The sequence below is a fragment of the Phaenicophaeus curvirostris genome, chromosome Z (genome assembly GCF_032191515.1).
Source record: "Phaenicophaeus curvirostris isolate KB17595 chromosome Z, BPBGC_Pcur_1.0, whole genome shotgun sequence".
NCBI lineage: Eukaryota > Metazoa > Chordata > Aves > Cuculiformes > Cuculidae > Phaenicophaeus > Phaenicophaeus curvirostris.
This window is the reverse complement of record NC_091431.1, coordinates 73,369,770-73,441,200: the sequence shown is the minus strand read 5'-3', so window position 1 is coordinate 73,441,200 and position 71,431 is coordinate 73,369,770. Positions and strand designations below refer to the sequence as shown.

Below are 71,431 nucleotides of genomic sequence, written 5' to 3'. Positions count from 1 at the left end.
CTTTCCTCCTAACTAATTCTTCATAGAATCACAGAATCCCTAAGCACTTCATTCTTCTTTGATGTCCTCCTTCTGGATCAAGGAAATGACCATATATTTTTACCCCTGGAGAAATCCAGCCAAATACTAGATTGGGATTTCCATCTGACCTGACCACCATGGTTCTAATCAGAGAAAAACAGGGGAAAAAAAGAGCAAGACCAGCATATCCTAGGGTCACTTAACAGCAAGTGGAAGCATGGAAGTCCTGCCCACCACAAGAAGTCCTGTTTCCAGCCCTCCACTCCCCCTCCCACACCTTCCAGGGGCACCTCCTGCTCATCTCTTTGATCTTACCAGTTACAGCACTCCTCATCCTCCTGAATGTCCTACTGAGAGAGAGGAAAGTCACCAAAAAAAATCATTAGTAACCACATTCAATCATTAATTAATTCTTTTGGATGAGGGCAAAAATTGACTTTTAGCTTGGCCTTGCAAAATATTTGTGAACAAGTCCATGTTTGCATGTAGATTTGTAAAACAGCTGTGAGTTTGGAGGGTGTGCAAAGGGAAGTCTAAGATGACCTGCCCACCCCCTTCACAGCTCAGATTTCCATCTCCAAGGGATTCTTAGGAGATCTGGAAGCATAAAAATTGAGGCAGAAACATATTTGCTGGTAATAATTTTTTTTTCAAAAAAAAAAAAAGACATTTATGGTAAAGCACGATTTGTTCCCAATTTTTTTGGAGCTGACCTGACCAAGATGTTATCTACCCCATAATTTTTTATTCCTGTTTTTCACCTGGGATCCCAAGGACTTTGTATTTTTTCTGAAAACAGCTTTGATTCAGGACCGCATGGTTTCTTCATTTCCTCCTTGTGGGAGTGCTGAAACCTCTCTCCCAGCCTTTTCCCCTTCCCTCTCCCCCCTCCTCCTGCGGCAAGCTAAAATGGCAAGACTAATTTCATTTCTTTTCCTTTAGTTTGTCTATCTGTGACAACCCTTTTTATGCATTTAATTCATTCTCAATTTCTCATAATCAGGCGAAAGGTGTCCCCTAAGGTTAGGAGAGAGCTTGTCAAAAAGGCAGTGTAAATTTGCAGAGGTAATCACCAGTCTATCTCCTTTCCCCACTGCCCGTGGAACTATTAACTAATATCACTGTCTAATCTTTTTTGTACTTATTTATTTTGCAGCGAGAAACTAGTGTTATAAACACCCCTACTGTCAAAACTTGTCATCCTCATTACCTCAAGGCGGGCTCCATCTCAGTTATTCTAATTTCATAGTTTCTCGAATTTACAGCCGCTGGAAATTGAGTACAAAATCCATTATCATTTGTATATTTTAATTATGCAAATGAGGCAGCTCAGCTGCTCTGGCCGGAACCTGCAGGGATGCCTAACTTCAGTCTGGGTGATTACAATTTATCCAGTCGAGTCACTTTAATTGTAACAAGCTAATTACATTGTTCCATTTGGCTTTAACAAAAGAAAAGGAGACGAAGACGCTTAATGGCAAAGGCCCCGGCGTTACGCCGCATCTCCCAGGCGAGCGCGGTGGGGGCGACGTGAGCTGCAGCCCCACACACCTGCAGAGAGGACGGGGTGGTTGTGGGGAGGAGGGCAGAGATGACTGATCAGTGATCAGTTCAAGGAAGGTCTGAGACGCAGGAGAAATTCAGGAGGGGGTGTTGGCTGCGCTTGGTCATTGCCAGCTTGGCTGAGAGCAAACCATCCCTAACAGCCGAAGGATGCCGAGGGGAGGAGCGGCACCCTACCGTTGCCTCCATCACCTTATCCATCTCCAATCTCCTTCCCATAGGGAATTTGACAAAGACACATCTCAGCCTCATTTAAAGTCTCAAGGATTGTTAGCAAAGTCCCTCAGTATCAACTCTTCATCTCCATTGTAAGAAATATTATCTGCATTTATAGGCATTTCATTCAGGTACACAAAAAAAAAAAAAAAAAAAAAAACAAGAAGGGAAAAACTTACCACCTCCAGCATCCCAGATCAGCAATTACTTTCTCAGACCCACAATAAACGCTCAGTACCTAAATTAAATACCCAGGAGAGATATAATATGGCTGCCCACACCTTCACGGAGGCTGTTAATAAATAATTACTTCTCTCACGCTGGCCATCTGAGGATCTCAAAACCTTTTGTAAGTATTAATGAATGAAGCCTCGGTGTGATAGATCAGACACGTAGTCTCTCATCAGCTCGTTATAAATGGGCAATGAAGGTGCAGAAAGGCAAAACACCTGTAAGCGTTTCGAGAGAGGACCTGGATTAAGTCCATCTGAGTCACAGGCACAGGTTTAGTCTGATACTTCCTGCTCCTTGGTTACAACCCATGAGTCACAGCCTGAAGACCACCATTTAGATTCTATCCCAACCTATATAGCTCTTCCAAGCAGATTCCATGGTCTCCTATAGTGACAGTTGTGATTTCCTACCAGCCTAATTCTCCAGGAGGGCCCAGTGGAAGAACCACTCATCAGTTGCTGAACCTAGCAGGACACCTCAGCTCAGGGTTTCTCTTGTTTCTTGTACAAAGAAGGCATCATGCAATGGATGGAGAGGAGAATTGTGTGCGGCTGAGTGCCTGTCCCTGCCTAGATGCAGGGGAAACCACTTGTTTTTTCACGAGCCAGTGTAAGATGGGTGGCCATATCAGAAAAAATATATTTGAGCATGGTAGCTCAATGGGCAAAGATCTGCATGAACGTGGGATCTAAAGTTCATTTATGAAAAGCAATAGTAGAATCATAGAATAACCAGGTTGGAAGAGACACACCGGATCATCGAGTCCAATCATTCCCATCAAACACTAAACCATGTCCCTCAGCACGTCATCCACCCGTGCCTTAAACACCTCCAGGGAAGGAGAATCAACCACCTCCCTGGGCAGCCTCTGCCAGTGCCCAATGACCCTTTCTGTGAAAAATTTTTTCCTAATGTCCAGCCTAAACCTCCCCTGGCGGAGCTTGAGGCCATTCCCTCTTGTCCTGTCCACTGTCCCTTGGAAGAAGAGCCCAGCTCCCTCCTCTCCACAACCTCCTTTCAGGTAGTTGTAGAGAGCAATGAGGTCTCCCCTCAACCTCCTCTTCGCCAGGCTAAACATCCCCAGCTCTCTCAGCCGTTCCTCATAAGACCTGTTCTCCAGCCCCCTCACCAGCTTCGTTGCTCTTCTCTGGACTCTCTCCAGAGCCTCAACATCCTTCTTGTGGTGAGGGGCCCAGAACTGACCCCAGGATTCGAGGAGCGGTCTCACCAGTGCCGAGTCCAGAGGGAGAAGAACCTCCCTGGACCTGCTGGTCACGCCGTTTCTGATCCAAGCCAAGATGCCATTGGCCTTCTTGGCCACCTGGGCCACTGCTGGCTCATGTTCAGTCGCTGTCAACCAACATCCCCAGGTCCCTCTCCTCCAGGCAGTTTCCAGCCAGACTTCTCCTAGTCTGTAGCTGCTCAGGGTTGTTGTGCCCCAAAGTGCAGGACCCGGCATCTGGCCTTGTTAAACCTCCTGCCATTGGACTCTGCCCAGTGGTCCAGCCTGTCAGATCCCTTTGCATCATACTGGCCTCAAAAGTACTGCAAGCAGAGAGTCAGCACGAGGCTGCAGTCCATGCCGGCAAAGCCACTCCAACCTTGCAACACATCTGCTGTGCTGCCTGCGTGTGCTGGGTGTGTTCTGAGTCCTCATTCCAGATCCTCTTGGCCACCGTGGATCTGCACTACCAGCTCTAACACTGGGCACACCGTGAGACACCCAGCATTTCTGCTGAAACACATGAAAGGGTCACGCCTCATACTCTGAGGTTACCACCCACCTGTCATAGAATCATAGAATCACCAGGTTGGAAAAGACACACCGGGTCATCGAGTCCAACTGTTCTTGGAAAACTTCTACTGTCCTTGGGAAAACTTCTACTCTCTTCAAAATCTCTGCCTGACGACGGTGGGATTAACTGGAGAAGAGAATAATCATTCCTTGGCAGAGATGAAAGAACCACAAAGATCTTTTTCCCTCTCTGGTTGCTAGGGATGTGCATTATTATCGTTATTGTTATTTCCTTTGATACACAGCATTCAATTAATTTCCTTCGGCACACGTTTATGGCACTCCAAGGAGCGTTCCAGGAGCTCTTCTTTTCCAGTACATCCAGTTTGCCAGCACCCTTTGTGCCAGTTTATCTGCTTTGGAAAGGGGGGTGGGGGAGAGGAGAGAAAAAGGGGGGGTGATCCTTCCCAAAGAAGCACTTGCCCTCTGTCACGTGCACAGATGCTGAGGAGAAGGAAGCCTGGCCACGGCTCGCATTATCCCCAGGTGAGCGTTCGTGGAGTCCCGTTCAATAAAGCAGCAGTCACCACCATCTTGCTGCATTCCCTTGTCAGCCACCAAACCGTAGTAGGGAAAGGAAATTGAACCCATTAAACACACACACAGATGCCTCTGTGCTGTTGCCCCGCTCAGGAGGGGAGGAAGGAGCCTCTATTAATTTTTTTTTCCTATTTTGCCTTTACCAAATGCAGTCATTTAATCATTAAAAGGAGGAGGGAGAGAAGAGGAGGGAGAGCAGAGGAGGGAGAGTAGGGGAGGGAGGGTGGGAAATCACAATGAGGGGTGGCAGCAGCTACTGTAATATCCATGCAGCGTATCTCCAGGAGCAAAGCACAGAACTAGGCTGTCACACTTGTACAATACTAGGTACTATCAACCGCCACGCTCATCGTAGCATGTTTGTGCACCCCTCTCGCTCCCCAGGGATCTTCCCACCCATCCTGCACCCGGAGATTCCCTCCTTCCTCCAGTGCGCTGCGTTTGGGGTCCCTGACAGATCTCTGGGCAGCCTGCTTAGAGCTCGGCAGCTGGATCTTCTCCACAGCTTGGCTCTGTAGGAACAACACGACCTCGCCTTAGCCAGCTGATTTCAACTAGGCAGCCTGGGGACCCTGGAGTTTTTAGGTGTTGTGGCTCTAGAGCTGATGAACCACATTACCTCCTTGCGGCTTTGGCACCACAGCCACAACAAACCCAGCAACGGGCACCGCAAGGAATGGGGAGCTGCTGGGGTTCCTCCCTGGGCTAAGGAACAGTTGCCACCACTCAACACGCGCCAGAGTTCCCACGGTCCATTCCCATCACCGCGCATGCTTGCAGAGCCCAGGCTTGGCCATGCTATCTCAAGAGTCCAGGTTTCAAGGGACGCTCTCGAGTATCAGACCCTGTGCTTTAAGTTTTAAGAGTATGAGAGGCTAAGTGCACAAGAACAGGCATTGCTGGGTTGGACCAAAGGCTTTGCCTAGAGTCCTGCCTCATTCTGTGGCCATAAAGACATTCCAAAGAATAACACATGTGCCTCCACCTTAGAATCATAGAACCACAGAACGGTTTTTGTTGGAAGGGACCTCAAAGCCCATCCAGCCCCAAGCCCCTGCCATGATCAGGGACATCTCCCACTGGATCAGGGGCTCCAAGCCCCATCCAACCTGGCCTTGAACCCCTCCAGGGATGGGGCAGCCACCCCTGCTCTGGGCAACCTGCGCCAGGGCCTCCCCACCCTAACAGGAAAACTTTTCTAATATCTCATCCGAATTTCCCCTCTTTCAGCTTAAACACATTGACCCTCATCCTATCCCTGCACTCCCTGATAAAAAGCCCCTCCACAGCTTTCCATCAGGCCCCCTTTAAGCACTGTAAGGTCTCCCTGGAGCCTTCTCTTCAACAGCATTCCTGCTCATCACTCATCTCCTGGGCATCTCTTGTGCCAGATGCAGTTTCCCTGCCCTCTGTAACACATCATAGAAACCTCTCCTTAATTTTTCAGACCCTTGTTGAGAACTCATAGAGTTTCAGTACCAGCTTATAGTTCAACACACGGCTTCTACCACACAGAAGACAACCAGGTGAGCAGAAAGACCTGAACATGCAGAGCATACAAGTTGGGGGAACCATTGGATGGAATCAAACAGTTGGCAGTATATAACATACGTAGATTTGTATCACCTGTAACACATTTTCAATTCAAACATGGATAAGACCCTTCCTACCTTAAGTCTTTAGCCCAAGCCTGTGTTCAAAGCACATTTAAGCAGAAGCATGAGGAAAGCTTCCAGAGAACAAGTCTTACAAGGAGCGACTGGGGGAACTGGGATTGTTTAGCTTGGAGAAGAGGAGGCTAAGAAGAGACCTCATTGTTCTCTGCAGCTCCCTGAAAGGAGGTTGTGGTGAGGTGGGTGCTGGTCTCTTCTCCCATGTAACAAGTGATAGAACAGGAGGAAATGGCCTCAAGTTGCGCATGGGGAGGTTTAGGTTGCATATTGGGAAAAGTTACTTTACCAAAAGAGTAGTGAAGCATTGTAAGAGGCTGTCCAGGAAAATGGTGGAGTCTCCATCACCTGGAGGGGCTCAAAAAACGCATAGACATAAGCACTTTGTGATATAGTTCGGTAGGCACGGTGTTGTTGGGCTGATGGTTGGACTGGATGATCTTAGGGGTCTTTTCCAATATGTGTATTGCATATTATGAGCATATATTATGAAGATGAAAAGGTAATGATATAGCAGAGCTTTGTTAAGTGCCAACCAGCTGCTGGGTTGGGTACCTATGGCACACAACAAAGGAAAGCAAGCCTGAAGAAGGTTAAGGAGAATTATCCTGTAAGACATCATCCATTCTGTGATCATCACCTACAAGAGGAAAGCCACAATCATCAGCTTTCCCCCTGCATGCATTTTTTCCTCTCATTTCACTTCCTTAGTTTTCTACAAAATCCCAAAGAACTTTGCCAACACAAACACAAAAAATTCCAAATTAACCTCCTACCGTGTTCAAAAGTTTTAAAAAAAAAAAGGGGCAGTGCTTCTGACATTTTTCCACACTCTCCAGCTGAGGTAGAACATCCTCAAGTGGAGACCCTATAGCAGCCTCCCAGTATTTAAAGGGGGCCTCGAGGAAAGGTGGTTTACAGAGTTTTCAGCAGGGCCTGTTGTAACAGGACAAGGAGTAATGGTTTCAAACTAAGAGAGGGTAGATTTAGACTGAATATAAGGAAGAATTTTTTACGAGAGCGGTGAGGCCCAGGTTGCCCAGAGAGGTGGTGGCTGCCCCATCCCTGGAAACATTCCAGGTCAGGTTGCACAGGGCTCTGAGCAACCTGATCCAGTTGAAGATGCCCCTGCTCACTGCAGGGGAGCTGGACTGGATGACTTGTAAGTGTTCCTTCCATCCCAAGGCATTCTTTGATTCTATGATTCTATGATTCTATGACTCTATGATTCTATGATTCTATATAATTCTGGACCTGGAGTGATGATAGGCACAATAGGTGAACACATAGATGGATGAAGTCGTTGGTCATCTTAAAAGTTCAACCATGCCTCACATTATGGATAAGAGTCTGTGTAGTCGTGTGTCTGTATCGTGCTCTCCGGCATCCAGATGAAACACTACCTAAGCATTTTACTGAGACCTCCATCAGAAGCTAACACAATAACCTCTCCTATGGGTTTTTAATATTTGCTATTTCACACAGTGCTACCACTGACATGGGAGGTGCATTTAGCTATGTATCTCTAATGGTATAGGAATAAAATGCCTGGAGAAATAAATAATAATAAGCTCTTTTATAGCTTCTTATAACAGCAGACCTCAGATTAATTGAAATTATATGCCTTATGCCTGCTCTTCCCCAGGACAGAGATTAAAATGGGAAATCAGCATTTGTAGCTACCTAAATGAGAATACAAGGTGGGATTTTTCTGATAGGCTGTGGTGTTTGGGTGTAGCTTTGTTTAGAAATGTAAGTCCTGAACCAAGTCCTGTCCTTGAAGATGAGTGAGGCTATTGGGATTCAAATCCCCTTTTTTTTTTTTGCATGAGACAAGTCCAAAAGCACCTATGTGACTTCCGAAAGCGAATGTTCAGTAGAAACGTTCTTAAGTCCTTTTAGGATAAAGTTATTTAAGGGCCTAAATCCTACTATAGGCTACTAGGAACTGAGTTTCTAAATACACTAGAATGTGATGATGCAAGGATGTCCCAAAATGGGGAGTCAACCATGAGGATGGTCAATGAAAGCCCATCACCTTCTGTCACTGAGCTGCATGAAAACCAGGGAGGACATAAGAGTGGACAGGAGTCTTAATTAGAGGTAAGATGGTACAAATTTGAGTCCCATGGAGAGCAGAAAAAGATTCTTTTAAAATAACACCACTGGAAGGCAATAAATATTATTGTCACCATCTCAGAGACAGGAAAACCCAGCCCAAAATTTCAGGACTGAAGAGAGCAGCTTTGATTTTTCAAGTGGAATTAGCAGGCTTCAAATTATTCTTTTTTTCAATTTTATTTTTAACTGCCTCCCTTTCATTTTAGAAGAGTATGCAAAGATGCAAAGCCACAAAAGAAAGCTTATTTTGGTTCAAATATGAAAAAAAAGGAAAATCTGCTCATCTGAGTAAACCTAAGACAACACTTTTTTCAGCTTTTCAGCAAATAAGACATCCACTGAGCTGTTATCATTTCACAAGTACTATGTGTAGGTTAAAGAGAGAAGAAACATAGAATATACTTTACAGTCCGTGTTTTTTTATTCTTTTAGATAGTATAAGATGTTGGCCCCAATAAAGATCTCTAGCTACAATTGTATAAAGTCTGTTAAAAACATTGGAGATGCTTATATCACAAACTTTCTCCCTTAAACTTCTGCCATTTTCCATGTTTAAATTTTCATCTATCAGGAAATATAGTGATGGGAAAATAATTTCCTAGAAAACATTAGAAAATTTTGATTTCTTGACTTTTGGGTTCATTTTTACAGTGTCACTACAACAGAGATCTGAGAAATATGCCTTTGCATTCATTGAGGTTTGGTAACAAGTTTCTTTCCTCTAGAATGAAAGGGGTACTTTGGGACAACATTATTACACCTATAACAACCTTTTACACATGCTGAATTCATTTTATTAAGTAGCTTTACAGTAATCTGTACTCATAAAATCTCAGGGCTCTTCTCTCTAATGTCCTCTCTATTAATTTCTATTTGCATCAAAAAATTAAATTGCTGTGGTCAATAATTTAAATTCCATCAAAATTAAAAAATAAAAAAAAGAAAGAAAGGGAGGGATGCAGGAAAATATTTAAAGCACGAAGAGAAATGTTTTATTCTGAGAAATATTTTATTCTTAGAAATACACATCTGAGTAATTTAGCTCATGTAGATGAACCGAAGTACTGCAATAGCAACTCCACTTACCATACATTTTGCACTGTGGTCACGTTAATGTGTTTGAATATCAGCTTGATGGCTGATGTAAACATAGCATCATCCATGAATTCCAGCAGCCGCTGGTATGAACATCGCACAGACAACAGGCACTTCACGTAATTAAACAGCCAAGTAGGCAAACCCAGACGAAAGAGCCATAAGTTGTCAACAGTCAGCTCGTAAGGCTATATATCACGGCTGATATATAGCATGCCTGATGCTGTTGCCATCAGCAAAATAAAAAAAAAAAGCCTTAAGTTGGGCTTTTTGCTGAAGGTTTGGAGGTAGGAAGAGAGGGAGAGGGAAACATTTCAATTTCTTCATTGCAGCTGATGATGATAACAAGGATAGATCATTGGTTATGAAGTTGGCAGCCTTAATCTTTCTTCCCTGCCTCATTTTTTTTACTGCACCATGGGATCTTCTCTCAAGGGGCTCATACAGGATGGACTCGTAGGATTTACACACACGAGCTGTGATGCCAGGGAGCACAGGGTTGCCCAGCGCCGACTGCAGTGCCACCACCCACCCTCCATCCCAAATTTTCACCCATCACAGGAAATAGGACAAGACACAAGGCAATTTTTATTTAAATTAATTCCATTCCCGGGGAAAACGAAAAGCCCTGCAGAGTGGAGTAAGGGCAGCAGAAACTCCTTGCAGCCGGCCCAAGCCCTCCTTACAATAGATGGATGGATGTAAATAATTGAAGAGAATCATTTTGTAATGCGCTGACCCCTGAGCGTTGCCCATCAGTCATGCGGATACCATCTCTTTCCAACCCAGCCCACCCAGCCCTCCTCTTTGCTGTGCACATCATTAATGACCTTTTATGAGAATTAACTGATACTAACGCATCAGCTACAGATCTACTGCATTTTTAAAAAGTTCATCCACTTGTTTGCCCGCACGGATTAGTTTTGTAAAAACAATTATCATGATTTAAACAGCTTGTTATGGGAATGTCTATTGAGCTGCCAGGTAGAATTTTCCACCCTGTTCACGCAAAGCATTAAGGACTGACAAAAAAAGGAAGGATGGGGCCCTGTCAAACTCTAGTGAGGACCCACCTTGAGTACTGGGTGCAGCTCTGGGTGCCACAGGATGAAAAGGGACATAAAAATTAATGGAGAGCATCCAGAGGAGGCCACAAAGTTGGTTGGGATATAGAGGGGAAGCTGCATGAGGATTGGCTAAAGTCATTTGGTCTGTTCAGCCTGGAGAAGAGGAGGCTGAGGGGAGAGCTCATCACGGTCTGCAGCTTCCTCGCAAGGGAAGGAGGAGGAGCAGGCGCTGAGCTCTTCTCTCTGGCAACCAATGATGGACCTGAGAGAATGAGAGAAGATGTGCCAGGGGAGGGTTAGAATCATAGAATCATAGAATAACCAGGTTGGAAGAGACCCACCGGATCATCAAGTCCAACCATTCCTATCAAACACTAAATCCTGTCCCTTAGTACCTCGTCCACCCGTCCCTTAATCCCCTCCAGGGAAGGGGAATCAACCACCTCCCTGGGCAGCCTCTGCCAGTGCCTAATGACCCTTTCTGTGAAGAATTTTTTCCTAATGTCCAGCCTAAATCTCCCCTGGCGGAGCTTGAGGCCATTCCCTCTTGTCCTGTCCCCTGTCCCTTGGGAAAAGAGCCCAGCACCCTCCTCTCCACAACCTCCTTTCAGGTAGTTGGAGAGAGCAATGAGGTCTCCCCTCAGCCTCCTCTTCTCCAGGCTAAACACCCCCAGCTCTCTCAGCCGTTCCTCATAAGGCCTGTTCTCCAGCCCCCTCACCAGCTTTGTTGCTCTTCTCTGGACTCGTTCCAGAGCCTCGTTCCAGTTAGGTTGGGTATTAGGAAAAGGTTCTTCCCTCAGAGGCTGGACAACACCCTCAGACCCACGGTGTGAATGTTGGGGTGTCCTGTGCAGGGACAGGAGTTGGACTGGATGATCCCACAAGGATTCTGTGATTATAATAGAAGCTATTATGGCAAGCCTGACATGAGGAGACCCAAGACCATGGGAAATTCAGGGATATTTTTTTATTTTGGTTCATTTTCTGCATGTGAGTGGATAGATAAACCAAGAGGTGAGTGGGCAGGGAGGTGCATGGGTGAGTGGAGGAGTCTCCCAGTCCCTCCTGGGCACCTCTTTCTCCAGCAGAAGGATATGGGATGGGTTGCAGGTCAGAAGCATGGAGCAAAAAACTGTTTTCTGTCCCGAAGGGCAAAACTGTAAGCCTAAAGACCTAAGTGAAAATAAAATAGAACTACTCTGCTCACACTCCTGCTTAGAGATTGAGATCACCTTAAGTGGATGAGACATTTCCAGCATTTGTGTGTTTCCTGGTCATCCCAAAGGCTTTTCCCCTTCAAGATTTATTTACACACAGGAATGTAAGTGACCACGTTAGCAACAGCAACATGGTAGGTATCTGTATTGCATGCTCCATGGCCAGGTCCCTCGACAGTTTATAAGCATTAGCTAAATAGACATCACTGTGTAATCGGTTTTGTACTGATTTTTTCTGGTAGGAAAGCCAAGGCATTGATGGGTAAGTAATTTATCCAGTATCACATACGTGTTGGCAGCAGAATGAGAGTTTCTGCTTGCAGCGAGTAGTTCCATTGAATCCACCAAGACTGTTTCTGCTGCAGGGTTGCAAAGGCATCTGAGGAAATGCCAGCATAATAACAGAGAAAGGCAAGCAATTAACAAAAAAATATGAGAATTTCTGCTTTTGGGGATGAAATCACGATAGTGCAGTCTTCTAAAACACCTCCCTGTGCTGCCCAGCCTCCCTCAGGGACTCAAGGGAGAAAAAACCCACAGTGCACACTACCCGTCCTTGCAGAAAGGTCTTCTCCCCTGCCAAAACAGGAGATGCTAAGGCATGTCCCTAGCACAGGTAAAAGCTGTGATATCTCACACCCATCTAGGTTGGTCTAACACTGGCAGCAGATGGATAGACAGAGTAGAAGGCAAGCAGATAGATCTATCTGCTGAAGACATTTTAAAGAAAAGCTTCTTACAAGATGATTGTCAGACAAGCCCTGATTTTGCTTCTCAACAACCACCCATATACCTTTTTAACTAGGAGGCTGCAGCTGAGTGTGGCACCACAGGCAGGTTGAACACTGAGTAAGAAGATAGAAAAAATGGAAATTACCACCTCTGAGATATGAGGCAATTATAGAACTTTATGTCAGTCCAAGTCAAGGCACTGGAGAAACTCAATTGCAGATATGAAGTGGTAGAAAAATAAATTAGACCTTTAATTTTACAGGTTAAAAAGTGCTTTAACTTCATTAGGCTGACAGAAGTGAAACAAAGTTTGGAGGAGAAAAAAGGTGACAGATATGGTGCTATGATCTTATGTGTAGCTTGAGTTTTCCAAAGATGGACAAAGTCATTTAGCATATTCCTTTGATAAGACCTAACTTTTAAAAAAATGAATTAAATAGGTGGCATTTATTCTTGCTTCAGAGAAGGATTAGCCGATTAGTGAAGCTGGGCGAGCTGGAGCTCAGAAAGAAAATTGTAAGGTGTTTACTGGTAAGGGAAATAAGAGTTCCCAGTAACAGAAGAAGTGCCATACTGGGAATACCATGTTAGTGCAGCTCCTCAGGGACTGGTTTTTTAGCAGTCATATTTAAAATTTCTAGGAGTGACCTTTGTATAAAAATATACGCATTTCCTAATGTTGTTTTGTTTTTTTCCCCTGAAAATGCAAAGAACATTGTTTTGGGGAGGATGGGGAGGACTGACATGCTGTGCAGGAGGAGTTGGGTGACCTTGAATACTGAATTTAGTTCCAGTTCTGAGAAACAGAGTGGTAGTGCTGAAAGGCAAGTTAAAAAATCTTCTGGTATCTTCTGTGAATGAGTGAGAAGAAAAACCTGGGTGCATTCATGACTGATGCAGTTATGAATAAATGCAAATGAGATGTATGACATAGAAGAGATTTTCAGCAGAGCAACAGAAAAAGTGGTAGTATTTTGTACAAGGGACAGAGGATCTCTCCTCAAAGACTCTGATGGTTTTAAGAACACCACATTAAAGTATTAAACTTAGAACCGATGTTGCAGAAGGATTTCTTGTCCAAAATGGGGGTATCAGACTCTTTCTTCTAAAACCATGAATCCTATTAAAGGAGGAATGTGGTCACCTGCCAAAAGTGACTGTGCAATGCTGTTACCAACCACAGTGAATCATAGAATTGGTAGAAAAGATCATGATGTCCAACCACAAACTCAGCACTGCCAACTCTACCACTAAACCATGTCCCTAAGCATCACCTTTCAAACGCCTCCAGGGACGGTGACTCCAACGCTTCCCTGGGCAACCTCTGCCAGTGCTTGACAACCTTTCTAGTGAAGAAATAATTCCCGAAGAACCATACCAAATGACCCAGGCAGCAATTTCCAGATCCTGACATTCATTTAAATGCAACTGGGATTTTCTGGCAAGTCGTATCAACCAATCAAAAAGGTAACAACAGGTGTTGAATGGGTTTAGCATGTTTCGTGGGCTAGAGGTTTCTTGTACAGAGAAACCCTATATCTCTGTCAGAGTAATATTGACCTTGCTACAAACTACCAAGAACCTACAGACAAATGGGGGTTTTAGACCCTGGGTGGCATTTCCAGAAAGTCCTGTTGCAGGGAGTGTTTGGTGTCCAGCTCTCATCGTCGTCCACTCCAGCCAAAGCCAGACCCAAGGCTGGGTTCCCAGACTCTCCTGGTTGCAGAGGAGATTTGCTGTAAGCAGCACACTGACCAAGGAATATTCTGAGACAGTCAGCTGGGTAGCAGCGCTCTTAGGAGAGAAGCCAAATCATCAGACCATGATGGAGAAAAGCAACAGTTTTTATGACTGGAAGGCTGTCATGCTATTGGCTTGAGAGTGAAACATGAAGCAAATGAATCCCATGTATGAACATGTGGGAAATGAGACCACATTCCCCTCATATGGCTCTTTGCAGGCTCAGAGAACTTTAAATTGCCCTCATTTTAATAAGAAATAAATAAAAATAAAATTAAAAAAGAAAACAAGAATGTTTTCCACAAAGAGATGGCAAGTCTGCATTCTATGAGGCAGGACTTCAAGCAACGACAGGATAGGATGCTCTCAGAAGCATCACAGAGATGGGGAATGTTTAGTCTTTATCTGGCCTAGACTTTAGATGTATTGTCATATGGGGAAATACAACAGTAGCATTGGTGAGATCCTGTATGTGCTCTGGGCTCCTTTCTGTTTGAGAAATGAATTTGGATCATGCAGGTACTTCCCAAATCATTCACCCGCCCAGCACTTCTCCATGAAAGTAGATGTTCTTCAGCGAACAATATCCCTCCTTAATAGCAAATCTGGGCTCACATCAGCATACCTCTAAACTTAAAGTAATTGTCAGGACAACAAATCTGGGCTCACATCTTATCCCATCCAAACCAAATTAGCACAGTGTTTTTTCCCACTTTCTCGACTTTCATACTTAAACTTGAGTCAGTGAGTGCTCTGAAGTGAGTTGAAAGCCACAGGCAAATTCTTGATGGCTAGAAGGCTTTCAAGAGCTTTTTATCCACTTGGAGCTTCTTCTGAGCAACACGCACCCTACTTCTCCTTCCTTAGTCTTTTTGTTTGAATGTAATGGAATTGTGTTTGTTTGGGAAAGGGGATCACAGAATCACAAAACCATTGACTCGTAGATACTGGAAGGGCCCTCTGGAGCATTTCCAGCCCAACCTCCCTGCTAAAGCAGGGTCACCTCCTGCAGGTTGGACAGGAACAGGTTCAGGCAGGTTTGTGTGCCTCCAGAAGAGACTCCAAACCATTTCTGAGCAGCCTGATCCAGTGCTCCATCACCCAAACAGGAAAGAAGTTTTCCCTTATGTTAAGGTGGAACTTTCTGTGCTCCAGTTTGTGCTCAGTGCCCCTTGTCCCGCAAAACATCTCTGATAAACAGAACCAAAGTGTCAAAGAAACAGAAGTGTCCCTTAGGTCTGGCTATGTTTTATATGAAATGTTGCATACTAATCATAATTTGTCATCATCTTCATAAATTCTTATAGAAGTAATACAAATCACCACAGTCAATTAATCAATCTGTAATTAGGAACTGACACGAACATTTACTACCATCAGGCATAATTTGTATGATTACAGATGATTAAATAAAATGTAATTGAGTGAACAGGCAATTTGTTAAGCACATGTAAATTCAGCCATACCACCTCAGGCTGTGATCTTGTCAGATCTCAATAGCTAAACAGGGTCAGGATGGGTCAGTGTTTCGATGAGAAACCCCAAGGGGGAAACCCAGGTGCTGCAGGAAGGGGTGATGGTTAATAGGTAGCGCTTTCCTCGCTGAGATCATGTTGAAAGTGTAGAGTCTCTAACATGTTGTTGGAGAGATGGACATGAGCTATTAAAAGTGCTGCTTGAGCAGTTCTTGAGAGAGGTGGGAATTTGTCTCCTGGACTTGGGTTAAATTAAACTAGAGCACACGCCTGGCCAGTCACCATGAGGAGACAGTAAACCATGGCACCCTGACACTTGCTGCTCTTCAGCAGAGCTCAAAGACGTGTTGCTTTGGTGATTTAGTCTGCCTAACTCTGATACCTCCATCTTCATTATTTAGAGAAGCGGAAAACGTCATAAAATAACCACACAAATTCCTCTTCTGCTTAGTGAAGAGGGGCAAGTGCTCTTGAAAGCCAACCAAGGCAGAACCTCTCTGCCTAACCCAGCTGCTCAATCTCCTGCAAAGACATCTATGTCCCTTCATTGACTGGAAGGAAGGGCTAGTCATGTACATTCAGACAATTGCTTAGTTGAAACACAGGCATAAAATGGATCTTGGTCCCAGATGTTTCTGCAGGCCTTGAGGATGAACAAAGCCTACGAGTTAGCCAAGGGCTGCTGGACCCAAGAAGAAGGAAATGAGAGTTTCTTCTTAGCGCTCCATCCAAAAACAGCTGACATCAGTAGACAGTCCCATGGGAATTGCTAAAAGAAACACTGAGAAAGCTCCTTCCTTTTATTCTTTTATATTTTTTATTCTTTTATATTTTTTATGGCATCAGGACAAAATCCAACTAAGTGAATGATTTCCTGAAAAGTTCAGTGTGTTCCAAAATTGGCTTTGGGCACACAGCCAGGGAAATGCAAGAGGTTTCCTTGAACTATTGCACAAAAATAAACTTGAACTATTCAGATTAATTCCATTTCTGTAGTCTTAAACAAGAATATTTTTGCCTCCTTTGGTTTTAGTTTCTGCATGTCTTATGCCAAGACAACTCATTTAAAATAATTAAAACCATTTGTTTTAATACCATGCAGCAGTTTCTGTAGTGCTTTGCCTGTTTATTTTTTTTGTGCGTTTCCCTCAAGTCCAGTGTCACTCCCAGTAGAAATTGGAGCAGACATCTGACAGAGACATGAATGAAATCACTCTGCTTTTGCTTCATGGAAGGCAAGCAGAGAGGCCAACTGGAGCTAAAACAAAATGATCTTTGATTATTAAATGGATACTTACATAGCTGGATAACCAGATGTGTTTGACCGTGGACGTGAAAAGCATCGGGGGCAGGGGGTACCTCGGGATTAGAGCAGAAAGTAACACAAGCTTTCTTCTCTGAAACAATTAGTGAAATCACTTTCTGAACATAAAGAGCGCTGCATATGCAACATTATACATTGGGCCTGCACAACCAATTTGGGTCAGTGCGATGTTTAAACTCTTAAGTGGTACCACTAATCTCCATTAATCTGACTTCAAAGATGAGACATAATGCTCCGTACAAGAGACTAAGAGTTGTTAATGCATGTTCCTCAGATGGAGCACTAATACAGGACTCCAGTAGAAAGAACAGGATCTTCCAGGCTTGGGCACAACGCTTAAAAATAAATATCTATTTAGAGATCTCTCCAGAACTGCTCTGCTCCTTGGGTTCTTTCCACCCTGTTGCGCCCTTTGTCACTGCTGGTTCAAAAATGGACATGAAGCTGTCCTCCCTTTTGGGTTATTTTGTTCCTCCACTGCAAAATACCTACAATTTCTGTTTCCTTGTGCAGCCTCCAGGATAAACTACTGATCTTGTTTAACTGGGAAGAGTTAGAGTGGTGAGCCATGGATTCTCCCCAAAGCACGTGGGACAAGGAAAGCAAGGCTGGCCAACCAATATTCAATCTCAGCCCCATGATTATCACTCAGACATGACCATAGAAGCCAATAAAGTGATGCTGGTCTAAAATACGTAACTGAGAAGAACATCTCTGAGGGTTGCTATCGTGCTAGAAACACAGCTTTGAAATTTCTCTATTTTTTTGTTGTTCCAGTGTTATATGTAATTTCATGATAAGTCTCAGAAATGAGTGAAAAGAGTCACCACTCTGACTGAGTAGGATTACTCTATGCATTCCTAAAGCCCCCAGGAAAGTGTTTGTCTTTATATTTTTGGAAGAAAAGCAACATTTTTGTTAAAAACATCAAAATTTCACCTTTCTTTAATGCCACAATTTTTTGAGATAGATTCAATTCTCTTTGCATTTTTCCAGCATTTGTTACAGAAATGTTTCCTAAAGCAATTCATTGAAATTCATCACAGTCATGGAAAAAAAAGAGATTCTCTTTTTCCAGTAAGAAAAATAATAATAATCTTTCCTGGTTAAAGTAGTGTTGATTTAAAGAATAGTTGCATGTGGTTTACAAAACAGAAATAATAGCAATGGTTTCAACCTCAAATTTTCTGTCTGAGTAATTTTGAAAAGCTTTACTCGAAAATATATATGCCTGGCAGAAAAGGTCCTGTCTAATTGTGTTGCCAAGCCAAAAGCCTTATTCTGTAAACGCTGTGAGATCTTTCCAAGAAAGGTATAATCATCTAAGTGCCAAGCTGTAAAACACAAGCAAAATCTAAATGACACTTAATCTGTGCCTTGTTGGACAGAGATTGCTGGTAACTTTCACGGAAAAACAACTAACTTAAGTTCTGATGTAAAAAATCTCCGGTTTCAAAATCTTAACTGGAGTAGTCTCCCCAGATCACGTATCAGGCATATAACCACAACCAGCATCCAGTGTGAGCCTGACCATGGGTGTCCTCACACCAGTGACATCTTTAAGATCATCAAATTGGTAGGGTTGGAAAACACCTCTAAGCCCTTCCAGTCCAACCCTAAGCCAAACACCACTGTGCCTACTAAACGTGTCTCGAAGCACCATATCCACACGGCTTTTTAACACCTCCAGGGATGGACACTCCACCGCTTCCCTGGGCAGCCCCTTCCAATGCTTCACCACTCTTTCAGTAAAGAAATTTTTCCTGTTATGCAATCTACACCTCGCCTGGCACAACTTGAGGCCATTTGGCTTTGTCTTTCTTTTGGATGGTGTCTCCTCTCCTCCTGCCTATTGTGCTCCTTATCTGAACATTGGCAGACTGTTAAGTAAGATTTCATGCAATTGCTGAAATTCTCATTTGTCCCCAAGGAGTCCACCACAGGAGACAGTCGCAGTGAAAGAGTTCCTCAGATCCATGAATAAACAATCTTGTTATTCTCTGCCTCCCTCAGAGGTTTCTACGTCTGCTGCTGAAATGGTTTGAGTGCTGCAAACTAATTATAAAATTATTTAGTTAATAAAGGCAGGTAGGAAAGTTTCTAATTATCCCTACGATAAAACTCTCTTGCAGCTGTAGGATTTGTCTTACCCTGCAGCAAGGTGGGACACTTCTCACATGGCTTAGGCTGTGAAGAATCAACCCAGTGGATGGGATTTGGCTCCACATGGAGACACACAAGACTCAATCCAGCTGCCTTAATGCAAGTGTCTAGCTACATCAGCAAGGACCCTCAACATGCTACCTGACCTTAAGTATTGCTCCAGAAGGACACTCCCCTCTTACAATCCTCTCATAATTTGATACTCCAGAGAGCCCTGGATACCTCATGTGGCAGCAGACACTTAGATTTTAGCATCCAGACCAATTATTTGTATCACCTCAGTCTCCATTGTCTCTGCTGGGAGCTGAGACCCCAGTGCACATGGCAGAGTCTGTGTATCTCCAGCCATAAGAGCAAGACACCTCTCCATGTACATGCATCATCTAAATCCTGTGTGTAGGCAATGAAGATAGATGCCCTTCAGTCACAGCTGACATTACTTGCCTTGGATATATAGCCCCAAAAATGTCCCTCACTGCAGATATAACCCAGACTCCCTAGACTTGATTCAGCTGTCTAAAAGTCATGTGTGCTGCTAGATAGACATCCCAGCATGGGAGAGCATCCATGTGGGGCTAGCAATCTGGTAGCTGCCAGCAGGGTAGCTGACAAGCCAAGGAGCACAGACACTTAGCCGCTTGGTGAAGGCAGCTATGGAAATTTTCAGTGGCCTCATTAGAGGTGTCACATCATTAAATCAGCAGGAAAACCTCCACAGGCTTCAGCCCAGATGGGACTTCACACCATAACTAGCTCCTATTGGTCCTATTTCTCCCATGTAACCAGTGATAGGATGAGACGAAATGGCCTCAAGTTGCACCAAGGGAGGTTTAGATTGGGTATTAGGAAAAATTTCATTACTGGAAGAGCAGTGAAGCATTGGAAGGGTCTGCTCAGAGTAGTGGTGGAGTCTCCATCCCTGGAGGTGTTCAAAAAACTTGTAGACGTGGCGCCTGGAGACACGGTTTAGTAGACATCTTAGTATCGTGTTGATGGTTGGAATCAATGATCTTGGAGGTCTTTTCCAACCCTAACAATTCTGTGACTCTATGACTGCAGACATGAAGTGGGCACAGGTCTTGATTAAGTAAGATTACGTGAAGTTTCTCCCACACTTTACCCAGGGAATTTTACTTTCCCCTTGCTTTTCCTATTGGGAATCTCATTTTCTGATCTACTTTTGGGGAAGACAAAGGTGACCTCCCCAGCGGAGGGCAGGCTGCCTGTGTTTGACATATGCTGCTAAATGACAGCGTGTTGAAGCATAAAAAAAAGATGTTGGCTGAAGTTTTATGTGGAGTTTTACAAGGCAGTAACATAGACTATAAGCTGGTGCATTTAGGCGTCTGGGTGGGGAAATCTATGAAAAATGCATGAGAGGTTTGTGTAAGAAATGCAGTTCACTGGTGTTTCATATTCATTATTCTTTTTTTTTTTCAATGAAATTATCCTAAGGAATGTTTATCTGGAGCTGAAGAGAAAGTACATGCTCAGTAAGTCAGGGTCCTTAAGTACTCATTGACACAAGAGGCGACAACAACTCTGCAGGAGTCTTTATGGGTCTCTCAGGGTTGTTGGTTTTTTAAGCCTGTGTATTATGGATTTCCACAACAGGTGTTAACAGCTCAAGGCATCTTAATGCCTATTGGATTAAATAATGCACATTTTTAAAATTGCATGAAGTCTCCCCCACTGGGGAAATGCTATCCTTTCCGCTTTTACTTTTTAAACAAAAATAAAGCTTGTATTACAAAAATTACCAAAGAAATAGTAAAAGCAACACAGACGCTGGGCTGAAATTCTCTGCTTATCTCAATCCTCCTTTACCAAAGTCCTGAGGCTCCTGGAGCAGAAAAATAGCAGAGAGCAAATGGATATGACCATGGCCAGAAAAGGCATGGAGTGGTTGTAGAGGATGGGACACTGGGACAGAAGCACTGGTTAAACTGGTTAAAGGGTCTTTCATGCTCTTGCACCAATTAAGCCAATAACAGCAGAAAGTCTAAGACAAAGCTTTGCTGGAAAGAAAACATAGGTGAATGAACCAGTTATCAAGAGTAGAGGGCAACTGGCATCTCTTGGAGGGTCGACCCAGCTCCAGAGGGGGACAACCACAGGACACGGTGGATCTCATGTGGGCAAGCAGTCTTCTGGTGATCCCCCAGGGCTCCCAGTCAAGCAGAAATATCCACCTTGATGCCCCCATTCACTGGAAAGCTGCCTGGAGGAAAAGGACCTGGAGGTGTTGGTTGACAGAGACTGAACGTGAGCCAGCAGTGGCCCAGAGGGCCAAGAAGGCCAATGGCATCTTGGCTTGGATCAGAAATAGTGTGACCAGCAGGTCCAGGGAGGTTCTTCTCCCTCTGGACTCGGCACTGGTGAGACCGCTCCTCGAATCCTGGGGTCAGTTCTGGGCCCCTCACCACAAGAAGGATGTTGAGGCTCTGGAGCGAGTCCAGAGAAGAGCAACAAAGCTGGGGAGGGGGCTGGAGAACAGGCCTTATGAGGAGCGGCTGAGAGAGCTGGAGGTGTTTAGCCTGGAGAAGAGGAGGCTGAGGGGAGACCTCATTGCTCTCTACAACTACCTGAAAGGAGGTTGTGGAGAGGAGGGAGCTGGGCTCTTCTCCCAAGGGACAGGGGACAGGATGAGAGGGAATGGCCTCAAGCTCTGCCAGGGGAGGTTTAGGCTGGACATTAGGAAAAAATTCTTCACAGAAAGGGTCATTGGTCCCTGGCAGAGGCTGCCCAGGGAGGGGGTTGATTCACCTTCCCTGGAGGTGTTTAAGTGATGGGTGGATGAGGTGCTGAGGGATATGGTTTAGTGTTTGATAGGAATGGTTGGACTCGATGATCCGATGGGTCTTTTCCAACCTTGTGATTCTCTGATTCTATGTGTTCTGGAGGTCTGGAGGCACATGGGCACTGCAGCGGAGCAGAAGATATGGATACAGCCACACTCAGTGTGGGCAAAATCAGAGGCCAGCCCTGAACCTGCTCTCCGGGGAGCTACCGCCCTCCTTGGACGCCCATTCTGGGGACCTCTCCTGCAATAAGCTGGGGGTGCTGTGTTAAAGGTTTGGCTGTCATTTGGGCATCAATCATGGGTCTAAAAGCGTTTATTAATGCCCTGTTGATAGCTAACAGTGATGCACTGCTGCCCCCGCCCTTTTGCTATATGCAAACAGTGGTGATTAAGCACCAGATTAAACATCTTCATGAATATTTAAAATGCTGGTTTTGAAAGTTTCCTGTCCTTTTACACTAATAGCCCCATTAAAACCTGTTTACAAGCCAGTCAGGAGAGTAACAGTGTGCACTTAAAACACGAGAGAGTTCCCCTAGAGGAGTGCTTTAACCACGTGAGAATGGCAGCTGATCAATAGGGATCTTAAAGTAAGACTGTCTGCCTAAACCCAATGGAAACAGCCCTTACAGTACAGATATAAAGAACTGGCAAGTGTCCAACTGGTTAATTAGGGAGGCAAAACGGTAATAATAACAACAATAATATTTGCTTGAAGGTCCAGCTGTCCTGGTCCTGGGTGTCTGGCTGCCACGGGACTTCTCAGAAGCTGCCTTAAAGATGTTAACAGCAGCCAGGAAAAGGCCAGGGAAAGTTTTAAATAAACTCAATAGCTTGGTGTTTCCTGGATCTTCTTACCTTCTACATATCAGCCCCTGACTGCGCACAGCCACAGCCTACAATGGGTTTGCAGATGTCATATGAATGCCTTTAATAATTAATATTAACTTCATCTTAGTATAGAATGATAGGATTGTTTCAGTTGAAAAGGACCTTATACATCATCCAGTTCAAGCTCCCTGCCATGGGCCGGAACACCTCCCAGTGGATCCGGTTGCTCCAAGCCCCATCCAGCCTGGCCTCGAACACCTCCAGGGATGGGACAGCCACAGCTTCTCTGGGAAACCTGTGCCATGGCCTCCCCACCCTCACAGGAAAACATTTCTTCCTAATATCTCACCTACATCTCCCCTCTTCCAGCTTAAAACTGTTCCTCTTCATCCTATCTTTGTGCTCACTGATCAAGAGCCCATCCCTAGCTTTCCTGGAGCCCCTTCCCATACTGGAAGCTGCTCTAAGTTCTTCTTGGAGCCTTCTCTTCTCCAGGCTGAACAACCCCAACTCTCTCAGCCTGGCCTCATATGAGAGGTTCTCCAGCCCTCAGATCATCTTCCTGGCCTCCTGTGGACCTGCTCCAGCAGATCCACGTCCTTCCTGTGCTGAGGGCTCCAGAACCGAATCCAAGACTCTAGGTGGGGTCTCACCAGTGGAGCAGAGGAGCAGAATCCCCTCCCTCGCCCTGCTGCCCACGCTGCCCTGGATGCAGCCCAGGACAGGGTTGGTTTCTGGGCTTTGAGCACACGTTGCCAGCTCATGCTCAGCATCTCATCCCCCAGCACCCCAAGCCCTTCTCTGCAGGGCAGCTCTTAATCCATTCTCCACCTGCAATAATATGGTTGAATAAACGCCACTCATATATATAGGCTGTATATCCATAATATAAGAGGTGGGCATATTCCATCAGTGCTGTTAGACCAGAACTTAAATCTATAACACCAAAACCTCTTCCATGGACATTACTCTCAGCCCACTCTTTGTTATTCACCATAGGTTATATTGTGGTCACTTCATTGCCTTGTTCGAGTAACAGGACTATGAAGTATCAGGGCAGGTTTGTGGAGGTGTTCAAGTCCAGCATGGGAGTTACGTGCTTAAACACCGTGAAAAACCTGGGCCTTTGTGTCTGTTCTGGTGCTATAAAGTGCACTGGAAAGAAATCTATTGACATCAGTGGGCTTTGGATTAGGCTCCTGCTGTGTTATTAAGTGAATTATTAATTATTAATAATAACATAACAGAAATCACGTTGCCTTATTCAACGATTCAATTTTGCCTTATGTGGGGGTTTTTGAAAATACAGTCACCAACTTTAAATACAAGTGTAGATTGATTGTTCAGCCTCCTTATTCATTGCCAAGGAGAGACTACGCTTACATATGGGTGTCCAGTTTTAAATGAATATTGATTGACTGAAATTCATGCCATCTGCTTCAGTTTAACTGTTTGGCAAAACTAGAGATGTCAATAAAATTGGATTGAATTTTGAACAGTATTAAAACTTTCTGGAGCCAGGGTAATCATGATGGAAAAAAGTAATAAATGGCTGGAGACCTTGGAAGCACGGGGCTTTTCCTACTGCTGTGAAGCCCTCTAGGCTTAAGGATGTTTAGGCCTGTGGTTAGAAGCCCAGCAGAGCTGCAAATGGTCTTTCTGTCCCTCTGGCTGCAGCAGGTTTGCAGATGACACCAAGCTAAGTGGTGTAGTTGCCACACCAGAAGGACGGGATGTCATCCAGAGGGATCTGGACAGGCTGGACAAGTGGGACTGTGAGAGCCTCATGAGGTTCTACAGGGCCAAGTGCAAGGTCCTGCAAGATCCAACCCTCGATTTCAATACTGGATGGGCAATGATGTGATTGAGAGCTGCTCTGCAGAGAAGGACTTGGGAGTGCTGGTCAATGAGAAGCTCGACATGAGCCGGCAGTGTGCGCTCGCAGCCCAGAGGGCCAACCACGTCCTGGGCCACATCAAAAGCAGCGTGGCCAGCAGGGCGAGGGAGGGGATTCTGTCCCTCTATTCCTCTCTTGTGAGATCTCATCTGGAGTCTTGTGTCCAGTTCTGGAATCCTCAACCTAGAGAAGGACATGGAGCTGTTGGAGCAGATCCAGAGGAGGCCACAAAGATGATCCAAGGGCTGGAGCACCTTCCATATGAGGACAGGCTGAGAGAGTTGGGGTTGCTCAGCCTGGAGAAGAGAAGGCTCTGAGGAGACCTTACAGTGGCCTTCCAGTAACCAAAGGGGCTACAAGAAAGCTGGGGAGGGACTGTTCACAAAGGCTTGTGGTGATAAAACAAGGCGCAATGAGTGTAAACTGGAGAGGGGCAGATTTAGACTAGACTAGGAGGAATTTCTTCACCATGAGAGTGGTGTCCTGGGCTCCTGAAGGGGACATATTTGCCTTACCTGCAGAAGTGCCCCATGGCTCAGGATACTTGGGAACAGCAGGGTAGGAGTCTTACTACGGTCAATGCCATTGCTGAAGATACTAAACAGCACTGGTCCATGGACAGACCACTGTACTGTCATGAGGGACACCACTCATCACAGATCTCCATAGGGACATTGAGCCATTGATTTCTACTCTCTGGGTGAGACCATCCAACAAATTCCTCATTCATCAAAGAGTCCTCCCATCAAATCCGAACCTCCCCAATTTAAAGAGAAAGATGTTGTAAGGGACACTGTCAAAGACCTTACAGAAGTCTAGATAGATGACATCCATAACTCTTCCCTTGTCCATTGATGCAGTCACTTCATCATAAATGGCCACTAGGTTGTTCAGGCAGGACATGACCTTGGTGAAGCCATCCTGGCTCTCTTGAATAAACTCCTGTCATCCACACGACTTAGCATAGCTTCTAGGAGGATCTAGTCCATGATTTTCCCTAGCACAGAGATGCACCCTTTTGTTAGTTCACCTACTGTGACTGAAGCACAGTGGAATTAAGGCAGCCCCTAATTGTTATCTAAATGGTTCCCTGAGGATTTTTCCTACAGATCAACCTATATCCCCCAAAATTAACCATGTGAAGGGTAACCTGCCTAATTCAATGGCTATCTGGACACAAGAGGATCTTCCTCCTGCCTTGTAGTGATGAACTGACAGTAGATGGGTTTTCTCTGGAAAGAGGTTGGGCAAGCAATACTAGGAGAGCTAACTGCACTTGCATGGTTTACACAAGATTGTGCATAGAAGCTGGTAGCAAAGCAACAATCAGACTGCCTTACAGGTTTGGCTTCAACCATCCTACCCCAATTTTGGGGTGATACTGCAAAGAGACAGCTCCACCATATCACAGCAAGGCCAAAGGATGATGCCCTCCTGCACAAAAAGCAGCAGGACTGCAGAGAGCTTGAAGGCACATCTTCTTTGCAGCAGCTTTTTCCTGGGAAGTGGACTGTGACTTAATAAAATAACAACAGAAAAGGAACTCCACACGGTCCTCTTGTTTCTACTGCTGCAGAGCTGTCAAAGCTAGTGTCCATGTTTATTACTTACCAATTAATTAACAATCATGAATGAAAGCAGATGGGAAACACTTTAATTTCTGGGCAGAACAAATCCGTAATGGAAGTCCTTTGAAATTAGTTATTTGCTTGCTTGATTTCTAAACATCATCTTACCAACAAACACAAGCGTTTATCTTATTTAAGTAATATAGGGACTTGCACGCTCACAAGGATAAGTTAGAAAAAATCCTTATCAGGTTTTTCCTGGTTTTAAAAGCAGCTGTAGATATTTTTAAGCCCCTTTCTCCACATTTCTCGCTTGTGATGCAGAAAACTTACCTTGTGGAAGTAGAAAATTTGGTTCGCCCTGGGGCATTTCACTCTTAGTGGTTGGAAAGTGACCCTGCAGTCAGATGCTTTATCACAGCTAAAGAGAGGATAAACCATGGCACTGGAATAGACACACAGTATAGAATCATAGAGTCATGGAATTTTTTTGGTTGGAAAAAACCTTTGAGATCAAAAAGTCCAACCTTTCCTATCCACTACTAAACCATATCCCTGAACACTTCATCTACCCGTCTTTTAAATCCTTCCAGGGATGGTGACTCCACCACTTCCCTGGGCAGCCTGTTCCAGTGCCTGGGAACCATTTCTGTGAAGAAGGTTTTCCCAAAATCCAGTCTAAACCTCCCTGGCACAACTTGAGGCCATTTCCTCTTGTCCCATCACTTGTTATTTTGGAGAAGAGACCAGTGCCCACCTCACCACAACCTCCTTTCAGGTAGTTGTAGAGAGCAATGAGGTCTCCCCTCAGCCTCCTCTTCTCCAGGCTAAACAACCCCAGCTCTCTCAGCCGTTCCTCATAAGGCCTGTTCTCCAGCCCCCTCACCAGCTTCGTTGCTCTTCTCTGGACTCACTCCAGAGCCTCAACATCCTTCTTGTGGTGAGGGACCCAGAACTGACCCCAGGATTCGAGGAGCGGTCTCACCAGTGCCGAGTCCAGAGGGAGAAGAACCTCCCTGGACCTGCTGGTCACGCCGTTTCTGATCCAAGCCAAGATGCCATTGGCCTTCTTGGCCACCTGGGCCCCTGCTGGCTCATGTTCAGTCGCTGTCAACCAACACCCCTAGGTCCCTCTCCTCCAGGCAGCTTTCTAGACAGACTTCTCCTAGTCTGGAGCTGCTCAGGGTTGTTGTGCCCCGAGTGCAGGACCCGGCACTTGGCCTTGTTAAACCTCCTGCCATTGGTCTCAGCCCATGGATCCAGCCTGTTCAGATCCCTTTGGAGCCTCTGAGGGCTAATGATTAGCATCTCTTCCACAACATCTTTATAGTGCATGAAATTAAAGGTTGGGTGGCAAGATGGAAAGACTAGCAGCTGCCCATTATCCCAACAAGACCCTGTCAGATCACGGAGTTACTACCGTGATTCCTAAGTTCTTGAGTACCTTTCATTTTATGTATCTTTTCAATTATGTTTTTAACTACAATTGGTCTTTTTAATTTTCAGCTGCGCTGTAAAGAAGCAAGAGTGAAGGCTGAGATACAGGAGACTTTCTAACTCAACTACATTTTATAAAATCTCTCCGAGATGATGGTAGATAAATGGTGCTCCCTAAACACATTCACACACACTCATCCTTTCCAGATGCGTAAATTGAGGCTTGAAAAAGAGGTCGTATTTTCTCCAACTTAGGCATCTCAGTTGAGAAATCCCTGTTCAAAGTAAATTGATTTTCAGAAATGCCAGGTCTGGACAGATGGGCAGCAAACCAGATTACTCACAGGGCACTCTTACTTGAGAGCTTATCTTTAAAATGTTGCTTTATAAATGGCTCTCTGCAAGGTCATGCATTAAAATTCCAGGTTTCTGGTTCTGCTCTTCTGGCACGCTCATACCTCTATACCTTACCCCACAAATACGGTTATTTGAAGAGGTTTTTCAGTGATTCTGTTATTTCAAACTGAAACAGAGAACTTCAGGCTTGAAAAATCAGCAGGTTTCTTCATCATGACTTGATCCAGTGCCCAGAAGTGTTTTCATTTGCTTGGTCTATTGGGTTCTGGCATGGCAGCCTGGGACTTTTAACACAAATACTTGCTTGGAACGATCTCGTCTGACCCAGCGAATCCAACCTCAGAAGTGCCAAAAGACACTCATTATGCTGGTTAAGAAAAGCAACGTAGGGATCTTTAACCCTTGGGTCCTGATTTCAGAAAGGAAAATAATTCCCTTGATCTTTAAAATAACAGTTTAAAAAGAGGAGATGCCTGGTGTGCTTAACTTGCATGCTGAAATAGAAATTAAATTGCTCAAAATAGGGTTTTTAAGAGCAGAAAATTGAAACCTTCCTCTGCATGCTCCGGTCCCTCTTCTTAACTCATCTGTTACCATTAAAAGGAGAGGACCAGTATTGCTAAGATATTAGAAAAATCACACCTACCACCTTTATAAAGCTGGTGGAACTTCCCCAGCCAGAAGAAGGGGCTTCACTTTTTGAAAGATAGCTTCACCTTTGAAAATCTGCCCTAGATTGCGGCATGAATTTCAGATTTGTCATTGTATCTCAGCTTTGAAGGTGCAGGGCTAACTTGCCTCCCAGCCGGCTGATCCCGACCGCTGTTTCTTTAGTTCCCTGTTTTTCCTTTAGCTTCAATGGGAGTCTCAGGTGCACGGCGGAGAGCCTTTAATGGATTAAACAAATAGAGTAAAGACATATAGAGTATACATCTATAGCGTGCACATCTGTGAGTCTGCATAGGCAAGTACGTGTATTTATACGCAGAGAGATGCGTGGCGAGAGGAAACAGCAAAACATCCAGATAAATTATTGGAAATGATTTCCTTCGTAAAGTTGAGCTTCATGCAGCAGCATGATGCATACATCCCTTATTTCTGCATCGTTTCTGTGCCGTGGTCAAAGAGTATTAGAGGATACATTTCTGTTCTAAATTACATCTGGGTAAATCCAGAGGAATTCCCCCGAGCCACGTTTACCTCTAAGATTTTGCCTACGTGGGGACACTCAGGAAAATAACCCAAATTAGCTGAAGGTGAGAATTTAAAAGTGGATTAATTAAACTGTGTGAAACCCCTGTGAAGGTTGTTCTTACTCAGAATTCAGGTGGTCTTCATTCAATTTAATTTAATTCACTTTGGAAATTAATACAGATTAATTGTCCTAACAGTTTTTATGTACCTATTCTAGATTAACACTGGGGTAATAAAATGTCTTGTAGCCCACTGGCTTCAAGACGATTTTTAGATTTATACCAGGAGGCTCTGAAGAGAGATGGTCCCCTGTGTGTCCAGAAGCCGATGCTCTGCTAGTCAAGACGAAGAAGTGGGGAATGTTTCTGGAAATAGATAAGAAATATTCTTCTAGCTTTTGGGGCATATTTTTTAAGATCGGGTAATAAAAAGTAGGCAACAATGACAACACAGCAACAGGTTAAATACCATTGGGTTTGAACCCTGACTTGGAAGCCCACACACTTGCCCTCCCCTGGGGCCTGATCCTGCATTTGTAATATTCTTTTTTGTGAGGGGAAAAAATTCCTTTGACATCTAGAGAACAAATTCAAATCTCCTAATTCCAGACAATCCAATTTTGCAAGCCTGGAGCCAAATGAAAAATGAGACTACAGCAGAGAGGGCCTTGTATCTGAAAAAAAGAAAAACTGCTTTAAAGAGATAACTGCTCAAAATCTACTTCCCAAAGGAGGAGTCTCTTATTAAGGGTTTTTTCTTGAGATGTTGGCCTAAAGGCTTCTTCAGACTCAGATCTGGAGTTTGAAGCCCCCTTTTTACTGCATGGTGGCTCAGAGGGGCTGTCCTGCCTCCTTCCAGCGAGCTGGGGTTAAGCCTGGGTCAGGGGACGGCAGAAGAGATGTGTGACCAGCTCTGCCACGCTGGGGATGCTGCAAGGAACTCAGCTGAACAGGGAGGCAAAAAAAGTCAGCGAAATGCTGCTGTGGTAAAAATAAATAAATAAATAAATAAATTAAAAAAAAACCAAACAGACAAACACACAAAAAAAAAAAAAAGAAAAAAGAAAGAAAAACAAAGAAACAAACAAACAAAAAAACACACAAACAAAAGTGCCCTAACTTATTGCTGACAGGTTTTTGGAGGTATTGTGAGTCTTTCTGTGAAGCACCTGGATTAGCAAAGGGTTATCAAACTGAAGCAGCTCCTGCCTGCTAAATTCTTTTTGCATATTCAGATTTTAAATGTCAAATATAACTACAAAAAAAAAAGAATGAATGAATGAAGGAGAGAAAGAAAGAGAGAAAGAGAGAGGGAGAGAGAGAAAGACAGAGGAAAAGGGAGAGGGAAAGAGAAGGAGAGAGAGAAAAAAATAAAAGAAAAAGAGAGATTAAAAAATAAAACTTTCACTCAGTCTAAAATAATAACTACAACCTCCAACATGTTGGAGCTGCGATAAAATGATAATTACCTCATAATGTAAATCATAAAAAGTAGCAAAACTAGTGGGATGAAATCTGGGGAAAGGTCAGTGTGTGCCTGGCCCAGACCCTCTCAAAACCATCTTCTAAGCATTGCAATTCGAAGTAAAAACGGATTAATCCTTGACAGGGCATCGGGAAACCTTAAATCCCTGCTCCGCCACTGCCATCCCGGCGCTGGGGGACAGCGGCCACCTGGGACCCCTCGGGTGGTCGCTCCTGGAGATCTCGGGGGCAAAACCAAGGGAAATTAGAGACACAGACACGCACACAACCTGTTTTTGGCTGCCGTGACCCCCTCCAGCCGAACGGCAGCGTGAAGGCTCGGGGAGATGCGCAGGATGCTTGGAGAGATGTGCTGGATGCGCTCAGGTCTGCAGGGAGAGCTTGGGCACGGAGGGTTTTGGGGGACACCCCCCCCCCAGCATCTCTCCTTGCTTTGGACCTCAGGGACCCCCCCCCAGCTCCGCGGGACAGGATCCGACCCCGCAAGACCCCTGGTTTTGTGCATCAAACCGAATTTGCTGCTCGGGAAGATTTGACCTCTTTCTTGGCCCAGATACGTTTCAAACGCTTTCTCCGTTATTTGGTCCCTCGAGCATCCTTCCCCCTGACCGTAAATTTATCTGGATTCTCCTTGGAGAAGAGGGTCGAGGGGTCCTGGGCACCCCAGGACTCTACTCTCCTCCTCATCCTCATCATCGCAGCTCCTTCGGATCCCCTTCCCCGAAGAGGGGGGGTCCCAAAGAGACCAGGACAAGGAGTGAGCCCGGTTTTGGGGCTGGGACCCCCTTTTGCGAAGGGGGGGACCCTCTCCCGTCCCCCCAATACCTTGGGGTGTGCGCTTAGCGCAACGGCTCGGGCTGCGGTGCCGCTCTCCTTGCAGCCAGCTAAAGGCTGTTCTCTTAATGAATTACTAATGAGTTAAAATTGGACAGCCGGCTTAATTAAAGCGTAGAGGCAATGTGTTTACCACATTGTAATTGAACTCATTAGGGCTCCGGCTTTGTGTTTTTAAGCAGCCGCCTTGTTCCGCACGTCGAGTGATCCCCGGGAAGCGCTTTGCTTGGATACAGGGGGGGTTCTGGGGTGGGGGGAAACCAAGGGGGAGCCCTGTCCCCCATCCCCTTCTTCTGCTGGGTTGAGGGGGGACCCTTCTTGCTGCCCCGCAGAGCAGTGGGGGGATGCTCTCCTGCATCCCTGTTCGCAGGGAGGAAGCGAGGGGAAATTTGAGGGAAGAAGCAAGGGGAAATTGGAGGGGAGAGGGGAAGTTTGGGGTGGGGGAGTGCGGGAAAGCACAACAGGGGGGTACGGAGCAGGAGGGGGGTGCGGGGTGCCCCCATGCCCACCCTTCGCAGCCGACGGGGCGGACTAGCTCTGAGTAGGGGGCGGCTGCGGGTCCCCCCACCCCCTCCACCCCCCCCAACCCCTATCGAGGGGAAGGGGAGGGGGCCGGGGAAGGGGGCGGCATCCCCGCACGGCTTGCAGGGCGCTGCCTGGCTGCTAGAAGGCGTCCGAGACCCGACCCACCCGCGGCAGAGCCGCCGCGGCTGAGCAGGGAGAGAAACTTAACGCGGAGACCCAGCGGCCGCGGAGCCCGGTCGCCCCCCGCCCCACCGGCTCCGGGGGCGGTCGGTCCATGGAGCTCGGGTGGTCAGGTAAGCCCCAGGGGGATGAGGGGCGAGCCGAGAATCCCGGTTTGGGTGCGTTCCCCGGTGGAAAGAAGGGATGTCGCGACGGGTCGCGGGGTCCCGGCTCTCGGGGAGGTGGGCAGGGGGATGCTCGGCACCGGGGGGGGGGGAGATGCGGGGTGGTGGGACCTTCTCCCACCCTTCGCAGCCCCCGCAAGTTTGGGCTGCAGTGAGGGCGAGGGGAGATGGTTTGGAGCCGCGATTGCGGGAGCCGCGAGGGTTCTTCGCGTTCCTTTTACAGATACAAGCATTTTTTTTATTATTATTAATCATTTCCCTTTGAAATACTGAACTTCGGGGCGCGTTTGTCGATGGGACGGGAGGAGAGGGGCTGGATGGTCCCCAAGGATAAGCCGGGGACATCCCCCCACCCCATCCCAGGCAGCTCGAGCTCCGCATCCTTACGGCGAGGGGGAAAGTGGGGATGCGACCCTGGAAATTCCACCTGGAGCGACCCTTTTCTGTCCGGGAAGGGGCTGTTTGGGGGGATGAGGTGTTGGGATACGAGGGGAGCACCATCCTGGAGAGAGCGAGAGGCATCTCCTCCTCTTCGTCAGGTTTAACAGGCGGAGGGAAGCGATGGGTTGGAGTTTTCTTTATATATATATATATTATTTATTTTTTTTTACGGGCTGCTCACTCAGAGCTTCGGAAGCCCGAGAGCTGGAGGAGAAAAGCCTTTTCCCCTCCTCAAGCCCTTGCTCGACGGGCACCTGCTTGTTGCACAGACCCTGCCCCAAAGCGGGAGCTCGTATCAGTTTGCAGAACCCCTTGGAAAAGCTTTTAGGGATTCGGCTTTATGGAATTGTGCCTGTAGAACACTCTCCCCGGCAACTCACTTTCTAAATTAATCCTGAAATGGCAAAGGAGGGAGGGATGTGGTGGTGGAAGAAGTGGGGGGGAAAAAAAGTTGCATTTGGGGTTAGAGATGGAGAAGGTGACTAGCCGGATCCCTAAGTGGGTAATGGGAATTGTCAAGGAGTGCAGGAGCGTAAAAGCCAAACCATCCCAATCCCCACAGGTTGTTTATTCCTCATAAAATACAACTCCACATAGCAGGAAGTTACTGCAAACGTTTATCAATAATGAATGAATCTCCTGTAATAAAATACTCGCATAATTAGCTACAGTCAAGTGCGTACGTTATGCCAGGGCTTTTGCAACTCTTTGTTGAAAATCCGACTTAAAATCCTCTCAAACAGCTTTTTAAGGAGTAAAAGGGGAAAAAAAACCCAAACAGCTAACCCAGGAGCAAACCACCACCCAGCATTTCTCCTTCTTTTATGCCCTTTCTGAAACCCAAACCGTAACTACTCCTGAAATATAACGGAAAACTCTTTGGTGAATTCAGAAGAGTCATTAACATTCAGCTTTAAGTGAATGTTAACAGTAAATAAAGAAATCTCTTGATTGTAATAGTTACAACAAAGCAATAATAAACCAGTGGGTGGTCATCAGTAATGATAAATGTATCATTATTACTGTGTGTTGGGGAACAGGGTTTGGAAAGTACTTCAGACTTTCCAGTGGCAAGCTTGGTGGCAATTCCTTTCTCAGCCTGGGAAAGGAATTGAAAAAAAAAAAAAGCCATATAATTTTATACACAATTTGGGCGAAAATAAATTTAAATCTGTATATTACATTTTTAATTTCAAGATAGTAATTAAAGCTGCTTCATTATATCCCCTCTGAAAGTCTCAGTGCTCATCTTAATTGCCTGTTTGTACAATCTGCTTTCTAAGACACCCAAGGTTACTGGGTTCTGAAAGACGCAAAACTGAATTATTTACTGACGTGATGAGCCCGGTGGCGTCACGAGTCCCTGGGAAGTTTTAGGCTCCCGGTCCCCAATCCCAGCCCGGTCGGGTGCTCCCTTCTCTCTGCCTTGGAAGTTCGTTTCTGATTTAAACAAAGTAGGCACGTTTCTGATGGGAACTGTTCGAGACGCTTTAATTTATGCGTTTGAAAGGAAGAGGGGGGAAAAAAAAAAAAAGAAAAAGAAAATCAATAGCTGAGGTGGTTTTCGTTTAGGATTTTTTTTTTCCCACCCCCTGGGGGGTTAATTCACCCACATCTAAACTTGCAGCTCCTGCCACCCGGTCCCTAGGCAGGACAGAAATAAACATAGTCGAGGCTTTAAACGCTGAGGGGTGGGATGTGGAGCTTCCATCTCCTCCCGGGCCGCCGCTCCCTTCTCCTACGATGAAATAAAATCAGAAATCACGGGGTTTTGTTTTATTTTGGGTTTGATTTTTTTTTTTTTTTTCTGGGAGGAGGATGCTAGGGAGAGGGGAGTATCTGCATCTCCTGGCTGAGGGATGCACCTACCTTCAGCGGGGGCCACCTCGGGGTCTGGTGGCTCGGAGCACGTTAAATTCAGAAGTTCAAAGCTTCCCCCAGACAAAAGATGCTGCTCCCGGCTCCTTCCCTTCAGCCGCCGAGCTGGATTCCAGCTGCTGGAGGGAGATGGAGCCTCACAGAAATGCCCCATCCCTAAACTCGAGCTTTTTTCCCTCCCGTTATTACGATTATGGATGCATCTTCCTCTTGCCCCTGGAAAACTCCTCGCGGATCTCTGCCCTTTTGTTGTGTCTAGCCGGTTATTCAGGAGCAGAGACAAAAGCCCGAAGTGATGCGATCTAAATGAGCTCCGGGGTTTTCCAGATGGGACCCACCTCTATTCCAAATGCCCTCTCCTCTTAATATAATGAGGCGCGGTTTAAACAAAAAAAAAAAAAAAAAAAAAATAGCGAGGAAGGACCAAAAAGCGCAGCGAAATCTACACCCACACCCTCCCAATTAAAAAAAAAAAAAAAAAAAGCAATATTTTAAAACCTTCATTTTCCGCCTAGAATTTGTTAGGAATATTTTGTAAGGGTCCCTCGTGTGCCTGCAAGTTTCCATGGGATGTGGAGGGGTGGGAGGAGGAGGGATGGATCTGCGCTGGGGGTGGGGGGGGGGATGGTTTTCTTTGTGGTTTTTAAAACGCATCGAGGAGGAATCGGGAAAAGGAGGCAGGACTCGCTTTTATCCCTTCCGGGCTCCTGGAAGAAGTTTGTCCACCTTTTTCACCTCTCAAACAACCCCCTCGGGGTTTCCAACCCAGGGAATAACGAAATGAGGGGCCGTGATCGCAGGTTCTGCCCGGGGAGCGGCTGAGGGACCTGGGGGGGTTCAGCCTGGAGAAGAGGAGGCTGAGGGGAGACATCATTGCTCTCTACAACTACCTGAGAGGCGGTTGCGGTGAGGTGGGTGCGGGTCTCTTCTCCCAGGTATGAGTGATGGGACGAGAGGAAACGGATGAGGGGTCTTTTCCAACCTCACCGATTCCACGAGTGTGGACACCCCGTCTCAAGCCAGGATTCCCCTCCCGTCCCTCTCCTGGGGTCCAGTCTAGGCTCCCTCCACCTCTCGGAGCATCCTTGGTCGCCCCGTGGCTACCTGCGGGACCCTCCTGGTCTCGGGGAGGACTGACCCATCCCCATCTTGCCATCACACTATCCCACGAGGTTTCCCAACAGGTTTGAGCAGGGGAGAAAAAAAATAAAAAGAAAATATATCTATATGTAGGGACCTGTATATTTTTACCCTGTTTCTCCAAGGTGCTGGTGTGAATTAGCCTGTGTTCCCACTTCGGAGGGATCCACCGAGCCAGCACCCCAGGGTCTGGCAGCCCCCTCCCTTCCATAGGGACATTCCCCACAGGTTTTGGGTTTCCCTGCAGAGGCAATTCGGGAAGCCACTCCGTTTTTCCGACGGGATTCAAGGGGTCAGCGGCGCGGAGCAGGTGGAGGAAGAAGTTGAGTTTTGCTTTTCGTTTAATCATCAGAAAATAAAAGGCAGAAGCCGTTTAACAAAACCCACACTGCACTCCAGCCTCTCCCAGGATGAGCTCGGGGGGCAGCTTCGTTGAAGCCGCTTTGCAAAACCCCCTCAATCCCTTTCTCCTCCTCCAGCTCCGGGCTCAGAACCCGGGGAGAAGATTCCCACCCCCGGTTCTCCCGGGAACCGTCGGGGAAAAGGGACAGAGGAGATGGGTCTGCAAAAACAGGGGGTTTCTCCCCAAAAAAACCCTCCCTCCCGTCCACTCCGGGCTCCAACCAGGGTGGGAGAAGCCAGGACGGGAGATTTTCTCCGTGTCTCGGTGATGGATCATACGGTGTGCGACACGGTTTTAACCAATAAAACAATCTGAATCAATTAAGCTGGCAGAGGAGAGAGTTTTGAAGTGTAAAACTCATGTCAGCCCCGGCTAGGAAGCATTGATTAAAATGTCACCCATGTGAGGCTTGTCACACGAAGGCTCCGTGCAAAAAAAAAGAGCTCTGAAAAAAAAAAAATTAGGAGGGGATGGGGCGCGGGGGGGGAGGGGTGCGATCAGGGTTTAATCAGCGGCAGAAGTCATCAGGAGAGGGGGATATATTTATTTTTCCAAAGTTAGAGAGGATCTGAGCGATCCGGGAGGCTCCGTCCGTTTCGGTTTCCCGGGGGCGGGGGGAAAATCGGAGAGAGTCGGTGAGTTTTAGGGTGGATGTTTGGGGAAAGGTGGGTGCGGGGATCTTCACCTGGATTTGAGATGCTCGGGGAAAACAAAATTTAAGAAAAAAAAAAAAGGAAAGGAAAGGAAAAGAAAGGAAAGGAAAAGAAAGGGAAGGGAAAGAAAAGAAAGGGAAGGGAAAGAAAGGAAAAGAAAAGAAAAGAAAAGAAAAGAAAAGAAAAGAAAAGAAAAGAAAAGAAAAGAAAAGAAAAGAAAAGAAAAATACCCATAAATACCAAGTTTTCGTAGCTAAATGTTTAGAAATGTTCGTTTGCATGGAGAGAAAGCGAGATGGAAGCATTTTCATTATAAAAAGAAAACAGAGCAGAGAGATGTTGGGAAACACCTGCTGGTCCGGATGCCTTCCCAGTTCTGGCTAGAAGGGAGTTTTTATTTTTCCCTTCTCCGTTTTTCAGACATTTTTCCTGGCTGGAAAGGACCCGACTTGAGCGGTTTTGGCATCCCAGATCCCTCCCTCCTGCCAGGGTGGGAAGGACTCCCAGGTGACTGGTGCTTTTCAGGGGTAGAACGTGAGAAATTTACTCTTTTTTTTTTTTTTTTTACTGCACTATATTCACCTGATTTCAGGAGAAAAAAAAATAATACGGGAGGCGAAGGTGGCTACCGTGCTGCAGATTATTTGCGTTCTTATTATTTCTTAATTGAGGGTGTAAAGCAATTAGTAAAAAAAAAAAATGGTGCTTTTTGTGGGACCTTAAAGAACCTGGGAACGGATCCTTCTGAAAGTGAAGTGAACCATTTGGTGAATGGTTCCAGGTGTTTGGGGATGAGAGCGCGGTGGCAGCAGCCGCTGGTGCCCATGAGGACACGGATGTGGAGAGAAATCAACTTTTTTTTCTCCTCTCTCCTCCTCTCCCCGCCTCGTAATTAGGACAGATACATTAAAAAATGTCGTTTCCCAAAAGATGCAGCTTTTAATATCGAGGATGTTCGGTTTGATGGAAGCGATGGGGCTGGGACCGGGGTGGGAGAGAAGGGAGAAAAAAGGAGGAAAGGAAAAAGAAGAAAAGGGGGGAAAGGGAGGAGGGAAAAAATAAAAAGGAGAGGAGGAAAAAGAATAAGAAAAGTGGGGAAAGGAGAGGGAAAAAGAAGACAAGAGGGAGAACGGGGCGGAGAAAGAAAAGAGGGGAGAGGAGGGGGGAAAAAAAGAAGACGAGGGAGAAAGGGAGGAGGAAGAAGAAGCGGGGAAGGAGGGAAGAAAGAAGGGGGGAAAGGAGGGAAAAAGAAGAAATGGGGGAAAGGAGAAAAAAAGAAGAAACGAGGGGGAGAAGGAGAAAAAAAAGAAAAAGGGGAGGGAAGGAAAAGAAAAAAAAAAGGGGGGGGGGGAAAGAAGAAAGGTAGTGGAAGGCAAAAAAAAAGCCAAAGCGCATCCCACCTTTAACAGTTCCATCCCCGGACTCCGAATCCCCTCGCCGGGAAACGACGCTCGGAGCCCGGGGCGGGAGGGAGCCGGAGCCCCGACGGGGCGGCCGCATCCCGGTGCGGGAGGGAGGGAGGGAGGGATGGATGGATGGATGGATGGATGGATGGATGGATGGATGGATGGATGGGGGAGCCGGCCCCCCTCACCCTCCCCTCGCCCCCCCCCGCTGACGTCACCGCGCCCGCGGAGGGGGGCGACACACGCTCGGCGAGGCGCGGAGCATCCGCGGTTGGCAGCGAGGGCTCCGTCTGGGTACCGGGGGCGGGGATGCGCTTCTCTGGCGGCGGCGGCGCGGATAGAGCGCGGCCGCGGAGGTAACGGGAGCCGGGAGCCAGGAAGGATGCGCGGGGAGCACCGAAACTTTTTTGTTTTATTCGCTCGCCTCCCGCGCTTTCCCGCGGGCGCTCGGGTCCTGGGGATGCGGAGGGAGGGATCCCGCCGGGATGGATGCTCCGCGGAGGTTCCCGGGATGGGGACGGGCATCTCCGTGGCGCGTTTCGGGATGAGCCGCCCGCGGGTTGGAGCATCCTCCTAACGGGAGCGGCTCGCTCCGTTATCCTCGCACCCGCGGTGCGATGCGCACGTCGGGGAGCCGGGCAGAGACCCCCTGAGGGGGGTCAGGGTGGGTTTTTTGGGGGGTGGGGGTGTCGCTGGGGGTAGAACATCCCTAAGATGGGAGGCGTGCGGGGGGAGGGGGGGAAGGCGGTGCTTGTGCGGGACCCCCCTCCTCCTCCTCCTCCCCAGTCCCCGCGGTCCCCGGCTGACAGCGCTGTGCCTCTCTCCCCACTCCCCACCCGCAGCTGGAGCAGAGCGTCCCCCCCGGCGCTGAGACGATGGCCACCAGCCCCCTGCCCGGCCCCACGGACATCCTGCTGCCCTCCCCGTCCAGCGCCTACCCGCCGGACCCCATGAGCCAGCCCAGGTCCGGCCACGCCGCCATGAAGCCCAACCAGGTGGGGCAGGTGATCCTCTACGGCATCCCCATCGTCTCCCTGGTCATCGACGGGCAGGAGAGGCTGTGCCTGGCGCAGATCTCCAACACCCTGCTGAAAAACTTCAGCTACAACGAGATCCACAACCGGCGGGTGGCCCTGGGCATCACCTGCGTGCAGTGCACACCTGTGCAGCTGGAGATCCTCCGCCGGGCCGGGGCCATGCCCATCTCCTCCCGCCGCTGCGGGATGATCACCAAGCGGGAGGCGGAGCGGCTCTGCAAGTCCTTTCTCGGGGAAAACCGGCCCCCGAAGCTGCCGGACAACTTCGCCTTCGACGTGTCCCACGAGTGCGCCTGGGGCTGCCGGGGCAGCTTCATCCCCGCCCGCTACAACAGCTCCCGGGCCAAGTGCATCAAGTGCAGCTACTGCAGCATGTACTTCTCCCCCAACAAGTTCATCTTCCACTCCCACCGCACCCCGGACGCCAAGTACACGCAGCCCGACGCCGCCAACTTCAACTCGTGGCGCCGCCACCTCAAGCTGACCGACAAGAGCCCCCAGGACGAGCTGGTCTTCGCCTGGGAGGACGTCAAGGCCATGTTCAACGGGGGGAGCCGCAAGCGAGCGCTGCCGCCCGCCCCGCCGGCCCCGCCCGCCGCCGCCCCGCACCCGCTGGGCTCGGTGAAGGCCGCGGCCGTGGTCGGGGGCGGCTTGCTGAGCCCGCACCTCCTGGCCGCCCCGCCGGAGCTGCACCAGAAGCGGCCGCGCTTCGAGGAGGACGAGGAGCTGCAGGAGGCGGTGGCGGCGGCGGCGGCGGCGGCGGCGGCGCACGGCGGGAAGAGCCCTCGGAGCTACCCGGTCATCCCGGTGCCCAGCAAGGGCTCCTTCGGGGGCGTCCTCCAGAAGTTCCCCGGCTGCGGGGGGCTCTTCCCGCACCCCTACGGCTTCCCGGCCGCCGCCTTCGGGCTCTGCCACAAGAAGGAGGAGGCGGGCGGCGGCGGCGGCGGCGGCGGGGCCGATGCCCTCGGCGGGGCGGCCGCGCACAAGGCCGCGGGGGGAGCGGCGGGCGGGGGGCTCTCGGGGCTCTTCTGGCCAGGGAGGAAGGACGCCGCCTTCTACCCGCCCTTCTGCATGTTCTGGCCGCCCCGCACGCCGGGGGGGCTGCCGGTGCCCACCTACCTGCAGCCCCCGCCGCAGCCCCCCGGCGCCCTGGGCTGCTCGCTGGGGGACGGGGCCGGCTTGCTGCGACAGGCGTTCCTCGACCTGTCGGAGCCGGGAGGCGAAGCGGGAGCCGCGGGGCTTGGAGCAGGAGCTGCGGGGTTGGGTGCGGGGGCCGCGGGGCTCGGAGCGGGGGCCGCGGGGCTGAGTGCGGGGGCCGCGGGGCTCGGAGCGGGGGCCGCGGGGCTGGGTGCGGGGGCCGCGGGGCTGAGCACGCCGCCCTCCGGCGCTCCCCCCGCTGCCTCCGCCGCGCGGGAGCCGCTGTTCGAGTCGCCCTCTGGGGGCGCGGAGCCCGCCTCGCCCGCTGCCTCCGACGGCGGCGGCGGCGGCGCCGGGAGGGTCCCCCCGCACCACCCGCACCCGCTGGAGGCGGCGGCGGGGCGCAAGGCGGGCGGCGGGTACCACCACTCCAGCGCTTTCCGACCCGTGGGGGGCAAGGAGGACTCGGAGAGCCTGGCGAAGCTGCACGGGGCGCCCCGCTCCGCCTCGTCGCCGCTGCAGCTGCTGCTGCCGCCGCCGCCGCATCCCGAGGACGCGGGCTGCGAGCGGCACCCGCTCCCCGCGCCGCAGCATCCCCACCACCGCCTCCTCTCCCCCGGCGGCACCAGCGAGGACAGCAGCGAGGAGGACGAGGAGGAGGAGGAGGAGGAAGAGGAGGACGAGCCCGAGGTGGACGTCGAAGGGCACAAGCCCCCCGAGGAGGAGGAGGAGGAGGAAGAAGAGGAGGAAGAGCCACGTGGAGGGGAACCCGTGGCCGCCGCCGGCCGCTTCCCGACCGCGCGGGGCTCGCTGGAGAAGGGCAGCCGGGAACGCCACGCCGGCTCCTTCCCCCGGGCTGAGGAGAAGCCCGGGGAGGGTCAGGCTCCGTCGCAGCCGCATCACGGGGCGCCCCGGGCGGGCAGCGGCGGCAGCAGCCCGGCTCAGCATCCCTCCCTGGAGGAGCAGCCCGCCTACAAAGATGTAAATGTCCCCCCGCGGGACCCTTCCCGGTGCCGGCGAGAGGCCCGCGGGGTGGGGAAGGGGTGGACCGGGGGGTCTGGGTGCGGGTAGAGCATCCCCAGCCGCCATTTTGGATACAGGGCACCCCCGGCCGCCATTTTGGGCACTGGGTACCACCCGCTGCCCTGTGAGGGACGGGGCATCCCCCTCCTCCATCTCGCACGCCCAGTGCTCTGCCAGCCCAAAGACAGGCCTCGTACGCCACGAGCACGGTCTTTGAGGGGTGGCTGGCACACCCTGCTCCTCTCAGCCCCCAAAGCCAAAGAATCATAGAATTATTGAATCATGGAATCACTGAATCTCAGAATCATTGCATCACGAATCGTAGACTCACTGAATCATTGAAACATAGAATCCCATAATCATAATCATTGAGTCATAGAATCACAGAATCATCGAGTCATAGAATGGTTTGGGTTGGAAGGGATCTTGAAGCCCTTGTGTTACTGCCCTTCATTGTTCCTTTGTATTCGTGATCTCTGCCTAGGGTATCCTATGGAAAATGCAAGGACACGTTCTCTTCCTGCAGCTGTGTTATCATAGAATCATGGAGTGGTTTGGGTTGGAAAGGACCTGAAAGACCTTGTGTTACTGCGCTTAGAATCGTGGAATGGTTCGGGTTGTAAGCGACCTTACAGCCCATCCAGTTCCACCCTTGCCATGGGCAGGGACACCTCCCACTGGATCTGGTTGCTCAAAGCCCCATCCAACCTGGCCTTGAACACCTCCAGGGATGGGGCAGCCACCACTTCTCTGGGCAGCCTGGGCCAGGGCTTCACCAAGATCAAAGTGTCCCCATCATCCTGCGGCAGCTCGCGCAGGCACAGCCATCCCTGTGGTAGCTGCTTTGATGGCAGTTATGCTCTGCTCAGCTTGTCAGGGTGCTGGCTCATCTCGTTTACACTACATATCACCTAAAAAGTTTGGACCAGGTGATCCGTTAGGTCCTTTACAACCTGGTGTTCTGTGCTGTGATCAATAGGTCAACCATCCATCCTTAGAGCAGCCTTCCAGTACTGAAAGGGAAGCTGGGGAGGGGCTCTTGATCAGGGAGTGCAGGGATGGGATGAGGGGAATAATTTTAAGCTGAACGATGGGAAATTAAGATGAGATCTTAAGAAGAAATATTTTTCTGTGAGGGTGGGGGGGCACTGGCACAGGTTGCCGCCAGAACCTATGGTTGTACCATTCCTGGAGGTGTTCAAGGTCAGGTTGGATGGGGTTTAGAGCAACCTGATCCAGTGGGAGGTGTCCCTGCCCATGGCAGGGGGCTTGGAACTGGATGAGCTGTGAGGTCTCTTCCAACCTAAACCGTTCTGTGATTCTGTGATTCTACAATGTGCCAAGCATACAAGACTTGGATGTAGCATCCAGAGATTGACTAAATAAATATGTCAGGTTTATTCAGTGGGTGCCTTGCTGACAGGTTGCAGGTGTTTGTGGGCATTGCTCAGTGGCCAGACGTCCTTATCCCAGATTAACACATGGGAGAAAATAATCCAGACCCCACACCGGGCCGAGTGCCCTTGCTACCCTGCACATTGCTAGCAGGTTTCCAACAGGATATTTGTACAATGGACTCAAACACAAAGTGCAAACGTTGGAGTTGTCCTGTGCAGGGGTAGGAGTTAGACTCCTAGTCTGACTAAGTTAGATCCTAGTGGGTCCCTTCCAACTCAGGACATTCTGTGATTCTGAAATTCTCTCCTTCCATAATTCCGACATGTGCTCCTCTCCAGTAATAGATGCCAGGATGGGATTCCCCACTGTTTTATTTTTTTTTCTCTGTGTGTTTTGTGTTCTCACTATTGATAAAACTGCCTGAGACTGCTTATCTGCTCCTAGTTTTCAGTACTAATCTCATGCATTTTGCTCCTTTCTCTTTCTCTAGAATCAGAAGAACAAGGAGAGTAACCCAGTCATCTTGCCTACAAAAGAGGACAACTTCTCAGGTGAGAGCCGGCATGGGTCTTCGCACTCGCTGCGAGTTGTGGGAGTTCACGGCTCTGCAGGCTGTGTGGGTTCGCTCTCCATTGCTCGATTTAAACAAAAATAAATCACTTCCATGATTTCAATTAAAAAAATCCATTAAACATTCTAATAGTCTCTCTATGGTGGTAATTTAGCATTATATTCATTCGCATCCAAAATGCGTCTCTGTGCGTGCTGAATGTACAAAATATATATTTATTTCTGTATTCTGATGTTTGTTTTGTTTTGTGGATTCTTGCTGGTAAAAGCATTTTAAGCACTGCGTTTTGTTTGGATTTCAGATAAGAGCAAGGAGCATAATTTTTTCATCACAGATTCGGAGCCTTCAGGAGGAGACTTCTGGAGAGATATAGCAGGTAGGCTTGAAAGAAGGTAGAGGATAAAGAGACAGAGACTTGAATTCATAATCAAATGTCTGAATATTTAGTACAAGGGTAAAGATAAAAACAATTCTAAGCAAATATAACTGAGAAAAATGCAAATAGGTGGAAAGCAGTGACATTAATAGGAATAAGTTTATTAATTGCTGGGCATATTTCAGCAGAAATTTCAGAAATTTATCAGGTTACACAATGAAACAGGCTGGAAAAGCATAAAATGACAATAATTGAAATGTTCTCTTTGAAACCTTCCATTAAAAAGGATCACAGCTTATTGCTTTTAATATCTGTCAGAAAGACATTAAAGGTGTTTTATGACATCTATGCCAACATTTATATTATCTCCATGATAATGATCTCTACACAAAATGTATAATACATTTACAAAAATTACATTATACAAATTAAATGAAACCACCTTTTACTGATTGCTAAATGTCTCCAAGGGGTTTGGGAAAGACGTGATTAGAAGTTTTGATACTAAGTTGTCTATTGCAGTGTCTTAAGGAGAGGGTTTTGTTTCTTGGGAAAAAGGAATCTAATTTTCCATTTATGTAATGCAAACTGCCTTGGCTTTGACTATTCACGGTTAATTGACTGTCAAACGAGGTTGTTATCCTCAGGCAATGTCTGCAAATTTGCCTGTCAAATGAGACAGAGAGAGCAAGCGGGGAGAGAGAGAGAGTTGTACAAGGAGTGGAAATGGAGAAATGGGATCTTGTAGAAATCTTATATAATAGCAGAGAACAATTGAAAGATTACAAACATGTGCAAACGTGTCCCATTTCGAAGGAGTATTTTTTAGATATTTAGATTATTTAGAATTTTTTTTATAATAATACGATCTGCTTTAGCAATGGTATATGGGGAAGAAACCTATCAGTGTTCTAGATGTTTGTAAATTTTGTGGTTGAGGGATCGAGGTTGTAGACCGATGGATAGCACCTAATTATCTTCTGTACTTTCAAATAATTACCACTGAGAGCTCAGTGGTGATGCTAGCAGAAGTAAACCTTAAGAGCCCGAGAATTTTTAGGAATACGATAGTCAATGTCCTGCACTGTGGCCCATTTATTTTGTTTATTTTATAAACACGTTTGGTTTTTTTTTTCTTTCTTTTGGAAGATCGTTCTATCCAGGCCCACTTTAAACAGTAAATTATGGTGATACTTTGATTTTTTACTTAGGTATTGTATCTCCTCTCTGTCTCTAAAACTCCAGATATTCTGTATGCATTGACACTTGTGAATCTATGGCAGCAATATGTTTATTTTCATGCTAGATTTAAACCTCCACAGTACATTTAAAGGTAAATTTCAGTTTTCAGAGGTGTGTACTAACCTGCACATTTTGACTCTGTAGAGAGTCTTAAATACGTTACGTAAACTGAGAGCAGCACCTGGGTGTTGGAAGGTTTCGAGACTGGATCTGAGACAAACTGACTGCAAAGAAATGCAGAATGTTCCAGGGCTCATTTCTGCAGGCGATTCCCTTGTGTGCCCTGAGCAGGAGCAGCCCTGTGATCTTCAGAGGGGTTCCTGTCGTTATGGCCATGTAGGACTGGGCCCTCATAGTCTTTCCCAGGATTAGTGTGTTGTATTCACAGTGCTTTTCTGCTTGGTTGTCAAACCATTTTGCAGAATATCCTGGCTCTCCAATTTCTTTAATATATTTTAATGCATTTATTGGTTACTTAAATTGGTGCCTTTCTTAATAAGATTAAGAAAGATGAAATGATCCTGGGAATTTCTCCCAGTGCAGGACGGACTTGTATTTATCAAATAAATCCAGCAAAGAGAGTCTTAAAACAAAAACAGTATTTTCTGTGCCAGAGACAATAATTTATAAGTGCAGATGTGTGGATCTTATTCTCCAAGTGTCAGTGAACTTAACAATTTGTGATAAACGGAGCTCTTTCCAAGGCTGAAATAGATACGGGCTCGATGATCCCGTGGCTGTTCGTCTTGCACAGCCAGTAAACTCAAAACCCTTCCTTTTCTGTCAGGCAGTGCTCAGAAAGAGCTCAAGATTACTCAAATTCCCACGACAATTTTGAGAGATAACTGTGACCAGCTTACGTAAGTGGTCCACTTTTTTTGGGAAAGCTGCTGTTCGCCATCCCGACCCTCCTTCAGCAGCTGGAGATGAAGGGTAGGAGCGCTGTGTATGTCTGGCATGCAACAGCATCGCCGGGCTGCCCTGTGAATACTGCATGTTTGTTAAAAAGAAGTTAAGTTATGGAAGGTGTTCCTCAAGCCGTCTCATTTTTTATCTGCTTTAATGAGAAAGGAGACCTCTAAAATGGGGTGTTAATAACAGCTTGAAGTCACCTTCTCAAATCCTGTTACCATTTCCCCCTTCTTGGTAGTTTCTGTTTTTTGGTTGGGTTTTCTTTTTTTATTTGTAAAAGATAGTTTGGTGGGCATTTCAGGAAAATTCAGGGTAGAAACAGTGAGCCAGATTCTTCTTTCATTTACTCTTAATTACGCATCCAGAATAACTCTGCGTATGTTGGTGCAACTGCTGTTTACTTACTGTAGCTTGTAGGGTGTTGGAAACAGCCCAGTATTATATATAAACAGCAAACTGGATGGTCATGTTGGCTTTTACTGGGGTAAGTGGTGAAACATTGGATCCAGAAGTTAAATGACATAAAGAAGGTGTTAGCAAAAAAGTAAATAAGTTGAAAGATGAAACAAGGGGAGACAAGGTGAAGTTTCAGATGTGGGGCCAGTATTAATAGATGAGATTGTGTATAAATATAGGGATCTGCTTAATAAACAAAACTGCAAATGGATTGTAGGACTTGGTCCTTATTTAATGTTCATGTCTCTTCTCTGCTTTTACTAAGAAGCTCACAGGCTCTCTTTGAATTATGAAAAATGTGTGAGGAATTGTTGAATTTCTGTATTTTTCACAAATCTCATGATATTTGGGTTTTTTTTGTGTTGGGTTTATTTTAATTGAAAGCCCCATCTTCCAGAATTGGGTGAGAATCTCACTTTCCATTTAAAAACCCCAAGAATTATAAATTTTCTGGCCCTCATACTTCCGGAATAAAGCTATGAGATACTTCCCATATGCATGCATAGGATTCAGACTAACAGCAAAGTGTTTCATTGTCTCTCTGGAACATTTAGTGTTTTTAAGTTGGTCACAGTTTTTGAATGTTTGGTTTGAAAACCTACAACTGTTTTCTCCTCTGTCCATTCATATGTAATTTTTTTAGCAGAAGTTCATGTTTTAAGTCTTAAATGGATGTTAGAAATGAGATGTTATCTGTGTAAAAAGAACTAGTTTGTTTTAAAGTTAAACCACTTCCAGGGAAAATTAACATTCGAAGCTCCAGATTTTGTAAGACACGTAGATCAGGCCCAGAACAGAAAAACTCTTGAAGGTTGCATATCAAGTAAAATAGGCATATTTCCCCAAGTCCTAATTATCTTATTGATTATTCTCCCCAAAAGCAGCATGAGTATGCACAATGCATGAATATATTCTGTAAGGGTAGGATTTTTTTCAGGACACACCAAATAAAACTGTCCGTGTCTTAAAGTGAGTGTAATTGTGAATATGGATGGAGCCTTCAAAGCACTCAGAGTCTGCGAGTTCACATATGCCTTTATTTTTTAAATGGATATATCTGTATCTATCTATCTATATCTATATACATGTAGATATTTATTCCCAGAAGATACCAACATCTTCACTGCTGTGGTCTCTATGTCTGCAGACATCGCTCTCTCTCACTAAAGCTAGTGGTGGAGGTTATGGTCGACCAATGACGCTGTGGGCTTCCTAACGGAAAACTCACCTGGTAGGAACAAGCCACAGGGCTCATTGGCAGGCGTTGTGTGCTTTGGGATACTTAAGTACTATCTGGGAATCGTAGAGTGGTTGCTGGGACACGGATGAGGGGATTTAGGTTGGTGTGGTTTGGCATTGCAGATGTAGTGAGAGTATGTAGAGAGTACGCGCTGAGAACAAGGCACGGGATGACGTGAGTTATGTTCCCGATCCACTGGAGCTTTCCGCTGGGCAAATCTGTTGCCCATTGATGTAACTGAGTTGTCTGGCCAGGGTGAAAATTCTTAGCTGCTGTTTGAAGAGCACTTTTAGAGCTTCCCGAGGAAGGGTTGCAGGAGATGGCTCTAGAAGGCACGGCATGAAGAGGTAACCTGGCTATGACTGGTTTGGCTTTGTATAACAAGGGGCAATGCGCAGTTATTTTTAAGGAGAATAAGTTTAGAAATGCTTCTGTTTCTTATGTTAAAAATTCAGATCTTAACTACTCCAAGTGGGTGTAGGGCTAGTGAAATTGTGGCACCTCAAGAGCTGAGGTTGTGTCAGTGCTCGAATCGAGACCTCTTATTTTCAGAGTACGGATTAGATAATTTAAGGTATGTAATTTTTCCTTTCCTCCGTGTGTGGATATTCACATTCCAGCTTAAGAAAGCCATTTGTGTAAAATACAACCTGTGTCCCTTTATTCTGGAATAACTGTGTCTGAGCACACCTGAGCTTGTCGGGAGGAACAGAGGTGCCAACCGCTGTAGCTGGGGCAATTTAAACTGGCTATAGATACTTCGTCCCCTTTTACAAGGCTGAGGGAGCATTGGATTTTCCTTAATAAACCAAGATAGGTTTTTCTCAGGCAAAACTCGGTTGTCCGTACAGGGCTGCCCAGCATTCGGCATGGATGTTGTAAACGCTGCTGCCAGTTTGCGCGCAGATAAGACCCACGAGAGTCACGGAGGAGCTGTTAGAAGGGGAAGTGATTTTTCCTTAAACTGATTAAAATTCTTTGGGCTTTCTGTTTGTTTGTTTTTAAACACCTATTTAGCTTTTAATTAACATTTAAGAGAAAGGAAGCTGGTTAAATATTCAATACCTCCTCCCTTTCAATTAAGGTAGAACAGTACACAATGCATGATGAGGCCTTTGGGAAGTATGGAAAAACAGAGAAGAGCAGGCTCCTGATTATCGTTTTCAGGGGGACTAGAAAGGTGAAACCCATCTGATTATTGTTACCATTAACAATAATAGTGTTTAGGCTTTTTCTTGAACACTAGAACGCAGTTTTAAAGCACAGTTATTCTATAAAACCGTATTTGCTGGGTTTTACCTTTAAATACATTTGTTTTTCCCATACTGTTCCTTACTTATTTGGGGGGCAATGATAGGGAATTTTCTAAGCCTTTTTGTTAGCTTAGTAGGGCGGCTGGAGAAGTTATTATTTATTCTACGTGTTTTCATTTTGATGCAGTTCTTTCAGTCTGAGCAAGTCGGTAGCCTCAAACCACAGAGCCCTGAAAGCTCAACTGAGCAAGTGGGAAAGAGCTCTATTGCCGCCACGCTCTGTGCTAGGACCAAGTCTCTTCCCCATTCCCTTCTTGCCTCTTGAATAATCCAGTTTCCTTCTGTCCCTGAGTCCGCTGTCTCTCAGAACTGCACATAAAACATTTAGGAAAGAACATCTCAATGAAAGAAATTGATTGGAAAAATATACTGGTGTATATAATTCAATAAATACGCTTCCCAAACCTACATTCTTTCTTTTTTTTTTATGTTGTCTACTCTCATTCATAATTTATCTAACAAAATACTTACTTTGTTTGAAATCCTGTTTAAAACAAAATTATGTTAACTAAAAAATTAAGACCATCTTATGTTATGGAACCACATCAAATCACTGCCCAAAAAGTGATGTATTTTTCGTTTTGCTTTCAGCTTGCTATTTCTTTCAACGCGGTAAGGCAACTTACCTGCAGAAAACACTTTGTTTATATCAAACATCATTCAGAAATGATTTTTTTTTAATCATTGTGTCACATAAACAGATTTTTAAAATGGAATTGCTGGCACCAGGCATCGGCTGTATAAATGTATATCTCTGAATGAGTGATTGCTTTTTCCTAAGGAACAAAGAGACAGCAGATGCTAAAATGCATTGCTGTTGGATATATTTCATATCCTATGACTTCAAGGTTTACTGGATATAAGAACACATTGATTTTTAAAAACAGAAATACATTTTTGTGCAGAAGGGTTTCTGACTGCGTGTAAAACTAGGCTTTCCAGTTCAGCTTTGTGATTAACTTATTGTGATGACCTAGCATCAAAAGCATGGGGACAGTATGATATTTTTTAAGTAGCTGCTACCTTGTCTGTTGTGTACTGACCTATTCAGTGCTATGGTATTTCCTACATGACTCTTTCTTCCAAATATGCATGAGTGGGTTTATGTATATATCTGTCTTGTGATCGCTTATCAGTAGAGTTAATGATGTGTATTTATTGGCTGGACTAAACCAAAAATTGGTCCAGTTGGTTCAATAATCAGTTAATTACCAAATATTTTCTTAATTATTGAGAGTCCGTTTCTACCACAGCTGTAAATAATATAAAACCTCTCATTGCCTTCAGCTAAAGTGGTATTTTTTTCTTTAAAAAAATGTTTTTTTCATGGCTTTTTATTTCTAAAGCCTGTTCATAAAAATGAAGTAAAAAATTTCACAGTTCCAGAGGGTAAAGAAAACAACCCTGGATTGGAACTGGATGATCTTTAAGGTCCCTTTGAAGACAAACCATTCTGTGACTCTGTATTTCAGTCAGATCATCATCCAGGTGAACTTCACGCCTTGTGAAGATGGTTTCTTGCTTTGTTTTGGTTTTTCTTTCCTTTCTTTATTTATAAGGGAAAAAGGCTGGAAAAGTATCATGCGTGTATGTGAAAATCGTCAAGTTCTGTTACCTAGAAAATTCTTTATATGATTAAAAGTTCTGTGAGCAACCTCATAGTGAAGTGTCTGAATTGGTTGACCTCAGAGGTGTGTCCTTTAGATGCAAATACCACTATTGTCAATTTTATCTCAGCTGGATATAAATTATATCCAGTTGCAACAAGCCCATGCCATAGACCTCTAGAAGATGAAGAAGTCAAAGAGCTGATGAAGGCCAAGAGGCTGATGCAGAAAAGATTTGGGAAGAGAGACCTGCTCAGCTAGGTAGCATGGGCTTACCATTGTGAAGAGAGGAGGTGAGGCTGTGGAGAAGGCTCTGCCCCTCTCTTAGATCATTCATAGTCGTTCTCTGGTAAGAACATCTTCAGGAGGTGTTAGAGTGAAAGCAGGGATCTGTTTAGGAGAGTATGTGCCAGAGGAGCTTTCCCAGGCATCAAGGACACAAATTCTTGCCGGCAGGAGGGCCGTGGCATTGGTAGATACTTTACTGAACCAGAAGCAAGTACAGGTCCTGCAGATGTTCATGCTGCACACACAGGGATGTGTTGATAAACCTCAACCCCATTCTCTCTGTATCATTTTCCTCTTTTAGCTCCACACTCTTTGAAGCAGTTGCGTAGTGAGGGAAAGACTGATGAAAAGCAGTATCAGTAAATTAATAACTTTATTCTTTCTGTGTTTTAAGGTGAACACACGCAAGAAACCAATTCACCTCATTCGCTGAAAAAGGATGTAGAAAACATGGGGAAAGGTAAAATAAATAAGGGCCTCTTGCGCTTTTAAACTGCTCTTTGTTTTAATAGAATATGAGGATAATAGGGGGCACTTTTGTTCTGCACCATATTTTAAGCTTGTCAAGTAACATATGAATAATATATGGACCTTTGGGTGGATATAATTGAGATTAATGCATATATATCAATCAATACATGACACTGTAATATAATACTTTAAAATAATATATTACATTGATTTATATTCATGGCTTTCTGCACAAAATCTATTGTAGGTCCATGCAACACTTTTTTTTTTTAATAAATGCTAAAATATTTTGTCTTACAGTAATGAATTGCTCTACAACTGTTCTTTCAAGAATTATTTATACAGATTAGCAAAAGCACTTTTCTTTTCTCTTTGTTAGAGGAACTCCAGAAGGTTTTGTTTGAACAGATCGACTTACGGAGGAGACTAGAACAGGAATTCCAGGTGTTGAAAGGAAATGCGTCTTTCCCAGTTTTCAGTAAGACACCCATCTGTGGTTTTGGTGTTATTTGTCGGTGGGTGGTTGTCATTAGGTTGTTAAAACTGGAGAGATGTGCTCTTAGTTGTGCTTCCAAGGTTGATGGCACTTCTGCTGTGGCTTCTTGGGATGCCCAAGCAGGTGTTTTGTAGGGAAAATGAGAAGGTGGTTGTCTAATTTGGTGTGCAGTTTACTGGCTTTGATAAAATTGAATACAGCGAGTAGACAGAAACATATATGGGGCTTCTTGGGGTACAAGGGTATTGGTGATCTTAACGAGCTTCTTGGAGGCTTTTGAGGACAGAGTGCTTCATAGTCACCTTTAGGTGATTCTGGCTGATGCTGGGGAGCTGGTTTTGCCTGTGTTTTAAGTAGCTTGTTTGGTTTTTCACTCTTGAGGTGGGCTGTTTGAGACAGCCCTTTCACGGTGGCTCAGCAAGGTGTTGCTATCTTGGTGTGGTGGAATGTGCTAAGCACATGTTAAATAAAAGAAACCGAAGTCCACACTTAAGTTTTGTTGTGAAGCTGCCAGGAAGCTGAAGTGCATGCAGAGGGATATGGAATAAGACCTATTGATTGAGGCCTTTTGAATGCACTGGCAGCAACAGGGGAAAGCAAGCTTCCAGGAGAAATCCCATGTTGACCAGGACAAGGTAGAAGACACAGTAAGGACTCTCTAACGTGCAATGAATTTAGTGTTACAGAGCTGGAATGAGCAGGGCTTTACCATTGCTCTCTGCCCATCTGTTACACAGCACCACACAGAGATCCATGCTGTCGTGCAGGTTTCCCTGTGCTTGGCTGGCACGGCTAGGCAGCTGCCTGCCCAAATAGTCCCCCAGTTCCGTATTAAATGCAACCTAAAGGAAAAAGCATGTTTGCACCCACCTTTTACTTCCTTATGAACTCCAAAGGAGATCTGACAACATTTCTATTCAATATTTTCCTAATGTTGATGGTGTGAGTTTTTTTCTTTAAAGCCTGCTTTTTAAAACTCTCAATATTTGTCCTTGTTTTCTTGTGAGGCTGTGAATGGATGGGGCACTACAGAGTCACTTGGCTTGCAGTAAGCTGAGACAGACTCATTAAAACCTTCCCAGACTGATTTTCAGGCTCTTCTGCTGTTTGCTGACTTCTCTTAACTCCTGTGTGACCAAACTGTGTATCCAGCACTCAATGCAGAACACCTTTGTGCTAGTTTACCATAGTTTCTTAAAGAAACTAGAAAACTCTAGTTTCTTTAATCCTCTCAGTTCTTCATAAAAGCTCTAGGGACAGAAACCAGTGTTACCAGTATCCGTGAGGTAACCAAGCCAACTAAAACCCACTGCCGCAAGCTGCTGAACGTGGCACCTCCCTGAACTGCTGGAAAAAGTGGGAAGGCAGTCAGCATTTTCCTGTTATTTAAAGAAAAGATATATGTTCCCTTTCTGTAGCATCAACTATGGTGAATTCAGGGAAGCAAGGAAGTGTGAGGGCTCTGGGAATGACTCCAGCTTTAGCCCAAATATCGAAAGATGCAGGCAGCTTCATAAATAAAGGAGAAGAGCTGCCTGAGGTGATACGGATATTAATGAAAGGAGGATAACCTCATCCTTCAGTATAAATTCAGTCATTACTTGGCTTTGGGAGTGAGGTAATTTTCGAATAATTTGTGTAGATCCAAACACTGATGTGTGGTATTGGCGAAATGGCATCTTGGAGTCCTGCCATTCAGGTCACTCATTTATCCTTTTGTTCCTCTACAGTAAAATTAATGCTCTGTCATTGTCTTGTAAATAAACACTGCAATTAAACCGCATGAAATACAATTCAAATAAAAGAAAAGGACATGTACGGCTGACCAAGGAAGTGGCGACTGTGTATGCCAGCTTGAAAAATATGTGGTTTCAATGTACCGCAAAGTAGTGGTCAATTTTCTTCAGGATTAAAATAGAAACCAGATAATGTGCTATATACAATATATACGAGTGACCGTAAAACCTATTTACAGATTTAGATTTACCAAAAAATCCCCCCCTCCTCCACATATAATAAAACAAGAAAAAAGGGTCTTTGTAAAGTAAGTAAGTGTAAAATTCACAATCAGTGCAGTTTGTCCTCTGGAGCAGTATGTGTTCCGGCAAAAGAGATGGGGTCTGTGCCAGGCTCTCACTGCTGTGTGGGGCTGCTGCTTTAGGCCAGGAATTTGAAATTATTTGCTTTGCCCTGTTTCCCAAGTCACTACCTACCTGTGGCGGGATTGGATAAGGAGGAGCTAGGGAGAGATCAAACTAAAGGAATGGGAAGACAAAATCAGAGTTTTATTGATGGATTTGTTGTGGCCTGTAAGAGGGAGTGAAGAGCAGGCAGGTAACAGGCTTTACATCCCAGTCTGGGTCACTGCAGCATCGGGCTGAGCGGCCGTGGGGACTGAATCTCTGTCCCATCCCCAAAGCTGCTGAGGGCAGGAACACACAGCCAGGGTGATGCTCACTCGCACGAGAGGTGGTGGCTCTGCCTGTGCTTTGTGCTGTCTGCAGATAAATAAGAAGCCTTAGGATTTAAGTCTTCTCCGCCTTTTATAAAAAGGAGAAAATTCATCCCCGGTTCAACATGGAGCCAGTTCTATGCAATGCGAAGGTAATGCTGTGTCTCTCTAGAAAACAATCTTGTTGGATTAGCTGGAGTTAACTCCAAAGTCACCTTTTTGGGGGTCTTGGATTTGGAACAGAGCATCAAACCACCACCCACAGCAGTGCTACGCGGTCTCTTGTGTAAATGGCGTTTGGTTTCCATGTTCTCCTCAAGGAAATCGCTGTTAAATGAGATCTGATCTTATTTGCAAGCTCATTTAGCACTACCACATTGCACGCTTCTCTGTGGCTTTGGCACCTTCTTGAAATGTGGACTGCGGTTATTTTTAAACTAGCAGACCTTGTCTTCTGCTGTTTGCACCTTTATTTTTCACATTGCTCTTGTACTTGAAAGCTGCAGAGGAGCTTTTCCTTTGCCTACAAGATCTCTCAATGCAGAGATCACTTGAAGAAAATAAAGTGAAGTCTGATAACTTAAAGAAAATAAAAGAATTTGCTGTCCTGATAGGAACATGAACACCTATGCATGGTGATCGCGTGTGCTCCCAGAACCCTTCGCTGGTTTGTAGCTTTGGAGTTGGCTGGCACGCATTTTGTCCGGCTGCATTTAACAACTTGGTAATAAAATGGCGGAGATGTAGTCTGGGTAGTTAAAAGTATTTAATTTTGTGTTAAGAAAACTATTTAAATATTCATATCTTTTCTCTTGGGTCTTGCTCATGGCTTTGTCTGTAAGCGTTCAGACTCGGATAAATGCTGCCGGAAAAAACACTATCCCTGCCATTAACATCCCATTTCCACTGTGAGCTTGGACATTTGCCGTGCAGAACTGAACAAGATTTCTGAGCTATTTGTTCTGAGAGGTGATGAGCCTGTGAGGAGGCAGTCGACAGGAAAATGTGGAGGGGAGAAGGAAAATTTCTCGATGTAGCCTCCTGGGAGTGGAGCTGGAGGACCTCAGGAGTAGCTAGCACAGGTCTTCACTGACCAGGGTGGAAGGTGGTCACATTTGTACACTACATGGCTTCTGGGCGGCTAGGAAGTGTGTGATTGCAAACCTGCTTTATTTTTGTTGGCTTCTTTTTCTGGTCAAGTTGGAGTAAAGGGAACAGGCTGAAAAATTCTGTTGGGTTTTGCTTGAAATCTGATGAAATTTGTTAAGATGATGTCGTCATATCCTTTTCTCTGTGGCAGTGCTGGACCCTGATGCTTTCAGCCTGACAGATTTTCTCACTCGTTCTTTGTTTCACTGTTGTTTTCTTGTTGTCCGAAAGTACTTCCTTGCCTTTTAAACAACAACTTGCTCTTCATTCAGAGAGGGCAAAATTCTTGTTTGAAAGAAGACAGAGCTCTGCTCTCTCGTACTTTCTTCTAGCTCCTTCCTGTGCCCACACTTGATGGGGATACATCCCTTCTCCCTGCAGGCAAGGTGCACCCTTCCTTTCCACTGCTTGGTGTCACGGCTGCTCACTGCTTTCCTGCTCCTGCATCTGGAATTGGGAAGTTGTGACAAGGCTGTGCTGCTGGTTTGGGAGTGGGTGAGCTCCCAGCACTGTGGCAGCACATGAACTGTTCGCGGGAGCCTCTTGTTCTCAGCTGGGCTCAGATACTTCCATTGCAATTTAGGTTTTTCTGCAACTCCCCTTATTGTGTTACCGAAATATCCCACAGTGTCTTAATCCATCCATCCTCCCAGTGCGCTTGGCAGATGAAGCAGTGCTTTATTCCTGCTTTAGTGGTGATGAAGGGAGGCATGGAGAGACAAACATACGGAGCCCAGGTGTTGAACCCAGGCTTCCTGAGTCCTGGGCTACTGCCCCAGCAACCAGCACGATGGTTTAACTCTCTCAATTGGTTAGCTGTAAATTAACCGTTTTAGCTATCTTTGCCTTGCCCTTCTCCAAGCTCCATGTGTTGAAGCACTCCTTGCTGTTTTCTGTTGGCATTCACCTTGGTGCTTCCATGGTCCAGTATAGGCTTGTTTCTCAGATCAAAATGATATTTGTTGGAATGGGGTTTCTTTCCTCTTCCATTTAGTAGTCCATCATTGCACCCGGATGTCCACCATGCATCTCTCCAAGTTATTTGCTTCTCATCAATAGTTTTGCTTATACTTTTCTTCCCCTCCCCTTCAGTACAGTTATTGGACACGGACTGGCAGTTACTCTTTGACCAAATGAAGTTTTGTCTGAAATGGTTAGTGAGGAGGCAAATAAGGGAAGGAGGAGCTACTGGAGCAGGAAGCTGCTGTGTTGTACCCCAGTTCTCTAGGCTCTGTGTTTCAAAGGCTTTCTCCGTTCCGAATTGCATGCCCAGTTTATGGAGCTTTAATCTGCGTGTTTTTCAAAGCCATCAGCTCGATGTTACAAACTACAAGTCACACCCTACATTCTTGAATGCTTGCTGTTCTCACATATTGGACATCCCTGTTGATGTCAACAGTTGTATGCCAAAGAGAGGAAGAGCAGTTTTTGCTCTTCAGTGTTGGTAGAAGTTTGATGAATGACTGCAGAGTCTGGCCCGTTGAGAAAATCGCTGTGAGAATGAATGCTGGTGATAGAAATTTAGGAGCCTATGTTTGCTAATTGGGAAAGCAGATTAATCTGATTTTGAGGGACATTTTACAAGGGCATGGAGTGATAAGATGAAGGGGAATAGCTTTAAATTGGAAGAAGGAAGATTTGGATTAGACGTTAGGGAGAAATTCTTCACGCTGAGGGTGGTGAGGCGCTGGTCCAGGTTGCTCAGGGAAGCTGTGCCTGCCCCATCCCTGCAGGTGTTTAAGGCCAGGCTGGATGGGGCTTGGAGCAACTTGATCCAGTGGATGGTGTCCCTGCCCATGGCAGGGGTTGGAACTGGATGGGCTTTAAGGCTCTTCCAACCCAAACCATTCTATGATTCTAGGATTCTATAATTTTTCCGAAGTGCTTCCGTGGTCTACAGTGTCTGCTATGAGAGAAATTTTTGTTAGGCACGCATCGTAATTGGGTGAAGGGTTTTGTAGTGCTTCACAATGCCTTGGTAGTGATTGGGTTTGATTTCATTTGATTTGTATGAATTCTGCTGTGTGATCTCTGTTTTAAACTACTATTTCCCCCCTCCTCCTCTTACAGATAATTTTCAAGACCAGATGAAGCGGGAACTGGCATACAGAGAAGAAATGGTGCAGCAGCTACAAATTGTAAGTTTGCCTTCTCTGCTAAAAATGTTACCAACTGTCACATTTTTTGTTTTTTAAATGCACTCAAACTTCTCGGTGAGCCATGCAGATGTACTGTTACTGAGCTCGTATTACCTTATACTTTCCAAGACGTAAGCATGCATTTCTCAGCTGGTTTAGAGTCTTAATTACCTGGAGATTTACTTTCATATAATAACCAGATGGGTCTTCATGTTTCAACTAAACAAAATGCATTGACTCAATACCAAGAGGTGCTTCTTCACAGAGACGCGTGAGGACTGAATCAGTAAACCTTAAGCAATTCAACGTTTTTGCTCTGTACAAGCTGTTGTGGGGTGTGTTTCAGCCTTCCACAGGGCCAGCTTCTCACTGGCAAATAAAACTGAGGATGTGTCTGTTCAAATTTTAGCCATTAGAAGAAGTGCTTAACCCAGCAGTAATGAATCCAATTGCCAAAACACAGTTCAGTGTAGGCGCACATTGCTATTTGGTCTTTTGTACTTTCTTCTAGCCTCCTCCTATGCCCACCCTTATTGGGGATGCATCCCCTTTCCCTGCAAGCAAGGTACATCCTTCCTCTCCACTGTATCGTGCCACAGCTGCTCCCTGCTTTTCCGCTCCTGCTTCTTGTTTTAAAATCAAGAGGGACTTTCCATGTGTTAGTGCAGCTTTATATCGTTACATACAACTGAGCTGTTTTGAACAACTGACATACTCCATCCCTCGCTTGTCTTGGTTTAAATCCATGAGGCTGTTCCTTACTCGGCTTAGCATGGTTTTAAGAGCAGGGCATCGTAACGAACGGGAGGCTGTCAGCTAACACTTGTTTTGCTTGTGCTTCTTCTGTAACTAGTCTGACATAATTCAGCAGGGTTTTTTTGGAAGCAGGCTTGCCGAATGTTCCCACTTACCTGTGAATCAGCCCTGTGCTCAAGCATTTACATTCTCCTTGTGCTTGCCACAGACCCTAGTGCTGAGAAGGCATTGTCCAGCCTTCTGGTACTGTTATTTTCTGATGGACGGGTTAGGACATAAAAATAAAGCTGAAGGCCAGGATCGTCAGACTTGTGTGCCTATGTTTAGAGGCATTCAGGAGTGGCCTTATTTTTAGAGCTGCCGAACATTCCTTCTGCCTGTTACTGCTGACTTTAGAGATTTCAATGAGAGATGAAGGGTGCTTGAAGGAGGTTGTTTACAGAGGAAATTCAAGTCTAGAACATCTTTTGAGATTTTTTTGTTGCTGGTCTCTGTTCTTTTCCTTTACTGCGTATGCATTTCTCTTTGTCTCCCTATCTCAAGCAGGGAGTTTGGCTTGATCAGTGGATCGCATTGTCACAGAAGATGGTAATTAGGATGTAATCCTGAAAAGTACTTCCCCTGCTGCTTTGGACTTGAGGCAGGTGACCTGTCTGATTCCTGCTGTGAAACACATTTAAGCACAAACTTTGTGATCCCACTTCAGGCTTTATCTCTTGTGTTACCTGAACTTGGAGCTAATTCTCCCTTCCAGGGATGGAGCAGATCAACTCTGCCATTTGCTTTGTGACCAATTCGTGAGGCTGTTTCTGAAACCGAACATCCCAGACCTGCAGCAGGCCTGCTCTGCTGGTTTTTCTTATTTACAAGAAGTGGAGAAATCACAGAGTTCAGCGTAGTGCTTTTTCTCAGACAGGAAAAGAACTGTGATTGTGTAATTCACACTCTTTTCACTTCCTGATGCATGCTGCAGAAAGACTAATAGTCATTTAATTATTGACCAGAACTGCCTGACTGTACTTACAGAGAATACTCTCAGCATTTAATGCACTGCACCAGCAGTTCAGGATGTCTTAAACCCACTGTGGCTGCCTGAGTTCCAGTGTCATTAACAAGAATGTTGTCAAATCACCACTGAGTCTTTCTGCTCGCATATAGGTGTCCATCCCAACATTCATGAGGCAGATTTTATGTCTTTGAGACCAATAAAAGGATGCTTGCCTGTGAAGAAACAGAGAGACTGCTGCAAATAACAAGTGTGTGCATTTGAGCTGGGTGCAGAAATCTTCAGTGATGTTTGGGTTGGTAACTGAAATGGAGTCAGCGTTTCTGGTGTGATAATCCCTGCCGTGACTTTCATGCATCCATGTGAATGTATCTTGTATGGTTATTTCTGGAATTAAGACTAATGTCCTAATGACAGAATTCCTTTGGCCTTCCTGAGTTACGACATGGATGAATTAAAGCTTTTGGTGCAAGATACACAAAAACCATAGTTATGTTTGATTTTTGTTGTTCTTGTTTTGTTTTTAGCAGGGACAAGTTGATTTGTTTTGTTTTGCATGTACCTGGTGTGCTTTAACAGACCTGCCAAAACCCAATTTTCTTGTTAACAAAGAAGTTCGAAGAGAAAAGCACAAGTGTTTAATGCACACTCATATCTTAATTATATTTACAGCTTTATAGGTGTGTGACTTTGTAATATTAAACTCAAAATTTACTGCTTTAATAGCCACAGAACTTGGCTTAATTGCTTTTTTAGTTTTACAAACAATATAAGTGCACAGAGTCAGTTTCTTCTGGCTTTCCTCACTGCTGAAAGATTATAACAGCTTAAGTTTGTCCTTCCTAAAGTCTTGTGCGTGACAATGCAGGCATCTCTTGTGAGTACCTGGGGCAGGTTTTGCCCTCACAATAGTTGTGCTTGCCCTGATCTGAAATGCTTCAAGCTGCATAACTAAAATTAACTGCCTTGGAGTGTTCGATGCGTCAAAGATGTCTGGGATAAAGCAAGGTGAAGCTAAGCATGAAATAATTCACCCATGTAACTGTATTCGAACACTTTCTAGTGCAAACACCCACTGCAAGGTCTGCTTGGAGGTAGCGCTTCTTGCCCAGCCAGTTCTGAACGCTGAGCATCACAGTTTTCCCCCCAGTTCCAGGGTGACACTGTGGAACTGCTGCGATGAGGAATTGCCACGCGTGGAGCTGAGCTGCTGTGCGGGGCTGATGCGGGCTCTGGCTGCCCTCTGCCGCCTCCGCTGGCTGCTGCACCGCAGAGCCTGGGGCAGACGGGGTCTGATCCTCGCTGACGGCTGCAGTTAAAGCAGACTTTCACCAGTGAGAATTTATTTTAATGCTCTGTCCCCTCTGGCATATAAAGAATTATTTTACGGCTTCCTGAAAGTCAGCTCATTGGGAAGATTGTGGGGTGGATCCTCTTCTGTTACATGCCCTACAAGGGATGTTGATTTCTGTGGACATAACCTGACTTAGCTGGTAGCTGGAGCAGTGGGACATTGCACGGCCACCAGCAGTTTCTGTTGAGAAAGGAGCTGGTCAGTGTCTGGAGCAGATGCTAGGAAGTAAGGCAGCCTGTTTGTGCTGAGCTCTCAGGCAAGTGCCAGGAACCAAACAATCCTCATATTTAATGGGAAAAATGGTTCTTAAATCACTGAATGCTTTTTTATCTTCTTATTCTTTAAAAGTGCTGTCTCACAGATTGCCTAAGTACAACACGTCTACTTGGAGGTCATAGGTAAAATATGGATTTTACATATGATTCAGGCATGGATCATCTGGCTGCTACTGTGGAGTTGTACAGAAAGGACCATTGAAAGGAAATTGCTGCTAAGCAGGTTGGGGTAGGTTCTAGCAGGTTGCCCAGAGAGGTGGTGGATGCCCCGTCCCTGGAAACATAAAAGGTTGGGTTGGATGGGGCTCTGAGCAACCTGTTTGGTTTGAAGATGTCCCTGCTTGTTGCAAGGGGGTCGGAACTGAATGACCTTCATGGTCCCTTCCAACCTAAACCACTCTGTGATTCTAACATGCCATGTGTGGTACAGCCTCAGAAGAGCTCACCTAGAGTTGTTGCTTTCTGTCCAGCCTGATCAGGATTCCTTTTGTCAGGGCAGCCCAGCCAGCCTAACAAAGCACTGAGTCAGCTCAGATTTGAAAAATGTGAACTTTCTTCCTAGCTGCAAGGTGGGCGAAAATACCGGAAGCAGCATTTCCAGCGTGACAATTCTTATCCTTAAATGTTTTTTTGTGAAGCCCTCTAAAGCATTGCCACAGAGAAGTAGAGCAGTGAGCAGCGAATTTAAGCCTCCTGCAAACAAGCTACCTGTTCTTAATTTCCTTCCAGGAGTCCCATATGAGTAGTTCACAGGTTCTCAGGAGGTGCTGACCACGGTTGTATCCAATCAAGAAAAGCTAAGGTGGTGTTCATCACCCTGCCACTGCAGTTTAGATAGTTAAGACGAGGAGGTGATCAATGACACTAATTTTATATAGGGTGTAAAATGCAGCAGGTCTTTGAGAAATGTTAGAAATGTGAATTACTTGGGCAGTTCCTTGTCTTTCCAGCTCAGGTGGAAAGTGTTGATTTGGTTTCATTTAGGGTTTTTTAATTTATTTATACTCCCTTGAACTGACATGCTCCTCAGCAGACTCACTTGGGCTGATAATGATGTTCAAAGCCCAGAACTGGATCCAGTGGAAACTCTCTGCTCTCAGTGCTGCTTTGAACCAACTCTGTTCTTCAGAGGTAGACAGGGATATCAATCAGGAGCTATCCACTTGCAAAGTTTATTTCTATCTCTGCATCATCTTTCATCCTGATCTTTAAAGAGTCACAAGGAGTGTTTAAAAGAAAGAAAAATCTACCATGGGGTAACATTGGTAAATCTTCAGAGGTATGAGATCATGTTCCTCTGGGTCCTGCTGTAATTAAGAAAAGCACCAGTAGATTTAATTCCTATTTTAGGTTGTATATGGAAAGTAGGTGATTTTTACAACTAACATATTCCTTTTATAAACAAGGAATATCCACACTTTTGCATGCAGAGACCTCGGTCACTATATGCCTGTCATTCCATATTCAAAAAGTGGAAATAAGATGTAGCAGTGCTTTGTTTGGATGTCTCTTTTGGTCCTCTGCTTAAACTGGTCCATCCAGATTGATTGACCTTGACAAGAATGTTAGAGGCAAACATGGGTTCAGTAGAACGGCCCTTAGATTTCTTGAGCTGCGTCTTGTCCTGAAGTGGCAACCAGGTAATAACAGGTGAAAGAGCATTCCTGCAACTCTGTTTACTGCGTCTTGAAGAATTCAAGGCAGATTTTGTTACCTTGCCCCACACATCCCAAACAGAGAGAGATTTATATATTTTTTCTCATTAATTTCATCTTCCGGAAGGTGGGTGCTGGGCTCTTCTCCCAAGTAACAAGTGATAGGAAGAGAGGAAATGGCCTGAAGTTGCATGAGGAGAGGTTCAGATTGGACATCAGGAAAGACTTTTTTCACAGAAATGATTCTCAGGCACTAGCAGAGGCTGCCCAGGGAGGTGGTAGAATCCCCATCCCTGCAGGGATTTAAAAGATGGGCAGGCACGGTGCTCAAGAATGGTACTGGACAGATACAGTGAGATTCAATGGTCACAAAGGTCTTTTCCAATCAAACAGTTCTTGATTCTGTGCTTTGGCAGTTGGGATCACGCCGCAGGTCTGTTTCCATGTGTTCTGTTACCTTCATGGGATTGTTGGTGGAGATCCCCTCCGGGTTTAATGGTACAAACTGGGAAGATGTCCTTTTGTCCTTTATGTCCTTTTGATGCTGAATGTAGCACACGCATCCCTGACTGTGTACAGAAAAGTGAGCTGACAAGTACTGTTTTCAGCAGAATTTTATTTGCCTCTGTCTCCTTTTTCAAGGCAAGTGAGCAAAACCTTTATCATGACAATGCATCAGATAATGCCTTGGGTTGACAGGGTGGAGCCATGCCTCTTTCTCCAGTAAATTCAAGTGTTAAGAAAAGGAATGCTTGCAGAATTAATGGTTATGAAACACAGAAGTAAAAGCTACCTTTCTAGTACAATCTGCAGAAATTCTGATCCAAAATGGATGTGTATATACCAGAGAGCCACAAGTCAGACTCTGATATCGCCAGGTTGCCAAATCCTTTTTCACAGAATCATAGAAGGTTTTGGGTCAGAAGGGACCTTAAAGCCCATCCAGTTCCAAGCCCGCTGCCATGGACAGGGACACCTCCCGCTGCACTAGGCGGCTCAAAGCCCCATCCAGGCTGGCCTAGAACACCTCCAGGGATGGGGCAGCCACCACTGCTCAGGACAACCTGGGCCAGGGTCCCCCCACCCTCACAGCGAAGCATTTCTTCCTAAGATCTCACCTAAATCTCCTCTCTTTCAGCTTAAAATTGTTCCCCCCAACCTGTCCCTGCACTGCCCAAGAAAGAGCCTCTCCCCAGCTTTCCTGAAGCCCCTTTCAGCAATAGAAGCTGCTCTAAGGTCTCCCTGGAGCCTTCTCTTCTCCAGGCTGAACAACTTCAACTTTTTCAGCCTGTCCTATAAACAAGCCTAACTCTCTCAGCCTTTTCCTATGGAAACTTCTTTAGCACTTGGATAATCTCCATGGTCTCCTCTGGACTTACTCCAACAGATCCATGTCACAGAATCACAGAATCACCAAGTTGGAAAAGACCTCCAGGATCATTGAGTCCAACCATTCCTATCAGTCACTAAACCCTGTCCCTCAGCACCTCGTCTACCCATCTTTTAAACACCTCCAGGGAAGGTGACTCAACCACCTCCCTGGGCAGCCTGTTCCAGTGCCCAATGACCCTTTCTGTGAAAAATTTTTTTCTGATGTCCAGCCTGAACCTCCCCTGGCGGAGCTTGAGGCCATTCCCTCTCGTCCTGTCCCCTGTCACTTGGGAGAAGAGCCCAGCTCCCTCCTCTCTACAACCTCCTTTCAGGTAGTTGTAGAGAGCAATGAGGTCTCCCCTCAGCCTCCTCTTCTCCAGGCTAAACACCCCCAGCTCTCTCAGCCGTTCCTCATAAGGCCTGTTCTCCAGCCCCTTCACCAGCTTTGTTGCTCTTCTCTGGACTCGCTCCAGAGCCTCAACATCCTTCTTGTGGAGAGGGGCCCAGAACTGACCCCAGGATTCGAGGAGCGGTCTCACCAGTGCCGAGTCCAGAGGGAGAATAACCTCCCTGGACCTGCTGCTCACGCCGTTTCTGATCCAAGCCAAGATGCCATTGGCCTTCTTGGCCCCCTGGGCCACTGCTGGCTCATGTTCTGTCGCTGTCAACCAAGGTCCTTGTCCTCCAGACAGTCCTTCCTGTGCTGAGGACTCCAGAACTGTCCCAGTGTAGCAGAGATCAGATATGCACTTTAGAAATGGATCCCAAATCCCTTATGCTTATCTGCACTTTCATTCATGTTGTGAAGCAGATCCAGAGCTTTATAGATTCCTTCTGGAGGAAGGTATGTATTTCAGGAATGGACTCAGGGCTGTGCTCTGGCTCCTAACGGGTGGTCAGTACACAGGACCAGAGCAGAAGTAGCCAAGGGAAAAGAGCCAAAACAAACGCAACATGGATGCTAAGAGTTTCTCCTGCACCTTGCAGATCTGCTGTCATTGTGATTGTATTTCCTATTAATGTGGTCTCAGTTATACGAAACAGATTGCTTGCTACTTAAAACCCAACCATCTGTGTTTTTGTTAGGGCTGGCAGGGCCATGTATTGGATCCTCATGCCCATTTGAGTGTCTGCATTGCAATGTGGATGCGGAAAAGGGGCTGTAGTGTCATGAAGAGCCCTAAATTCTGTTGTACTACAGCACCGGCATTACCAAATGCTCTTCCAATTGCAAAGGTAGAAGATGACATTGTAGGTGATTTAACTCCTGAAGAAAGTAGTCTTTTCCCTGTTGGACACCCACCTCTCCCAGTTTCATTTATTACCAGGAGGATGGATAAACCAACACGCATTGAAAAGGCACTGATGTGCCAAATATAGCAGAGAGGTGGATTAAGAACAGTTAATTTCTGACAGAACGTACCCCGTTGTATTATCTAGGTCAGTACGGCTTGGGAGATGTCCTATATAACTGGCGGCCACGCAATCCGATGTTGGCCGTTGTGAGTGGGAGAGAGGAAGAAAGCTGTGGGTGAAGATGGATCATGAGTCTCAGCTGAAGTGTGCTTATCCAGGCAGTTTGTTTGTGTTTCCCTTTTTAATCTAAATCATGCAAACAGGTTATCAAGTAAACAGTTTCTTTGCATGCTCTTCTCTGCCACAGTTTGCAAAGGAGTTTTAAAGCCTTTGCAAACACTGTGGCCCTGGAAGGTAGCTCTGGTGGAGCGGAGAGCTCTCTGCTTTCCAGGGGAGCTGAAAGTAAGCTTCCTGATGGCTTTCAGCTTCTCTGAAGTGTACGGGTTATAAGAGCAGTCAGAGAAGACACCTGGATCCTGGGTCTTTTCAGGCCATCAGCAGTTTGGTCCTATCATTTAATGCACATACATTTCCCCTTTGCCAGGGAAGCATCGTGCCCCTGAGAAAGGCTTCTGCTTTCATCCAGCCAAGGCTCATCTTTGCAGACGCTGCTGCTTCCTTGTGCTGCTGCTTCCCATCAGAATGACCTCTTTTTCTGAGAGATGAAAGTATGAGTTCCTGAGCTGCAGGTGCCCCTTTCTTTCTTCTCATCCTGAGCCTTCCATATTCTTTTCCATATTATGGAAGGCAGGGATGGTGAGAGATGACAGAGTGGATACTGCACTTTACACCAGCCCAGAGACCCAGTAAACAGAACTCGTGCAGATGTCCTTATATACTTTAGAGTATATACTATATATATGCACTACATATATTTACATACTTTGTAGCACTGTGGCTATAAAGTAATTAAAGCCAAAACAGGGATGCGCAGGAGTGATGCTAGGTATCTGGTCAGTGGACATGGGCATAAATTCACTGCTTCTGGTAGATTATTATGTGTGTGTGCAGGTCACCTGAGCTCTGCATTTGCCTGTCTGTTCTTTTGCTGTTTGTGCAGCTTACACCTTGCTTCTGACTTCAGCCCTACCTTTTTGTCAGCTTCCAGTAACATATTCGGTGTTATTGGGGAGTACAATCTGCAGTGCCTGACAGCAGAAGCAGGTCACCTCAGTGCGCAGCAGTACTTGGGAGCGAAGGGACATAAATTTTTTTGATCCCACCCTTAATTCCTCCAACGATCCTTCCAAAAGGCAGCAACAGTGAATTTGCAGTCACTTGGATTGCCAGCTAAGAAGAAATCTCGGAGCAATTTAGTTTTGTTGCATTCTAAAGGCCTGGTGCTGGAAAAGAGCAGCCCCGTGCTGTATTCCCAGTAGCCAGTGAGTACATCATCCCTCTTCGCTTCTAAATATAACTGTGTTCCCTCGTATGCCTATGTTCTCTGTTTTTCTTTAATTATTTGTTCCACTTCAGTGGCTTCCATCAGATTGGTGCAAGACAGAGATAAGCATTATGAACTTCCTAATTATAGGGATATAAATATAAGAAGTCCCGTACTCCCAACTCTGTATTTCGACTGTGCAGAGATTAGTGTTTGTTGCCTGCTCTGTCACAGGCAGCTGATTTTTGTCATATCACGGGAAGCAGAATGGGTGGTGGCTTTATTTTTGCCAGCAACTGATGTAAAAAAACATCAGGAAACATCTTTTACAATGGATTTTAGGATCTGATTTTATTTTATTTTATTTCTGCTTTAACACTTTGCAGTTTTGTAAAGAGTTCAGTCCTTCAGTTTAAGACAGTTCCCTGCAATGATGCAGGGAGGCAAACAAAACCTTTCATTTGCAGGAATTCCAGCATCGATTTTTCCTTAGCCAAACCTTGGCTTAAAGCAGTGTCTTTGTTTCTCTGTTGTTGCAGATTCCCTATGCAGCAAGCTTGATCAGGAAAGAAAAGCTCGGTGCGCACCTCAGCAAAAGCTAAAGGTGAGCTTGAGAAAGAAGAGATCTTATTCTGCCTGCCCTGGCTGTCATGTTTTTCTTTGTAGGCATGGAGAGAATTAAGGTAGTCATTTTGTTGCATGATGTTACTGCTTCTGCCCTAAAGGCTTTGTTGTTGCGGAGTCTGAAGCTGCTAACTGACACGTTGTGCAAATTCAGAGGCTTCACTGGGGTGGGGTGGACCAGTGAGAGTTGTCCAGTGCGTGAATCCAGGCCTGTTTGCCTGAGCGCCTGAGCATGCGCTTCTACTCTCCAGCCCTGAAAAGTGGCATCAGGGTCATAGAATCCTGGAATGGTTTAGGTTGGAAGGGACCTCAAAGCCCATCCAGTTCCACCCCTGCCATGGGCAGGGACACCTCCCACTGGATCAGGGGCTCCAAGCCCCATCCAACCTGGCCTTGAACACCTCCAGGGATGGGGCAGCCACCACTGCTCTGGGCAACCTGGGCCAGGGTCTCCCCACCCTCACAGGAGAAGATTTCTTCCTAAGATCTCCTCTCAATCTCTTTCTTTAAGCTTAAAACCATCCCCCCTCATCCTACCCCTGCACTCCCTGATAAAGGGCCCCTCCCCAGCTTTCCTGTTGACCTTCTTAGGTCAGGTCCCTTTAGTGGAGTGAGGGACATACCTTGACATTTGCAATGCAGTAAAATTTCACACACAGACAGGTACCAATGGGGTTTTCTACCCTTTTATGGAGCTCTTTCAGCTCCAGGAAAGAGCAGTGTATTTTGGGAGCTTTACAGAACTACACCAACACTCTCTTCTGTATTTCAGTCTCTGGCCGATGGCAACTACCCTGTTATCTGTGTGCAGGATCTCGCTACACCCAACGTTGCATTTTTCTGGAGTGTTTTATAGAATCATTCAGTTAGAAGAAATGCTGTCTCTGTCATCAGTGGCCTGAGTGATTCCAGTTCCTGGTGCTAAAACCTTAATATTTAGAATCATAGAAAGGTTTGGGCTGGAAGGAACCTTAAACCCCGCTCCACCCTGCCATGGGCAGGGACACCTCCCACTGGATCACGTTGTTCAAAGCCCCAGCCAACCTGGCCTTGAACACCTCCAGGGATGGGGCAGCCACGACTTCCTTGGCCAGCCTGGGCCAGGGCCTTCCCACCCTCACAGGAAAACATTTCTTCCTAAGATCTCATCTCAATCTCCCCTCTTCCAGCCTAAAACCATACCCCCTCACTGTGTCCCTGCACTCCCTGATCAAGAGCCCCTCCCCAGCTTTTCTGAAGCCCCTTTCAGTACTGGAAGCTGCTCTAAGGTCTCTTTGGAGCTGAACAACCCCAACTCTCTCAGACTGTCAAGGCATTTAAAGGACATTCTCTTTTTTTTCTGGTAAAACAAGAAGATGAGGGCTTGGAGGCAGAGGCTGGTAGCCCCACTGCTGTATTATGCTACAACATCTGGCTTCTGGATTCACTGAAAAAAATCCCTGAGGTGGAATACGTGTTTTAGAAAAAAAAAAAAAAAAGAGCTGTTCATATGTAGAGACTTCAGTAATGCACAAGGCAGAGGTATTCAAGAGAAAGTCTGAGGGCTTCCAAGAAGGGTTTGATTGTATCGATGATGGAGACTTGCCTGAGCTATGGAAGAAGCAGACACTTAAAGATAAAAGCATGAGGAGTAAGTATAGATTAACCAGATAACCAGTATCTGTGGCCTTGAGCTCTGCCCACTGAGATAAGAAGATTAATCTGAGCATCGAGTCAGTCTGGTTTGCCCTCTTGTGCATACTTTCTTACTGACTGCCAGCATTTTCCAGTTAGCCTGCGTTAATCTGAGCACTGATTTAAAATAACTTCAGTGATATTAATACCCTGAATAAAACAACACACCTCCCCTAATGAGAAGCAGCAGGTCCTGCCCCGAGCGCCTTGTGCAAACACTAGTTTGCAGGAAAAATCTGCCTGAGGATGGCAGCATCGGACGAACAGCATCGTTTGTTCCCAGCATCGGGTTTTCATTAGCTGACAGGCCCTGCAAGGAAGGTGCTGGCATCCCAGCTACGAGTGTTTTCTGCTTTTGTGCTGAGAGAATGAAGGATGGATGCGTTTGTCACGCTGTTTTTGTTTCCAGTGGCACTCCATCCCTGCAGACAACAGGGATTTCTCTAAGTAGACCCTAGCGCTTTTGAAAGATTAGTTGTTACTTAACTGCTAAGCTAAATCAGCCAAGCAGAGAATCAAACCACATTGTTGAGAAGCAATTTCAGATTCTCAGTGTGGCAGGCAGAAGAGAAGAAATGTGTGTGCACACATACCCACGCAGTGCGCCAGAGGTTGAGGGTCCCGCGTGTGGCAGAGCAGCCAATCAAATAATGCTCCGTGATTCTTGGCTGCCTTTGTTGGGCTTTGTGTTCCTTCTCACAGCAGGTCATCTTACTTCAGTCAGGGACAATTTGCACCTCATCTTAGGATGGAAAAGAATCAACAGAATCGCAGAATCATTGAGGTCGGAAGAGAGCTCTAAGATCATCCAGTCCAACTGTCAGCCCAACACCACCGTCCCTACTAAACCATGTGCTAAAGTGCCATGGCTACACGTTTTTTGAAACCCTCCTGGGAGGGAGACTCCCTTGACAGCCTCTGCCAGGGCTTCACCGCTCCCCCAGTAAGGAAATTGTGCTTAATATCCCATCTGAACCTCCCCTGGCACAACTTGAGGCCATTTCCTCTCATCCTATCACTTGTTGATTGGAAGAAGACAACAACACCCACCTCACCACAACCTCCTTTCAGGGAGGTGCAGAGAGCCATGAGATCTCCCCTCAGCCTCCTTTTCTCTAGTCTAAACTACTCCAGTTCCCTCGGCTGCTCCTTTTTACTGTATTTCCACGTGACTCTACAGATAGAAACTAGCAAAGTCTCAGGATGCTTCTGGAGCAAGCAACTTATCTGTATCCCTTTTTCAAGCATTGTATATAAATGTTGTAATTCTTTGAGTAAACAAATCTCAAACTTGGTATTGGTAACATTTTTTCTCTTCTCTTTTTGTTTCCCTTCCCTGTTCCCAGCAGCACAAGATCTTTTGCAGCTGTGACTTTGTGAGTTATAACCCACCACTCACAAACATAACTTGTATATAGACTGAAAAAACAGGAGAGCTTGGGGATTTAAAGAACAAAACAAATCAGGTTCCTCCGAACCCGAGGACAAGTGACCTCAAAGCATCATGGACAACCATGTAAAATAGAATGTAGCAGCCATTTATTAGTAAAAACAAAACCACATGAAAAAAACCACATGCCTGTCCTGGATCTTTTTTGGTGGTACCAAAGTTGAAGTCTTTGTGTTTTTAGAAGGACAACTGAACTGGATAGAGAAAATGCTGTCGATGAGTCGTACAGACAAGCCGTGAAAGCAACTGCCGATCCTTTTAATGCCACAGACACTGACAACACCTGCCGGTTCATCTGTTGCTTTTGAATAGTGATTGTTTTATGGGAAGAAATGTGCGTCTTCACCGGATGGGCCAGAACCACGTTTGGATGGATGGTTGGTTGGATGGATGGATGGATGGATGGATGGGTGGATGGATGAATGCATGGATGGATAGAGCAGCGTTAGCCATACTACAGTGCTTTTTAAAAGCAGACTGGAAATTCTCACACCCCTTTCCCTCACCCCTTTCCTTCTCCGGTATTTTGCCTGCTGTATGAATTAAGATTGTACTCCTCTGGAAATATTTTACAGTTTAATATTGAGTGTAATTAAGAATATAATCACTGTTATCAAAAAAAAGGTATTTAACTCTGTTGTAGTTTCTTTATCATCAATGTGGATAAAAAGTCTATAATAAAAAAAAAAAAGAAAACTATAAGATCATAGTTGAGATTCCCTGTAATTTAATGCTATGCTTACTCCACTAAGGAAAAGAACTGGGAAATTTATCATAGAATCATAGAAAAACAGAGTGGTTTGGGTTGGAAGGGACCTTAAAGCCCATCGAGTTCCATCCCCCCTGCCATGGGCAGGGACACCTCCCACTGGATCACGTTGCTCAAAGTTCCATCCAACCTGTCCTTGAACATTGATATTTATCTCCAAGGATATCTGATGAAAAGTGTTGCCAGGGCTTTCCTGAGTGGAATTTGTCTTCATGCAAAAGGTCTCAGTCCTAGCGCAGTGTCACCCCTGAGCATCCAACTGCGTAGAACATTGTTCACACCA

General features: G+C 46.0%; 1 protein-coding gene across 1 annotated transcript; it reads left to right on the top strand.

Annotated features, from left to right (window-relative positions):
- Window positions 1–39,016: 39,016 nt before the first annotated feature.
- On the top strand, window positions 39,017–70,769 carry SKOR2 (SKI family transcriptional corepressor 2). Its single transcript, XM_069880201.1, has 9 exons — window positions 39,017–40,424; window positions 40,536–41,323; window positions 43,254–43,314; window positions 43,636–43,710; window positions 51,163–51,228; window positions 51,619–51,717; window positions 57,407–57,474; window positions 67,171–67,235; window positions 70,279–70,769. Exons 1-8 carry the CDS (start codon window positions 39,044–39,046, stop codon window positions 67,231–67,233), a joined length of 2,601 nt encoding a protein of 866 aa, XP_069736302.1. The 5' UTR covers window positions 39,017–39,043; the 3' UTR covers window positions 67,234–67,235; window positions 70,279–70,769.
- The last annotated feature ends 662 nt before the right edge of the window (window positions 70,770–71,431 follow it).

What these genes read in the sequence shown, in the direction of transcription:
- SKOR2 (XM_069880201.1), top strand. Translation starts at nt 39,044, where the DNA reads ATGGCCACCAGCCCCCTGCCCGGCCCCACGGACATCCTGCTGCCCTCC. An exon ending in AAAAGAGGACAACTTCTCAG is followed by an intron (nt 43,315 to 43,635) that starts GTGAGAGCCGGC and finishes TTTGGATTTCAG; the next exon opens with ATAAGAGCAAGGAGCATAAT. An exon ending in CTTCTGGAGAGATATAGCAG is followed by an intron (nt 43,711 to 51,162) that starts GTAGGCTTGAAA and finishes CTGTGTTTTAAG; the next exon opens with GTGAACACACGCAAGAAACC.